This window comes from Cnephaeus nilssonii (assembly GCF_951640355.1).
Source record: "Cnephaeus nilssonii genome assembly, chromosome: 21".
Taxonomy (NCBI): domain Eukaryota; kingdom Metazoa; phylum Chordata; class Mammalia; order Chiroptera; family Vespertilionidae; genus Cnephaeus; species Cnephaeus nilssonii.
Window position 1 is genome coordinate 13,220,686 of NC_137092.1, and position 68,681 is coordinate 13,289,366.

The following is a 68,681-nucleotide window of genomic DNA, read 5'->3' on the forward strand; positions in this document are numbered from 1 at the left end:
CAAGAGCGCAGAGCGACACTGCGGGGTGGCGTGCCGTGATCGTATAGTGGTTAGTACTCTGCGTTGTGGCCGCAGCAACCTCGGTTCGAATCCGAGTCACGGCAGGAGCCTTCATGGTGCCTGGAGTTTGGCTTTTACACACAGGTCCAAACCCGCGCAGGCTGCGCCCCTTCCTTATCTGGGGGCCACAGACCAGCGCTTTGCTCTGGGCACCACTCCAGGGGAAGGTGTCTCCCCCTCCAGGTAAGTGCCCTGCAGCCTCGGTGAGGTCGGTTGCAGCCGAAGCAAACGGGAAGCGTCATCACTGGAGCCCAGGGGTCGTTCAGCTGCTTTTGGGCCCCACTCGGCTCAGGCCCAGGGGTTCCCGGTTCCGGGCGTCTCTGGGGCGCTGGCATCTAAGGAGAGAGTAGAGCAAGGCCAGGGAGGCCACTCGGAATCACCCAATGCCCGCGTTTCAAACACGACCAACGTGCAGCGTGAACTCCACCTCTTGCCCCCGCCAGCCCTCTACGGTTTTCCGAGGTTTTGGAGTCTACAAGGTCCTCTGTCCAGTAACAGGGATGTGGCTCTACCTAGCAGTGACTAAGGACTTGATCTCTACTACATGGAGACGTGAGCCCCTGTAGGTCTCTGTGGCGCAATCGGTTAGCGCGTTCGGCTGTTAACCGAAAGGTTGGTGGTTCGAGCCCACCCAGGGACGTCCTTCTTACTCTTGAAAAGAGGTCAAACCTTTGCACCTCTTTCTCAGCACATTCTCTTTCAACCATTACTGGAACGAGGTCTCCACTACTACCCTCTAGTGTTCTGCGCCTCATTAGGGGGACCTGGCCGAAAACAGGTCAAGGAAAAGCCAGCGGAAAAGCCAGCAGTCATTGTCATTGTTTGTAGCTGTATTTCTTGAATACTTTTCATATAAATTAATGTGGGTTTAAAAGTGTGCTGTACTCTTTGTTCTTGCACAAATATCCAACCACTTGTTCAAGCATTTTATAGGGTAGAGTCCCAGAAGAGCAGTTAGTTGCTCTAACGTAGTGTTGACATGCTTTCTATAGGACTCCATTTTCTCTCCTTTTGTTGACTTACTATATATCACTCTCTCCTTTGTTATTTCAGCGGCTGCTTTAAGCTCTAGAGCACACACCTGTAACTTACCACAGTCTGCCTTCAAGTGGTAGAGTACCTCTCCCATTTCCCTCCTGCCTGTCCTTATGCTGTGGTCTTCATGCATTGCCCTTGACATATGCTATAAGCCCCGAAATCCATCGTTAGTACTGTTGTTGCGTCTATCCCACGTTCTTAAAGAGATGTAAATAATATGACAGACATCTTACATCTTACATATTTTCCCGTGCAGGTACCATTTCTGTCGTCCTTCATCCCTTCCTGTACACCCAGATTTCTATCTGGTATCAGTGTCCGAGTTCCTGGAAGCACATTGCTTGTGGTTTTGGGTTTGCTGGTGGTGAAGTCTCTCAGCATTTATGTTTCTGTAAATGTCGTCATTCACCTTCATTTTTGAAAGACTTCTGCGGGAGGCATAGAATGCTACTTTGACCTGCCGCCCTCCACTCCCCAGTCCTTTAAAACTGCTCCTCCACCATCTTCTCACTTGCACTGTTTCTGATGAGAAATTTGGCTTTTTTTTTTTTTTTTTTTTTTCAGTATGTGGCATGTCTCTCTCCTTTGGCAGCTTTGGAGATTTTTGCTCTTTCAATGGATTTGAGCAATTTAATTATGTGACCACTAGATGTGGTTTTCTTTCTGTTTCTCGTGCTCGCTCATTGTGTTCATTTGGCTCCTTGGATTGATGGGTTTATAATTTTTATCATGATGGGAAAGGTTTCTGTCATTGTTTTTTCAAAATTGTCTCTTCACCCCCAGTCTTTTCAGGGAATCCATTACTCATTTATTAGGCCTTTTAATGTTGCCCTATCACTCACTGATTTAAATTTTTTTTTTGGATTCTGTTTCATTTTTTATATTTTCAATTGTTCATGGCTTTATGTTCCCCAATCCTTTTTCTGCAATATCTAATCTATAAATTCTATATAGTGAATTTATTTTCTCAGACACTATTGTTTTCATCTATAAAGTTTGACTCTGGACATTCATATACTAGAATGTTCCAAGTTTCTAATGAATTCTTCAGACATATTAACACCCATCATAATTGTATTAAAATCCTCTAGCTAATGTCAGCAACGAGTCAGTTATGGTTCGGTTTCAATACACAGATTATTCTCCTCATTGGGGGTCATCCTTCCTGCCTCTGTGCTCGCCTGGCATTCTTTCATTGGGAGCCAGACATTGTCATCATTTACCTTCTTGGGACCTGGCTGTTGACTTGGCTCTCAGCAGTGTGGACACCACCCCTCCAGGGCTGTGACCCGCGCCATGGGGGCCCTTTCCGTGGTGCCAGCGGTCAGTGCTCTGGGCTCTTGACCAATGACCGGGTGCCTCGAACGGACCCAGGAACCATGCAACTGTTCTCCCTGCCCTCCCTCCTCTCTGTTCCGTTGCACCTGACCTGCGCGCTCTTTCCACGAAGGCCCATTGGTCTCGGGGCTTCTCTGGTGTCCTCTTGGCAAAGGGGATCTCTTTGCTATTCTCTGGCCAAAATGGGCCCTTTGGGTTCCTGCCTGGGCTGCTCTAGAGCCATGGACAGAGTCTGTGACCATGACCAGCTAACAGGTCCAGTACAATCCAGGCCAGACAATGGAGGGATGGAAAGCAAGCACAATAAATCATTTTAAATGGTACAGAGCTGAGCCTGAGACTTGAGTGGTGGCCCTGGAGTATCTCTTTGGCTCCGCTGCCAGAGCTGAATAGGCCAGTGGTGACACTTGGTGAGACCACAGCCATCTTGATAGATGCCACTAAGAATCTGAAAGAAGGTGAAGACACATACCCTAGAAAAATAGATTTTTTAAAGTTGTTTTTTCTCTCAATCCCAGGACTGAGTCTGTCTGAGCTTACAATGTGATATTGATTGAACTGTACTTGAGCACCACCATTTTCCAAATATTTGGCAGCTCCCATAGTTAAAAATATACCTGCCCTGTTACCTGGTAATATCCCTTCTATTTACTTCCCAAGAAAAATAAATGCATATATCCAAAAAGGGTTCTTTAAGAAAGTTCACAGCAATGTGATTTGTACCAGGAAAACTGGATAAAACCCACATGTCCATCAACAGAGAAGTGATATACAGACCGTTGTATATTCACATAATGGGTTAATACTCCCTGGAAAAAAACAACCACCTGTCTTTCTCCTCCTTCTTCTCTTCTCCTGCTCCTCCCGATCCTTCTTTTCCTCTCCTCCTCCTCCTTTCTGTTCCTCTTCCTTTTCTTTTTTTTTTTTTTTTTTTCTGTCTAGGTCCATGAGATTACTTAGTGTTTCTGTTTTCTCTGACTCTTAGCAGCTGCCCTCTTCCCCAGCTTCTCAGTCTCTTGTTTCTTACCAAGAACTAACAATAACCCTGAGGGGAAAAGGCACACTTAGTGTCATTCCAATGAGCTTCTCACACACCAGCCTTCAAAAGTTTTACATATAATGGTGTTTGATGCCAAGCATGAAAACAAATAAAGATAATGCAAAATTACATGAGACCCAAAATTGAAGTATAAATACAAAATGATAAAATGAAAATTGTCAAAAACTTTGGGAGAGATTTCTGATCCATTATTTAACTTAATCAAAACAATTTTCAGGCTCTGGTGTCTGAGTTTCCCATAATAGGAAGGTCTATGCTCTATCCTGGAATCAAGGACAACTGGTCCCTGAATATGTCTTCTCAGATGTTGCCTTTCTGCTGTCCTCTAGTGGGCATCTATAGGATTACTACAACTGTCCCAAATCCTGCATTTCAGGATTAAGAACATGAAAAACATTCTGTAGGCAAAAGAATCACAGGGAAAACAATGTCATGTTCTCTGAAAATATCATAAAAGTACATTTCATTACAAATTGGCTTATAAATTTATCCTGGGTTCTATGTGGGTTTGACCAGCTAGTTGTCTTGTTAAATTAGAGGGATAAAATGATCATGAGTAAAAAGGGATAAAGGGAGAAGCAGAAGCAGAAGCAGAAGCGGAGGAGGAGGAGGAGGAGGAGGAGGAGGAGGAGGAGGAGGAGGAGGAGGAGGAGGAGGAGGAGGAGGAGGAGGAGGAGGAGGAGGAGGAGGAGGAGGAGGAGGAGGAGGAGGAGGAGGAGGAGGAGGAGGAGGAGGAGGAGGAGGAGGAGGAGGAGGAGGAGGAGGAGGAGGAGGAGGAGGAGGAGGAGGAGGAGGAGGAGGAGGAGGAGGAGGAGGAGGAGGAGGAGGAGGAGGAGGAGGAGACAGAAGAAGAAAGAAGAAGCTGAAGCCCTAGCCAGTTTGGTTCAGTGGACAGAGCATCAGCCTGTGGACTGAAGGGACCTGGGTTCGATTCTGGTCAAGGGCACATGCCCTAGTTGTAGGCTCAATCCCCAGGAGGGGGCATGTGGGAGGCAGCCAATCAATGATCCTCTCTCATCATTGATGTTTCTATCTCCCTCTCTCTGAAATCTATAAAAATATATATATTTTTTAAAAGAAGCAAACATTATTGGGGACTTGCTGTGTATCAGGGACTGTGTTAAATGTTCCACATGCTTTATTTCATTTAATCCTCACAAGAAACTGTGAGGTGTGTGTATCATCACAGATAAAAGCCTGGATTAGAAGTGAGACACACCTGGGACAGAATCCAGGTCTTGCTACTTATTATCTGTGTGGTTTTTTAAAATAACCTTACTTTTCTCCCTCCCAGTTTCCTCAACTTTAAAAGAAATGGTAAAAATTACTCTAAAACAGTGCCTTGAGGGTCAGCAGAATCATGGAAGGAAAATGTCTGGAAAAGGTCCTGTAACACAGTGGATCCTCATAAATTAACTAAGCATTCATCAATAATAGAGAGTAAATTTTGGTTTTATGGAGGGGTGGGGGGAATCACAGGTATTTTCTAACTTTTACAATGATCATTTTTCCCCCCAGCATATTTATATATTGACTTCAGAGAGGGAGGGAGAGGGATAGAAAGAAAGAAATATCAAGGAGAGAGAATCATTGATTGGCTGCCTCCCACACGCCCCCTCCTGGGAATCAAGCTCGCAACCCAGGCATGTGCCCTTAACCAGAATCAAACCCAGGACCCTTCAGTCCACAGGCCGACGCTCTATCCACTGAGCCAAACCAGCTAGGGCTCAGCTTGTTTTTTTTATCCCGTTTTACTCATGATCATTTTAACCCTCCAATTTAACAAGGCCACCAGCTGGTCAAACCAACATAGAACCTGGGCAGGCAAATATAAACTGTAATTTAAAATAAAATGTAGACATGCCAGTGTGGCTCAGTGGTTGACCATCAACCCATGAACCAGGAGGTCACGGTTTGATTCCCAGTCAGGGTATATGCCCCGGTTGCAGTCTCGATCCCCAGTAGGAGGCAAGCAGGAGGCAGCTAATCAATGATTCTCTCTCATCATTGATGTTTCTATCTCTCTCTCCCTCTCCTTCCTCTCTGAAATCAATAAAAATACATATTTTTTTTTAAAAAGAAAGAGATCAGTGATTGACAGGGATCAAGTAGGGAGGATGAGGAGTGACAGGTCCTGGGCTTGTCCTGGATGAGAATGTTCTGGAACTGGAGAGTGATTGTGATGTGATGTGATGTGATGTGATGTGATGTGATGTGATGTGATGTGATGTGATGTAATGTGATGGTCATAAAGAATTGTGAGCCCTGACCAATTTGGCTCAGTGGATAGAGCGTTGGCCTGTGGACTGAAGGGTCCCAGGTTCGGTTCCAGTCAGGGGCATGTTGCAGGCACATCCCCAGTGGGAAGTGTGCAGGAGGCAGCTGATCGATTATTTCTCTCTCATCGATGTTTCTAGCTCTCTATCCCTCTCTCTTCCTCTCCGTAAAAAATCAATAAAATATATATATTTTTAAAAAGAATTGTGAATGTACTTAATGCTGCTGAAGTTACATTTTGAAGGATCATAGATTTAAATATTTTATTTAAATTAAATTTTATTTTTATTAATATATTATTAGATTTTATTTAAAAATATTTTATTTTAACTGAATATTATACAAAACTACATTAAAATTTTAGGCATATGTAAGAAAAACACAGATATTTAAAAACTGCATGTCAAGGGGAAGCCCTCTCTGCCGTGGCAGCTGACACGCTGCGGCCCAGGACCGGGGACCACAGGCCTCGCAGGAGCTGCGGTGGCTCTTCTGCCTCCTGGAGGTCAGGGAGGGCTGAGCCCGGAGCCTGCTCTGGCTCTGGAGACGCCACTGGAGGCGGCGTTGCCTCTTGAGGTCTTCTTTGCTCTTGCTCTGGAGCTGGTTCTGTGGATCCCAGAAGAGAACATGTTGTCACCATGACTGCCTCGGTGTGCCTTCTAGAGACAGAAACTCTGTCCTACCCATCGATGGAGTCCCCGTTCAAGAGCCCACCCCAGGAAGTCTTCCCGGACTGCAGGCCTTGAGGATGGTGATCCCTGCGGGCTCTGCCGCTGGCCTCTAACAGCTCTTCTCTGTGTGGCCGAGCCCCATCTCCTCCCCACGCGCCCACATCACCCACCCGAGTCCTCCTCACCCTCTGCCTCTGCCTCTGCGGGCTCACGGCACTCCAGCTCTGAAAGGAGCAGCTGGGCCTGGCGCTCCAGGTCTGAGCCAGGAAAATTGAGGTCGAGGTAGGCCAGCAGCATCACCAGGCAGGGAAATTCTGGGGGCTGGAAGAAATCCTCAGGGTACCGGTCCAGCCACATGCCCAGGATGGAGATGATGGCCCTGGGGAGAGACATGGGCCGCAGAGTCTGAGGCCTGGCCTTTCCTTCCACACCAACCTCCAGAGTACCCCTGTGGGAGCCGGGGGTCCCTATACTCCCCTCACGGTTCTGATCCAAAGCCCACTCACTTTTTCTGCTGGTCCACAGGCCCACCATCCTCTTCAGCATAGGGGAAGATGCAGCCATACCTAGAGGAAGCCAGGAGGACGTCACATCGACTGCCCTGTGGACGCTACCTGCCTGTGAAGTCTAGTGTGACTGTCTCGCTCCCGACTACAAGGAAGCTCTGGAAATAGGGTTGGGGTCTGCTCTGTGCACTGGATTGTGGTCAGTACCTAGAACATGCCTGCACCTGCCGATATATTTGCTGAATGAACGAGCCCCATCACAGGTATCTCAGTTAGCCCGCTGCTCCCCACTGGGATTCCTGCTCTGGCTTCACCCAGGACAGAGAACCCTAATGAAATCTCCAATCTCCTTTTCAAATGAGAAAACAGCTCAGCCCAAGGCCCCGAGGAAAGTGAGGGATGAGGCAGAGGCTCCGTCATGAGGAAGAGAAAATGACCAATTAGCACAACCACCGCCCTCTGCCCCCCCAACCCCCCCACCCCTGCAGCCCTCTCCAGTGGCCAGGCACCCAGAGAGCACGTTACAGGGAGGACCCCACCACGTTTCTATAATTATCCTATGAGTTTGCTCCTGGGTTCACCCCGCTGTTCTGAGGAGCACACAGACTCAAGGAGATGCGTGACCTGAAGACTCACAGCTAGCAAGTGCCCGGATGACCACTGTGCTGTGGAGGGGCAGGTGCTCACCTTGTCAATAGTAGGTCCAACACCTGCTGGGTGGTGGCCAAAGTTCTGTAGTTCCAGAGAAAGGTGGGGACGAAGGTGGGGTCCCTGCCCAGGACGGCAGGCACCAGGTGCTCCACCAGCTTGCCCAGCCGGTGTGCCCGGGCGGTCTGCACCATACAGACTTTATTTGTGTTCCCGGTTGATGCTTCTTGCCCCTGGGGTGGGACAGAGGAGGGACATGCAGTCAAAACAGCATCACGGACCACCTGGTGGGTTGGCAGCTGCAGCTCAGACCGAACCCCCAAGCCCTCAGTGACTGGTGGCAGGGGAGAAAATGTTCTTGGCATGAAAAGTAGAATTGGAGGAGGGGAACAATGAAGCACATTAGTAGCTCAGGTCATATTTTGCTGGCTGAGGATGGACAGCACGTCCCTGTATTAACAGTGTCATCCCTGGGATTTCTGACAAAGCATCCCATGCTCAGATGAGAACATAGAGGCTTTTCATGGGGTGGGAGGGGTCAGGAGATTAGGGCATGTGAGATGTTCAGGGCAGCATCGTTGACATGGCAACAGAAGGGGATCACCTCCAGGTCCCACAGCAGTGAAGGGCTGGATTGCCATGGTAACCGGTACCCCTGGGAGTATGATATGCAGCCTTGGGAGACCCCAGCTCCTGACCTGGAGGAACCACAGGGATGCATTCCTCCGGGGCCGAAAATTGCAAAGCAACAGTTATGGTACTCTGAGCCCCGTGTCTCTTTGGGGACAAGCATCCCTACTAATCATGATGATGGGTAAGCCTGGGAGAAGGAGTATAAGGATCGTCAGGCCAACATGCACACTTGGGGATGGGTGTTAAAACAGGAAAATCTGTAGAAAAATGTAAAAATGCTCTTGACTGAACATGAGGTGAAATGATACAAAAGCCCCCTCTCTGATAGTCCTACAAACATGCACACAGTGACTTTGCTCCTGGGCAGGAGGGGCTGGACAGTGAGGGTGGGTTGGGGGAGAAGAGGGAAACCCAGATTCCTTTGGGAGCAGGACTCTAGGGAGGGGATCAGGGGAGTAGCGGGGTGGTTTCTGGAACCCGGGCCCCTTTGACTACTGGGGTCTCTGCACTCACCTTGAGACCGAGCTGCACTCCTTTGGCAGCGTGGGGCCCCTGTGCCTCCTGCGGGAGAGCCCCATCAGTCAGCTCCTGTCTGACCTCCTGTCTGACCTCCTGTCTGACCTCCTGTCGGGCGCTCTGTAAAGACAGTGCCCCGCCGCCAGGCGGAAGGCCTCAGAGCCCGGTCTGTGCTTCGCAGACCCTGTGGTTCTTCCCACTCCAGACACACACACCACATTGTACTCACACCTCCACGAAGGACAGGAAAGACGTGACGGCCTGAGGGCCTAGGGCTCTCATTGGCACAGATGAAAGGCCCTCAGAAAGCCCCTCTCCACCCTGCCAGCCCTGTGCTGGCCGTGATCATGACAGCGTCACTAGGAGATGCCCCGCCCTGCAACCTGTTCCTGCCCAGGGGTCCTCCCTTCAGGTCGCTCTTCCCGCACATGAAGAGGAGGGGCTGGGGCTGCCCAGGGACGGCTCCCAGAGGGGGCCCGGCCTCAACTGGGCTGACAGGCTGCCTGTGTTACCTGAGGGGATCGCCTGGAGAATGGCCAGAGACGCCGGGGATGAGGGTTAAACCAACGTCTCCAGAGTTTAGAAAAACTCCCACTGCGGGGTCTCCGGAAGCAAGAGCCCCGAGAACTGGAGAACCAGCAAGAGGACATCTTCAACCATCAAGTGTCTCTTGCCAAGTGAACTGGCTGTTGGGCTGTGGCTAGAATGTGGCTGCCTGGTAACGGGGGTTCTAAGTTCTTTAGGGAAGCGACCTCACTTCCTGTGAGCCCCTTCCCTGAGTCCCCTTCTTGATCCTGGATGAGCCATTGTGACTGTGAGGGCCTGTCTGTCTCCTGCCTGCACATGATATTATTCCAGCATGTACTTCTTAGAAATAATAATGTCCAGGCACATGTGGAAAGATACGTATAAAGTTGGAGGAGTGCTGTCATGTATAGGAAGTGCCTCCAATCTGTATTTTCTTTCTGCTCTCACCTCCTCTGTGTATGCTCCTCTTAGTATCCCTCCCATAGTCAATGTATCGAGAGAGAGAGAGAGAGAGAGAGAGAGAGAGAGAGAGAGAGAGAGAGAACACGCAGGCCAGTACTCATTTACTGGATCCCAGAAAAAGCAGTCCCCACATAGGCAGAAATAGGCAAGAGCTTCCCAATATGTTAGGATTTCTAATTTCCAAACCAATCTTATGGGAGAGGTTAAAACCTTGCCTAGGAGGTCGGAACACTCCTGACCTCTGGACCAGGCGTCCTCAAACTACGGCCCGCAGGCCACATGCAGGTGTTTTTGCCGTTTTGTTTTTTTACTTCAAAATAAGATATGTGCAGTGTGCATAGGAATTTGTTCATAGTTTTTTTAAAACTATAGTCCGGCCCTCCAACGGTCTGAGGTACAGTGAACTGGTCCCCTGATTAAAAAGTTTGAGGACCCCTGCTCTGGACTGTGCCTGTTAGGTACCCTGGCTAGTCCCTGGATCTCTATGGGCCTCAGTTTCCCAAGTATCCAGTGAGGGTGAGATTCGGAATTGCGTAAGCATAGATTCAGCATAAAAGGGGCCGAGCCTCCTCCGCCCTGGGTAGCTGTGGAGAGGAGTGCACTCCAGTGTTCCCTGACCAGGCCTCTCCTCAGACAAGGACTGTCCTAGAACCCAAGGCCGGATTCAGGAGCTCAATACACACTCTCTGAAGTACAGAACTTGGGATGCGGCTTATGTTTTTCTAGTGTGAAATGACAGGGCAATGACTTCTACTAGAAGGCACCCCCAAAACACTGACTCTTACAGAATTTACTCTGGTCTAACAGCAAGCCTGGGAAGAGGTCTCAGTCTGGTGTGGGCTTTTAGTGTTGACAGATCCACGCACCCCATAGCTCGAATGCCACGTCTTACCTGGCCAACAGAGGGCAGTGCATGGCTGCTTGTGCCTACAATATAGACCTTTTAAATTTAACAAATTCGCCTTCTCCAAAAGAAAAACCATATATATGCTGTCTACAAAAGACCCACTTCAGATCAAAAGGCACACACAGAATCAAGGTTAAGAGATGGAAAGAGAGCCCAGTCGGCGTGGTTTAGTGGTGGAACGTTGACCTGTGAATTGGGAGGTCACAGTTCGATTCCCAGTCAGGGCATATGCCCGGATGTGGGCTCAGTCCCCAGTGTGGGGCATGCAGAAGGCAGCCAATTGTTGATTCTCTCTCATCATTAATATTTCTCTCTCTATTCCTCTCTGAAATCAATAAAAATATGTTTTTTAAAAAAGGATATAACGCCTGTAAACATTTATGCACCCATCACAGGAGCACCTAAATATATAAAGCAAATATTGATGGGTATGAAGGGAGAGATCAACAGTAATACCATCATAGCAGGGGACTTCAACAACCCACTGACAACAATGGGTAGATCTTCCAGACAGAAAATTAAAAAGGACCCCTAACTGGTTTGGCTCAGTGGATAGAGCGTTGGCCTGTGGACTGAAGGGTCCCAGGTTCGATTCTAGTCAAGGGCATGTCCCTTGGTTGCAGGGCACATCCCCAGTAGGGGCGTGCAGGAGGCAGCTGATCGATGTTCCTAACACTATCCCTCTCGCTTCTTCTCTGTAAAAAATAAAAGTATATTAAAAAAAAACAACAACAGGAAACAGTGGCCTTAAATGTCGCATTAGACGAGATGGGTTTAATTTATATTTTCAGAGCATTTCACCCCAAAGCAGCACAATATATATGCTTTTCAAGTGCACATGGAACATTTCCCAGGGTAGACCACATGTTAGGCCACAAAACAAGTCTCAATAAATTCAAGAAGATTGAAAGCATATCAAAAAAAATCTTTTCTGACCACAATAGTATGAAAGTAGAAACCCATTACACACACACAAAAAAATTGAAAAACACAAATACACAGAGGCTAAGTAATTGAAAAATATTTTTTTTAATGGAAGTCTTTCATAGGAAGGAGGTGGGTCAAAGACATCATTAGAAAAGTGGAAGTTCATTGGAGGAAAGTAAGAGTTCAGGGTGACAATGGCTGTTGGTTGGCTGCACAGCACTTTCCCCCTTGGCTGGGCATGTTGCTGGGCTAGAAGAAAATCTTCCTTCCCGTTACACGGGAGTCAAGTAAGAAGCACCTTTCCGGTAGAGATGCAAGGTCGTCTCTTCTCGCTCAGAGTGTGAGAGCTCCCTCTAGAGACATTCCAGACTCCAACTGTCATTGAAATTCCCTTGATTCGTTTTCACAGTGCATTGCTTCCAGCTGAGTCACGACCTAAAAAGCCTAACTAACGGAGAGGGTTAAGAACCATGACCTATCCCGGAGGAAGTTCTCTGAGAGTAAAAAGTTCAGGTGGGCGCCGAGCATGCCCCTGGGGGAGTCGGCCACAATTCCAGTGTTCACCTGTGCAGAACTACGGGGCTGCAAATGCATTAGCAACTCCTTTGTAAGGAAATAAAGTAGACACAGGAAACCAAGGAACACCAGAGCATTTTGGCTTCCAATTCAGCTCATTTAGTACAGCTGCTGAGGTTTCCAGGCCTCCCCCGATGAAGACAGCGAGCCTGCTGGCGGGTTTGTTGTGAGTGCCTCCTGTATACCTACGGGGGTTGGAGGAAGAAATGGCTCGACTTATTTTTCATCGAAAGGGGGTTATGTGAGCTTACAGTGAATTTCCATCACTACTACCCATCGTTTTCCAGTTATTTTTAATCACCCATTGGTTCTTTTCTCCCAGTAGCTCTGACGAACCAAGGCAAAACCGAAACACGGAAGGAGAGAGCGAAAGAAAAGGAAGCTACCAAGGGGGGGGGGGGGGGACAAGCGCCCGGACTTTTGTCCTGCGGCCCCTTTAAGAGAAGAACCTCTTGGGACCTTGCAGTCCCAACCGACCCCAGTTTTAACCGAAACCTAACCCGGACTTCCCCCTCTTGACTCAAATGAGACCAATTTTGGATTTTCCCTCCCCTGTTGACCAATCAGATTCTGTTACCAGGCAGACCTCAGCTGCCGCCCGGGCGAGCCGGCGCCTTCTGTCTCCGGGTGGCGGCAACGACCAATGAGAGAGCAGGCCCTCCGAGTATCCGGGCAGATCGGGGCTGCTCCAGCCATTCAGAAAAAAGAAAATAAAGCAACGCACGAGCCCGCCGGGCCAGGACCGTGGGGCTGGGCTGGAGTGAAGGTGGCTACGAGGTAGTTTCTCTTTCTCCCTTACCTTTATTGTTGCTTGTGCGGGAAGGCGGCGATCCCAAGATGGGGAGGGGGGCCGTGCGAGTTGGGAGGAGAGGAGAGCAACATCTTCGCCGTGTTTTTCAGCAGCGTCCTCACCCGTGTGCACGTGCCCCGAATCTGGGACCTCATTTCCCCAGCCGGGCTTCCTGCGCCCAGCCCGGGAGTTCCGCTACCCTGAGCCCCCCACTTGGCAGCAGCCTGGGATTGAACGGAGGGGGAAGGGCCGCGGGTGGGGGCGCGCGTCGGGATGGGGTGCTGAGGGCGATGACGTAGGGGCTGGCGACTTGGGGAGGGGGAGCGGCGACCAGATTGTGCAATGAGAACTTGGGCCCAGTTTTTCCCCCCACCCCCGAGCCTAAAGGGCAGAAGATGTCCGTATCCTTCCTGACCTCCCAGGGCAAATGCAACGGTGAGGCGTCTGTTTAGAGAATTAGAATAACTTCGTTTTGTGGTTGGTGGTGGTTGTTTTTTTGAGGGAGAAAAGGGCAGTATGAGGTCAGAGTCAGAAATGAAAATTTCTGCCTCGCGTGGATTCCCTATCCTCCTGTCTCGTCCTTTACAGCTTTTCCACATATAGGAGGTGGTGGGGCAGATAGAATGGGGATGGCAAAGGTCTTTTGGGGTGTATATATATATATATGGGCCTGGAGAAGTAATGGAGTGATTTCTAATTTTTGGAGAAGGCAAGTGGTGAGAGAGGAAAAAAACACACAAAAACACTGGAGAAATTCGGAGGCTTGCTTTCTACTTCTCTTTCTGGGTAGAGAGATGAGAGATGAGGATTGGGGAGTGGGGGGGTGTCTCCAGGGAAGGGACGTAAAATCGCCTGTCTCCTGTCAGCTCTCGCCCTCATGCCAGGATGGCAGAAGACGAAGCCGACACCAAGAGCCCGAAGCCTGCGGGCCGGGCCCCCTCAGGCGGTGCCGAGTCCGGGGAACCCACCACGCTTCTGCAGAGGCTCCGGGGTACCATCTCGTAAGTACTCGTCACCACCTCCAAATCTTGTACAGATCCCCAGGATAGCTCCCCAGGGCACCCCACTTCCTCTGCAGATGAATTGCCTCCCCCTGAGCAAATGCATCTGACTAGGGGGAGCTCCTTCACGTGGGAGCAGTTCTTGAGCACCTGCCAGGCATTGGCGTCCTCTTCCTCCCCCTAGCTGTCAGACGCAGGATGGGGGGAAATCTTGTCTGACCTCCCGCTTTTTCCTCTTCTCCACAGTAAGGCCGTGCAGAACAAAGTAGAGGGAATCTTGGTAAGTATTTTGGGGGAAAAGGGCAATAGAGAGATTGAACTGGTGGGGGATGAGGTTGGTGAAGACATGAGTAAATTAAAGGTTTTTGTGGGAGAGGCAGTGATGTCTACCCTGTCCAGAAGATAACTGGCTTTGCAACTTCCTACCAATTTGACCTTGAGCACCTCACTTCATCTCTCTCTGACCTGTTGGATGGAAGCCGAATAGAAATAAAATCAGTCGATCCCCTCTGCTCCCCCTGTCAACGTGGTGGCCCATACGGGTTCCTCAGAGCGCAGCGGGCACCCAGCCTTAAGTCATTCTAAGGACGTTTTTCAGTCTGACAGTCTCGTAAGTCAGCTAGACTTTTTGGTACGGATCAGAGGGTCCACCCTTGGGTCCTTCTTGGCCTTATTATTTCTCTTGCCTCTGTTCTTCCTTACCTCAGCAAGATGTACAGAAGTTTTCAGACAGTGACAAGCTGTATCTCTACCTTCAGCTCCCCTCGGGGCCCAGTACCGGAGACAAAAGGTATGTTTGGTGCTAGGCTTTCAGATGTCAGAGGTTGTGATTCTTAAAGGCTCACTGGGACAGGGTGGGGTGAAGAGGAATACTCACGGTGGCTGTCCTTGATCAAGAAGAAACGTCCCTGTCCTGCACTGACTTACCAAAAGTAGATTCTGAGTGAAGTGACTTGGTCCGGCACTACCGAAGTGGTAGTCCGGAGAGAACCAGGACAACGGTTGAGGATTTAGTAATGGTTTTCTTTTTAACTCTTCCTGCAGCTCGGAGCCAAGTACCCCGAACAATGAGGAGTACATGTATGCCTGCAAGTGGATCCGAAACCACCTGGAAGAGCATACTGACACCTGTCTACCAAAGCAAAGCGTTTATGATGCCTATCGGTGGGTGGATAGGGGGAGTGGAAGGGTGCGTTGTCTCTGGAGAGCTCCCTGCCTTGGGAGAGCCTGACTTCTTAAAAAGCTTTCCCCAACTTCATCCCCAGGGACCCTCTGAACCCACCCATGACCTCCTTCTCTGAGTATCTTCCCACTCTGCCCCCACCCCTCACTCAGGAAGTACTGTGAGAGCCTCGCTTGTTGCCGCCCACTCAGCACAGCCAACTTTGGCAAAATCATCAGAGAGATCTTCCCTGACATCAAGGCCCGAAGGCTTGGTGGCCGGGGTCAGTCCAAGTATCCTTGACCGGAGAGCTTGGGGCCAGAGGACCTGGGGAGGAACACGTGTGGATATGGAGAGCCAGGATATGTAGAAACAGCCCACCCTTGCTAAGGGGCTTGGTGATCCCCCGATGTTGGTTTCTCCTTAACTTACATCAGATATTGCTACAGTGGCATACGAAGAAAGACTTTGGTATCTATGCCACCCTTGCCTGGCCTTGACCTAAAGGGCTCTGAGAGTGTAAGTAACAACCCTGATGGCACTCCTCTCTCCAAGGTAGAAGTCGGAGGTCTTTGGGACATGTTTTGAAGACTGACACAGCCTAGGTGACTCTGCACATAGCTTCTGAGTATAGAGATGTGCCCTTCTGCCCGCCCTCTGGCTGAGGCGGAGGATGAAGAGCACATGTGGGTTTCCGGGACGGGGTGGTACAGGCTAATCCCATCCCTAGTTTGGTCTTAACTATGGTCAACGTGGATGTTCAAAAGGGGCCAAGGGGCCTTTAGTTTGGAGTATTATGAGGCATGTCCTTCCCCCACTGCAGCCAGAAATGGGCCCAGAAGTCACCCCAGCACCTCGGGATGAACTGGTGGAGGCAGCCTGTGCCCTGACCTGTGACTGGGCAGAGCGAATCCTGAAACGGTCCTTCAGTTCCATCGTTGAGGTCGCCCGCTTCCTGCTACAACATCATCTCATCTCCGCCCGATCTGCACATGCCCACGTGCTCAAGGCCATGGGGCTTGCTGGTGGGTGGACCCTGTCTTCTGTCCTGAGAAACCCTCCGCCACTTTCAACCTCAAAAGCCCTCCCGTGTGCTAGGACAGAGACACCTTGAATTTGCCTTCTGTTCCTAGAGACCCTTCTAGGACATGCCTTAGGCCACCTTCGTTCCACTACCTCTAGCAGTCAGAATTGCCCTACTCCTCCATTTCTGTTACCTCCTCAACTTACTACTTTTTCTGACACTTCTGCAGAAGAGGATGAACATGCCCCCCGGGAACGGACGTCTAAATCTAAGAATGGTGTAGAGAACCCAGAGGGTGGAGCCCAAAAGAAGCCAGAGAGACTGACCCAGGTAGGAAGTTGGAGCCCCTGACCTTGCTGCCCTGTCCTTCAGGCTTAATGTACCCTTCCTCCGTGGGTCCCCTACTCTCACCTCCTGTGCCTGTTGCTTCCCATTTACTGTGTTCCTCTCTTTACTTCTTAGCCTCCTCAGGAGCTGGAACCCCGAGCTGGGCCTGGTCCCTCAGCACACGGAGAACGGAAGAAGACTGTAGTAGAGAGTCCGGCCCCAGCAGCCAATAACCCACAGGTTAATGCCCTGATGGCCCGGCTGCCTCTGCTCCTCCCCCGGGCCCCTCGCCCACTTATTCAGCAAATCGCCGTCTCTCCATCCATGGTGACCCCCAAGCTTTCTTCAGGCACTCTGAAATTGACTGCACTGCCTGTGTCCAATAGAGTTAGGGGAACCCAGGCAGCTGTGCCCATCATTAATATGATCTTACCGACTGTTCCTGCTTTGCCTGGACCTGGACCTGGACCTGGACCTGGACCTGGACCTGGACCTGGACCTGGGCAAGCTCCACCTGGGGGGCTCACTCAGCCCCTGGGCACAGAGAGTAGGGAGGTCGGCCTAGGTGGTGACCCAGGACCTCATGACAAGGGTGTCAAGAGGACAGCCGAAGCTAATATGAGTGAGACCAACGGGCAGGACCCACCAGCAAAAGCTGCAAAGCAGGATATAGAGGATACAGGATGTGATGCCAAAAGAAAACGGGGGCGCCCTCGAAAAAAATCGGGTGGAAGTAGGGAAAGGAATTCTGCCCCTGATAAGCCAGCAGCTGCCACGGACTCTCCCCAGTCCTCAAGGCTACCACGGGAGACGTGGGCTACTAGAGAGGAAAGCAGCTCAGCTGGAGGGTCAGAGAGGCCAGGGCCAATGGGAAAGGCTGAGAAGGGGGCGGTGCTTGCCCAAGGTCAGGAGGATGGTGCCGTTTCTAAAGGAGGAAGGGGCCCCAGTTCCAGTTCCAGTTCCCGCCATGCCAAAGGAGGGGAAGATAAAATTCCTCTCATCCACCAGAGAGTGAGTGTCATCAGGGGCAGTAGAAGCCACAAGGAGGCTCTTCATTTGGGAAAGGGAGAGGTAGATACTGTAGCACAGGGTAATAAAGATTTAAAGGGGCATAAGCTTCCAAGTTCCTCATCCCATGAGCAGAAAGACCCCAAAGCAACACCCCCGTGACAAATCCATAGAGAAGAGTGTTTATAACCAGGTGTGAACTCTGCCTGTCTGCCTTGTAAAGCCCTTCTTACTCGCTTCTCCTCTGGCTCTTCTTTTCCAAAGGGAACTCATGCTCTTCTGTACAGACGGCTGAGGCACCCTGTCTTACGCAGTGCCTGCTCCCTGCCCCTGACCTTTCAGCTCAGTACCCTTGGCGTTAGAGTCACCAGTAAATCCGATCCGGGTGTTACCCTGTGGGGAAGATAGGGATGGAGTGATAGGATGAATGTATAAGCTAGGAATCTTTTGGTTTTAAGTAATAGAAAACCTAACTCAAACTGGCTTAAAAGATTTACTGGCTCCTGTAACTGTAAAGTCCACAGGTAGTGCTCGCTCCAGGCAAAGCTGATCCAGTGGCTCAGCACATCTCCAAATACCTGATTGCCTCGCCACCCCCACTGTTCTACCTTCTGTAGGATCAGAGGAACCCTGGGCTGCCTTGTGGCTGCCAGCACCCCTAGAATTATAATGTTTCCTCATTTAGGTCCAATCAGAAACGGGGCATCTTTCCGCCAAGAATCCTAGCAAAAAAACCCTACGATTCACTCTGATTAGGCGAACTGTCACATGCCCACCCCTATCCAATCCCTGTGTCCAGGGGGCTGTATGTGCTAATTTGCGTAGCCTATATCTGGACTGCACCTGTGGAATAAGGGTGGGATTAGCCTCCTTAGAAACTGGGAGGGGAAGTTCCTGGGGAGGCGGCTGACACCTGGCCACTACTATGAAGTACCAGTGATTTTAGCTTTCGAGGTTAAGATTAGCTATACCTGCTTTTCCCCTCATAGTCTTGCATTTTTCTTACTGCAGCTGTAACCTCTTTTGATTCTGGTCTCAGAAGAAAGGAGAGGAAAGTCGCTCTCCTTTAGGAACTATCTCTTTAGTCTCCTTTAGATGACAACACCTTTTTTTTCCCCCTCACCTATAGCTCAGAGATGGAGCTCCTTCCTTGTTTCTGAACTTTAGTTTCTCCTCATTTCTGCCTCCCTGTCTCCACCCTTCTGCCACTATCACTAAATAGAGTGAGATTCACTTCTAATCATTTTATTAAATTCATTCTGTATCCACCAGGTGTCAGTCTCTTATACAGATGTCAGGACTAGCCAGGTTTAGGCCAGCTGTGTGGAGGAGGTAGCTCTGCGTATCAGGGAACACCAATAGGAAGGGGATCCAGACCCTCCAGGTGGGTCGTTGGGAAAAGCAGTAATCCAACCAATATTTATCAAGGACCTACTACTTTGTCTTTTGCATAGGGTAGCTCCTGTCAGGGAATCTTGGTTCTTTCCAAGAAATTTAGATTTTCTTTCAGGGAGACTTCATTTGTTCATTTATTTCCACCACAGCAGATTTTTAAAAATTATAATATGTAATGTTTGAGATCTATAAAATATATTTAACATGAATAAATTATGAAGTATAATAATTAAATGACTACCTATGACCCATCACCCAACCTATACATTAAAACATTAGAAATATCATTGACTTTATTGTGTTCCTAGCCCCTGCCTCTCCCTAGAGGTAACTACCGTCCTTAATTTTGTGTTTATTAATTACCTAATATATATATGTATATATCCTCTAAAAATGTATTGTTCAGTTTTGCTTTGAGCTTTATGAAAAACTTATTCTCTAATAATATCCTGTAGTTTGCTTTTTTCACTTAACATTTATTTCTAAGGTTCACCTATATTGTAGATAGCTATGATTCACTCATTTTCATCTGCATACTATTCCATCAGTACATAAACCACAAGTTACTTTTCCATTCACCTGTCAATGGGCTTTGGGTTATTTCCAGTTTTTGCTATTACAAACTGCTGCTATGAGCATTCTTGTGTATGTTAGTGCTTTTATTTTTAGCGAGATTTCTAAAACGGTTCTTTTGGTCTGTATATCCTGAACTGGGGACTGTTTCCTCCTGGAAGAGTTTATATCAGATTGAAATGAACCATTCCCTGAAAGTTGTAAGACTCACATGTGAAACCACTTGAGCCTGGCATTTCTTTGTGGGGAAAATGTTAACTATTAATCCAATCTCTTTAATAATTATAGGCTATTTGGGCTTTCATTTCTTTTTTTTAAAAATAATATATTTCTTTATTGATTTCAGAGAGGAAGGGAGAAGGAGAGAGAGATAGAAACATCAATGATGAGAGAGAATCATTGATCTGCTGCCTCCTGCATACCCCCCACTGGGGACCAAGCCCGCAACCCAGGCATGTGCCCTTGGCCAGAATTGAACCTGGGACCCTTCAGTCCACAGACTGACGCTCTATCCACTGAGCCAAGCTGGCCAGGGCTTTTCATTTCTTTTTTAGTATAATTAGGTAAAGTATTTAAGACTTTATGCATTTTTTGTCTTTTTTTTAAAAAAAGAAATGAACCGAATTGCTTTCTTTTCTTTCTTTCTTGTTTTGTTAATCCTTACTTAAGGATATTTTCCCATTGATTTTTAGAAAGAGTAAAAGGGAAGGGGAGAGACAGAGAGAGAAACAGATGTGAGAGAGAGACATCAATTGGATGCTTCCTGTATGTACCCTGACCAGACCAGTAATCCAGCCTTCAACCTAGGTATGTGCCCTTGACTGAAATCGAACCCAGGACCCTTCAGTTTGCAGGCTGATGCTCTACCCACTGAGCAACCTGGCGAGAGCAATTTTATGTCTTTTATTAAATGAAATTTCTTTTTTTTTTTTTTTGCCTTTGCTCTGTGTAGTCATGTCCTCTTTTTCATTTCTACTACTTGTGCTTTCTTTTTCTTCCTTTGATCAACTGCATCAGAAATTTGAAATTTGTTGTTTTGTCTATCTTTTTTAAAAAAATTTATTTTTAGAGAGAGAGGAAGGGAGAGGGACAGAGAGGAGAAACATTTATGTGAGAGTGCAACATCAGCTGACTCCTGCACGCCCCCCACTGGGAATTGAGCTCACAACCCCACTGGCAACCTTTTGTTGCACAGGAGGATGTTCAACCCCCTGCGCCAGGGGTCCTCAAACTTTTTAAACAGGGGGCCAGTTCACTGTCCCTCAGACCGTTGGAGGGCCGGACTATAGTTTAAAAAAAACTATGAACAAATTCCTATGCACACTGCACATACCTTATTTTGAAGTAAAAAAACAAAATGGCAAAAACACCCGCATGTGGCCCGCGGGCCGTAGTTTGAGGACGCCTGCTTATCTGTCTTCAGTTACTACTTTGGGCTTTGTTGGTCCTCTCCCTGTGTATTCGTTTTCCATTACATTAATTTCGGATCTTATCTATAGTATTTCCTTTCTTTTGGTTTCTTTAGATTTAATTTTATGTTCTTTTAGAACTTCGTAATTTTGATACTTACCTAATTAATTTTCAAACTTTTTTTTTCTAGTGTAAGTTTTTTAAGGACCTGCTTCTCTACATTCTCCAAGTTTTCTGTTGTAAAGTATTTTGTTATTTAGTTCTAAGAATATTTAAATTACCTTTATGACTTTTTTGATTCATGAATTATTTCAGAGTTTTATAATTTCCAAGTGCCTGAATATTTAAAAATATATCTTTTTTTTATATTTTCAGCTTATCTTTTGTGCTCGGAGAATGTGGTCTCTCTGATACCAGTTGTTTGAAATTTGTTGGGATTGTTATTTTATATTCTGTAACTTATCTTGGATGTCTAAATCTGTTTTGTTGTTTTGCCTGTGGTAGCTTGTTTCCTTATATATTTTCCATTTTGGGGTTTCGAGCTCAGATTTTGTTAAACTTAATCTACAGGAATCCAGAGGGTCTCAGTTGCGGGTACCTTTCTCCAGAGAGGATTTGTATTTGCTTTCACTAGGAGCCAAAAGCCGCTTTTGACCAGGGACTGTGCTGGCCCCTTCAAGAGTCCCAGTTTAATTCAGGAGTGCCAGGTTTGCTCCCCTTCCTTGGTTAGGCCCAAGGTTTAGCTTCTGCTCACAATACTGGTTTTGGCATTTGTCCTAGGACCTAGGGCAAACCTGCTTTTCCTACTGCATGTTGATCATCCTTCATAGGTTTCAGCTTGATGTTATTTTTTTCTTCTTTTTGTGACTTCCCTTTCTAGCAAGCTCAGCAATGTGCTAAATATCATGCTTGCTATAATTTGTCCAGGATCTAGTTGTATTTTAATGGGAAAACCCTTTCTCTATCCATGCTATCAGAAGTAGGAGTCGATTACTGTGTTTTAATATTTCCCTTCTTGTTTTTTAAGTGCTAGGTATTTGCATTTTAGAAGCTAGTAGACTTGGGCCCTGTTTTCAACTCGGTAATCTCAGCACAGTGTGAGTGAGTTACGTTAAGAGTAAGCACAGAGAGCTGTGGTAACCCAGAAGAATAGCACATAACTCGGACATGGATCAGCAATGACTTCGCAGTAGAGGTGAGTAGGAATTTAGCTGGACAAGTCTAACTCTTAAATAAGAACAGAACAACATAAGACATGAAAAAAAGAGCTAAATCATGATACCCACTCTACTGCATAAGAGCAAGAGCTGAATGTAAATTCAGAGAGGTCACTTTGGACTGAGTAATTTGGGAAGGCTTCATGGAAAAGTTAGGCTTGAGTTAATCCTTTAAGGTAAGTAGACAGATTGGTGGAAAAGAAGAGGGCATTCCAGGAAAAGCAGGGTTTTGGGGGTGCGGGCATGGCAGAATAACCCAATAAAGAGACCTGTCAGCAAAATGGATGTGTATGAACAACAGTGGGAAATAAACTATAAGAATGCACAACCAGTGTTGATTGAATGAATGTACAAAAGGTATAAAGTCTGCATTCTAGGATGTGGGAATGGAGTCAGAAGAAACCAGCCAGGCATCGGTGGGAGGGGATCCTGGACGCGGCTTCTGACACAGTAGAGGTGACAGACATATGGAAAAAGAAATCACTGGTGATAGGATAGGTAGTTTTTAAGCAGTCCAATTTTAAAACACGATTTTTAAAATATGAAACAAGTTATTCCGTAGTCCAAGCAATCTTCAGTTCATTAGATGAAGGGCTAAACTAAGATTTTGGGGACTGTACTGCTTCCTCTCTACCTACCATTTCTTACTCTCTCCCCAATACCCTGTTCCCCGTTACCTTACCTCCCACCCCGTGTCATCTTTCATTTTAGATCTATCATAAATGAAGTTAAAGATCATTTATAATTTACTAAAATTTGAAATAATATTTTGCTGTTAAACTAAGACAAACTCTATGTCTAGTCTATGTCTCCAAATAAATTTATTGCCCACTTTTGTGGGTAACAACTTTCAAAGCAACTACCACATTCACTCACATACCGAACAGAAGAATTAATGTCATTATATATTCATCTAAGTATTGTGTCTCATGTTATAGTTTCTCAGTAGGTCTACTTCTTTGTCTAGGATCATCCTGCTTGCTCCATCCTATAAGATAAAACTAAGCATAACATAATTAATAAAGCAGTATTTATCAATTGTTCATAGGAAAGTTTTTTATTGGAAAGAGTGTGAATTCAGTTTAAATCTTAGCTTTACCACTTTCCGTATGACTTTGAACATTTATTTAGTCCAGTTCTTTCAAACTGTAGATTGTATCCTATTAGTAGATTGTGAAGCTGTTTAGCAAGATGCAAAACTTAAAAAAAAAGTGAAATAAAATAGAAAATATCAGAATGCATTACATATAGTAAAGGTAAGTATTGTTTTATGAAACGTATCTCGGTAAAGATATGTCTGTGTTCTTCACTGGTCATGACATAAAATATATTTCCAATTAAACCGAAGCAGTGACCCTCTTTTCTTTCACCATTTACCCTATATTATTGTCCCAATAATGGTAATCTAGTACTACACATAGTAGTAATCTGTACTCTTTTAATCCTCACAAACCCCCGTAGACAGTTAATATTCCTGGATCCACTTTGCAGACATAGAAACCTCGGTACAAAGAGGTTAAATCAGTCATCCCAAATCAAACCGCCTATAAGTGGCAGGGAAGGTGGCATCTGAGACCTTTGCTCAAATAACTAGCCCCTCACTCCCCGCTGGTGTGGGTCAGTGGTTGAGCATCAACCCAGGAACCAGGAGGTCAACTGTTAGATTTCAGGCTTGACCCCCAGTGGAGGGGGGGGGGGGAGCGCTGCAAGAGGCAGCAGATGGATGGTGTTTTTTTTCTGATCGATGTTTCTATCTCTACCTCTCTCCCCCTCTCTCTAAAAATCAATAAAAATACAAAATAAACACTAGCCTCGATGTAAAATAAATAAGGCCCTATGAGGGTTGGGACAGAGGTTCTGATGGAGAGAGCTTCCAATCAATAAAAATGCTGGCAAATACACAAAACCAACAACAGAGGTCATTTGCAGGGTTGGTTTATTTTTTATTTTTTATTGATTTCAGAGAGGAAGGGAGAGGGGAGAGAGAAACATCAATGATGAAAGGGAATCATTGGTCTGCTGCCTCCTGCACACTCCGCAAACCCGGGGCATGTGCCCTTGACTGGAATCGAACCCAGGACCCTTCAGTCCACAGGCCAACGGCTCTATCCACTGAGCAAAGCCAGCTAGGGCTGCAGGGTTGGTTTTGTGTATTCGTTTAGTTTCATATGATTTTGTTCTGTTTTGAAGAAAGGGTTGTGCCCTCCAAGCCTTTGTCATTTCACTCACCTCTCCCAAACTGGCCCTGTCCAGCCGCTCCCTAGCGGGATCGAGGTCCAGAGGCCGGAGGCCAAAGGCTACCCAGGCAAGTGGTGACTTCCGAGGCAGAACCGTGGCCTCAGGTCGCACCACTAAAGGTAGGAAAGATTCCCGAAGCGATCAGGGGCGTCATCTGGGCCCCGTCCTTTAAAATGAACAGGAAAAGGGTATTCGAGGGTGACTATCTTCTCCGCCCACCCTCCCTCTTTCCCTCTCTCACTGGCCCCAGCGTCCATTCCACGCCTGATTTACTAAGAGAAGAGGGGAGGAGGTAAAGGCACTGATTGCGGTTATTCGCTAACGCAAACGGACTTATTTACATGCCATTTGCATGTACCTATGGAAGTACGCAATAGGTCTGTGCTCCTCCTCTAGCTGGGTACCCACGCCCGCCTGCCACTCAACGCCGGGAGCCCCAGCCCCTGATTCAGGAAAATTCACTTCCCTTTCGGCCTCCTTAGCCTCCCAAACCCCACCTTTTAGGTCCGCCTCCCAAAGACTGGCCGCTCCTTCCACCCGTAGGCCCCGCCCCTTGACCTCTTCCCCGCCCCCTCCCGCTCCCAAACATCTGTTCCCCGCCCCCTTTCCTATTTCTGAGCAGGCGTGTTTCAGGCAGCTCACTGGACTCCTTAGATTACTATGGGATGGCAGGGGGGCCTGAGCGTCGGAGAAGCAGGGAAGCCTATCCCAAGGAAAAGGGCTTGGGTTTAGAAGAATCAAGGCCTACTGGGGATATTTTTGGGGGGGGATCTCGGTTGTGCGGAGGGAGGAAGGAGGAGCCTGTGTAGCCCGGCCGAACTTGAGGCAGCGCGAAGGCCCCCTCAGGCGGCGCCGAGGGCAGCCCCGCCGCCGGGGCCTGGTGCAGCCGCCGCGGCCGCTGTCAGGGAAGCGCAGGCGGCCAATGGAACCCAGGAGCGGCCGCTGCTGCTGAGGCGGCGGTGTCGGCAGCCCGACCCCGACCGCCCGCACCCCCTCCGCGGGGGTCCCCCGGAGGTAAGCGACTCCTACTCCGTGAGCCCCCCTTGCCCTGTGTTGTGGGGGTTCCTCTCCCCCCACCCACCCCCGTCCCGCACAGCCTTCCCCCGCCCCCACACGTAGGTTCGACCACAAAACTGCCCTCCGGTGGCAGCTGCACCCCGGGTTCCTTCTCCCCCTTTTCCAACCAAGCCTGGGGTACTTCTCTGCCTTTTGGCTTCCTCTTCTGTTTAGCTCCGCCCTCTGTCCCGGGGGTTCCCCCCTCCCTCCCTCCCTCCTATCCCTGCCGCCTTTCCCGAATTATGTTGTCTCTCAAGTCGGGAACTCCTCTCACCTCGGACGCCTCTTGTAATGTCCCTCCTTGTCGGTCTGTCCTCCCAGCCTGTGCTCCTGCCCCGAACCTTTCCCCGGGCCTCCGCCTTTATCCCTTTTCGTCCTTTGCCCCTTCCCACAGATGCCTCTGTGCAGCCCCCGCCCCGGGGTCCCCTTTCCCTGAGCTGAAGGCTGTGCCCCCCCGCCCCCCCGCTTCCTCGCTTCTTCAGGTTCCATTACCGCACCGCCCACCACCCAGCTCCCGGCTCCCTCCCGGGAGCTGCCTGTGTCCCTGTCCGCAGGGGGTCTCACCCTCATTCCCAAACCATCCTTTGAATTGGGCTTGAACCGTGGTCCTTACCCTTCTCTGGTGTTTTAGGGTTCCGGTAACTCTCTCCAGCCTCCCTTGCCCCCTCCTCAATACTCCAGCCGTGGCAGCTTTCTTCCTGTCCCTCTTCCCGTTCAGGGTCTCCAACTCGGACACCTTCTCCCCCTGCGCGGCGGGGCTTTGCTGACCCTCGTGACACCTGGCCCTGTTTTCCCTGTGGTCTTTCTGGGTTCTCGGTCATGCTCTTTTCCCTCCGCACACCACTTACTTCAGGATCAGCTAAACCTGGAGCCGAGAAGAAAATGTGTTGGGAGGAGGGGCGTCCTCAGCTGTCTCCCGGGCTTTTCTGGACGTCAGGGCGTTTCTGGAGGAGGGAGCCCGGTTTGAAGAAGTCCCTGTCCGATTACACTTCGTTGACTGCTCAGGATCAGCCTCTAGGAGGGATGAACAGTCCTGCCGGGAAACTGAATGAAGTTGTGAGGGGGAAAAAAATTTTTTTTTAAATTATATAATTTTAGGCTTGTCTTAAAGGGATCAAAGTGTAGAATGACCTCCCAACCCCCTGCCCAGATCCCAAAGGAATCAGTTTACTGTCTGGTTTACTGGAGTCGTTTTGGTTTATTCCACAAGAGCTGAAGGCTGGCGTGGGGCTGGGGGGTAACTGGGCAAAGGAGCCCAGGAACAAGGGGAAGAACGTGCACATTCAAAACCAGGACTTCGGGGTTCACGTGACTTCCTACTTGACCTCTAGAGTGACATTTTTGGGAAAGTGGCCCACTCTATAGGCATCAGGGCAGTGATAGGCTAATAGCAGGATATGGGTTGGGGGCAGGGGGTAGACTCAGTTTATTTTTTTTACAAAGCATTCTGGGTTTCTCAGACAAAAGTTATTAGCAGTGGTTGAGTTGTCTGGAGAATTTTCCTTGGTCTAGTCTACAACCATGGGAGTAAATCTGTTTGAAAGACAAGCTCCAGGCCTGCTTCTTCCATCTACCTTGCCCCCCCTCACAGTCCCCCGCCGCCCCCCCCCCCCCCCCCCCCCCGCCTCCGCCACTGCAATAGTTGCCGAGCTCGTCTTCTTGTACTTGATCCATAACTCCAGATTCCATAGGTGGAAAGGATGTTTGCGGCCAAGACCTTTGAGGAAGCTAGCTGGAGAAGAGAATTGGAGTGAGTTGGGACTTAGGAAACTAGTTGCCCCCTTGCGTGCCATGTCTCTCTCTCGGCCTGCGATAGCAAAGAGGACGCGTGAAGTTCCATTCATCTTCCGGCTCTAGGCCTGTTTGAAAGCAATCACACAACCTCATCCCACTCCTCCCTTGTCTTTCCTCATTAGCCAGAGTGCAGTCTGCTCATCACCTCCCTTTTTTAGGAGCAGCTTTACTCCTTGGAAGCACTTCCGAAGAGAAATCGTATTTCCTTGGTTTTCCTGCTTCTCAGAGCTGGGTTCACGCTGCATGAGAACATATTTGCTGAACACCATCCAAAGCAGCAAATTGAGATTCTTTGATTTGGGGAAGAACTTTGGGAGGAATCTTTCAGTCATTGGCATGAGATAAGAGAGAACCTAGTCCAAGCCCATTTGGGGCTTGCAGCAGGGAGGATCAGTTCAGAGAGAGGTGAGTGTACAGGTTGCTTTCTTTGTCGTCTGTTTCAGCAGAGGCTCCCAGAGCTGGCTTGGGCTGTCTGGCTGGAATCTGCTTAGACTAGCTCCATGGCACTGCAGAGAGAGTTCTCAGCCTGATTCAATATTGACTCAACTATCCTGAGACCACTGCCCTCCTGCTGGTAGCTTGAGAATGCCCTCTCTCCAGATGCCAACCCCCCTTGGGGCTTTGGGTAACCATTTACCTGGTTTCTATTAGGGCTTGAGCCTGCTTGACTGCTTGGCCCTTTGTTTCTACAAGGAAAAAGTAGTACTCAATCTCCATCTCTATCATTGAGGTCAAGGGGGAAAGATGAGCTGAGACCTCCTTAAAGCATGAGAAGTAACTTCTCAACAGGAGAACAAGTAGCCTCGAGTGATGTGGAGTCTCTCTTGAAGAGCAGCTTTTTTAAAAATCATCATAAAAGGTATATGTGTACTTGGTAACAAATCCAATGGCACATAAGAGTTTATGATGAAAAGCAGCAGGACTTTCCATTCATCTCTTCTCCTCCTCCTTTAGAATTAACCTCTTCATTAGCTCAGTGTTGACTTCTGAAGGTTATTGCCAGAACTTCAGATAAAACGCTTGTGTCTATTTCTTGATTTATTAGTTGTTACAAAGAGGATTAAGCTCTAGGATTTATGCCTCTTGTCTACGTGATTATGTCATTTTCACTTAAGGAAGTGATTATGTTACTTTTATTTCATTATTAAGGAAACCTTAAATAACATATTTGAACCTCCTTTTCTTTTCCATTAACAATTTTTAAAGAATGTTTATGAGTTTGAGCCAAACTGATGACATACACTGGGGAGCAAGATATCAGATGCTCCCTCTTTTCCATTAACTTTTTAAAAAATGTTTTTAATGATTTTAGAGAGAGAGGAAGGGAGAGAGGGGAGAGAGAGAGAGAGAGAGAAAGAGAAAGAGGTTGTTGCTCAACCACTGAGCCACGCCGGCTGGGCTCCATTAACTTGAACAGTCTCTCGTAACTACCCATCTTGTGGGATGAAGATATTGGCTCCGCTTTCCCTTTTTCCAATTCATATGATCCATCTCAAAGGAGGAGGAAAGTTGATCTCACCTTCTCTTTGGAGACAGAGCACGAAATCAGATGATCTTTTAAAGGCCATTCTGTGAAAATACAGGAACATATAAAAACATGGGGATTGTTCTGAACCAATTCATATTTATTTAGCCCATGGAAAAATATTTGAAGAAGGGAATGGTGATGAACAGGGTGAGGGGATGGATTCAGGGCTCTTTACCATCCTGTCCTAGCAGAGACCAGTTCAGTAAATCCTTTAAAGGAGGCCAATGGAGGGTTGTTGGCATAGAATCTTTTGAGGCGAAGAGAAGTGGAAAGCCAAGTTAAGTGAGAACATTCCCTCACCCGAGTCCTCTGGAGACATTTACTTAAATGCTCAATCACACAGAACACATGCCTGCAGCCCCTCTGCCCTCTACAGCTGCTCTGCTCTGAAAACGCCCCTGACGCTCAGATGCGGATTCCCGACATTGCCCAGACACAGCTGTGGAACCCAGGCCGTTCGCTCCCCTTCCCTAGAAGCCAGCTGCTTGGCCGGGGTAAGGGGGGCCCCTTCGATTCCCTTCCAGTCTCATTGGAAGGCCCGATCGGGCACCTAGTGCAACATGTGGAGCCGCATTCGTCTGAATGTCATGGAGAGCCCTGGGAGACATTGGATTGTCTTCTCTGTTTTTACTTATTCTCTGGCTTGTAAGGAGGGTGCTGATTGCAGGACCTGTTTCTTCCTTTTTCCTTTCACTTTCTAGTCCTTTCACTTTAGAATGGTTCCTTATCAATGCTATTTTTTCTTTGCATTTGAAAGTGAATGAATTGATATTGAGGACCATATCTGGATTTAGATTTTAGAGAATACCTTTCCTATTTTTTATTGTCTAAATTTAACAAAAACAACCTACATTCCCTTCAGTACTTCCTTCCCCCGTTTGCTTCAGATGCAGGCTCAGAGAGGCCAGGAGGGGGCCCAGCTGGGCAGTGTCCAGTGGCAGAGCTGCTTCTATAGGAGAGAAGTCTGCTTTTCCTGCACCTCTTGACATCGTCTGGTTCCTTGGGGAGTAACGGCTGCCAAATGGGGTTTCTGTTCAGTGGGAAAGTCCCCTGAATACTGTCAGAGGGGATTCCTCGCTGAGTCCCAGGGTGAAAGAAATGTTATCCTTACCTCTTTTACTGGTGCCAGTAATAATCCCCACTGTGATCAATTGGAGCAGACAACTGCTGCATTTCCTGGTGAGATCTGAGACGCTGTATGTGGAGAAGGTCTTAACTTCATTTTCCTTGGAAGTTTTGAAAAGTGGGCCTTACGAGGTGTTGGTGACTTGAAAGTCTCTGGAGTAGAGAAAATGGGAAAGATGTGCCAAGCATAGAGAGATTGAGAAGAAAAAGGGTTGTTTGCATGAAACGATTGAAGCTGTCATGTGAGTTTCTAAGTAGACCTAAAAGGTAGTGGTCCCAGTTGAATTAGAATGACCTTCTGGTGCAGAGTGCCCTATAGAGGTGTGGCAGGGGATGATTAAAGCTTTCTTCTTATTATTCCTGTGTAACCCGTAGTTGCGAGTAGAGACAAATCCATGCAGGCAGCCATGCTGGTTCTACTGCTCAGAAGGCACTGCATAATTTGGGGAGAGAGTATAGTGAAAGAGTTGCCACCTTTTTTTACCAATGACAAACTCAAACTGCATCGGGATATAAATTCGGGAGTGAACGTCTTACTTGACGGAGTTGGGAGAAAGATAAACTGAAGTAGCCTTTTTTGGTGATCTCTGAGAACAGAAGAGTTCCCTCTGCCTTCCTGCAAGATTTTAATGCTGACTGCTGGGAGACAGGGAGCTAGACTACAGAATATTGGGCAGATGAAAGTAACCTGGACTCAACATGTTAGAGGTGTAAGAAGGGACAGTGGAAAATGGGGCTTTCCAGAGTGACTAGTGCATCTGTATCTGGAGCCTCCTTCCACCTCCACAAAGTATATGTACCCAGGTTCACTAGGGTCAAAGGTGATGCCACTGTTAGTTGGAAATTACCTGCACTCCAGCTCTACAGCAGCCTGTGCCTTTCTGTTGCTCACATCCTTGAGCATGTTTTAGATTCACTCTGTCTGCATTTTTGTGAGGACGCCTCTGAGCTGACTACAGTCATACTCTTGAGCTGGGTTGATCTGACATTGTGTGCCTCTCCCGGTCCTTACTTTGAAATTTCTTTCTGTTCTGCACTGATTCTCCTGATCTGGATTTGGTGAGGCTCTGGGGAATCGCTTTAGGAAGGCAATGGCTTTTGTCAGCAGTGTTCTCACTGAAATTCCTCCCAAGACGCCCTCCAGAGAGGGATTCCTGGTTGTGTAATTCCTGTTCCCCCTGTTCTTTAGATGTTCTAGACCCATGAGTTCCAGCCTAATTTCTTTTCCTTTTTTTTTTTTTCTTCCCACAGCCCCTCCAATTCTTGGAGTGTGTGTATGATAATGGGGAAAGTAGTGTTGGGATAGCAGAGGGCTGTCATAAATGTTTTGGAAGATTTTCAAACAACAAGGTAACTGTAATTCACTTCCCTTATAATAAACAGTATATGTGTGTGCACGCACACAGGTACACACACACAGTTTACTAAGCTTTTCAGTAATTAGGATTCAACTAGCATTTACTGAGTGCTGCTTTGTGCCAGAGACTATGCTCCATCTTTTTACGTGCGCGAAGTTATTTATTCTGTGTGGCAATAGTGAGGTATAAATACCTATGTTTTTCTCATTTTTGCAGTCGAGGAAACTGAAACTCAGAAGCCACATGACTTGCATAAGTTTATACATTTCATAATAGCAGAATTTTTAACTCCAGCCTATTTGACCGCAAGTTCAGGACTCTTTCCACTATGCTTTAGCTGCCACAGCACTGGAGAAAGAGGAAATGACATCATGAAGTCAGACAAATGGCACAACTTCAGCAGGGTGGTTGATAGTTGTTTTAGAGGTATTTATTTCCAAATGAAGCTTGGCTTGGTATTGCTCGCCCTTATTCCATGGGAACTTTGATTCTAAAAGGGAAGGTAAAAATGTATCACTAACTAGAAAAATACATCAAGACTTTAATACTAAATAAAGGTGAGATACTCAGGACCTGTGTATGGAGTGTTAATGAGGAAGGAAGTACAGTTTAAAGAGGAAAAGAAAAAGGTTATGGGCGGGCATTTTAAAGGAGACATGGGAAGAGCACAAAGATAGAATAGGGACAAGGGAATAAGACCAGAATTGCTTTTCAATCTAGCTGAAGAATTTGTAACCCTATATAAACATAACACATAGAAAGCAACATTTTGCAAATACAAGTTAGGAACAGAGCCCAAGCTGAGTAACTAAATTCAGAAGGAATGAAGGGGAAAGCGGTGATCAGAGGGGAGGTGGCCAGGGAAAGCTTCTTGGCGGGAGATGGCGCTTCATCTGTTTCTGAAGGAGTCCAGAAAGACAAAGAGAGGCGGTGCCTGGGAAGGTTCATGGCAAAGGGAAGACCTGAGGGTGGCACCACTAACCTCTATGTTATGTGTCTCCCTTTCTGTTCCTTTCTCCCTCCTCCCTCCTGTAGCTTGGAAGCTCGAAGTCTGGCTGTGGCCATGGGAGACACGGTAGTGGAACCTGCGCCCCTGAAGCCAGCTTCTGAGCCCACGCCTGGTCCATCAGGGAATAACGGGGGCTCCTTGCTAAGCGTCATCACGGAGGGGGTCGGGGAGCTATCAGTGATTGACCCCGAAGTGGCCCAAAAAGCCTGCCAGGAGGTGCTAGAGAAGGTCAAGCTTTTGCACGGAGGCGTGGCCGTCTCTAGCAGAGGCACTCCGCTGGAGGTGGTCAATGGGGATGGTGTGGACAGTGAGATCCGCTGCCTGGACGATCCTCCTGCCCAGATACGAGAGGAGGAAGATGAGATGGGGGTCACTGTGGCCTCGGGCACAGCCAAGGGAGCAAGAAGGCGGCGGCAGAACAACTCAGCCAAACAGTCCTGGCTGCTGAGGCTGTTTGAGTCCAAACTATTTGACATCTCCATGGCCATTTCATACCTGTATAACTCCAAGGAGCCGGGAGTGCAAGCCTACATCGGCAATCGGCTCTTCTGCTTTCGCAACGAGGACGTGGACTTCTATCTGCCCCAGTTGCTTAACATGTACATCCACATGGATGAGGACGTAGGTGACGCCATCAAGCCCTACATAGTCCACCGGTGCCGCCAGAGCATTAACTTTTCCCTACAGTGTGCCCTGTTGCTCGGGGCCTACTCTTCAGACATGCACATTTCCACTCAGCGACACTCCCGTGGGACCAAGCTACGGAAGCTGATCCTCTCAGATGAGCTGAAGCCAGCTCACCGAAAGAGGGAGCTGCCCTCCTTGAGCCCAGCCCCTGACACAGGGCTGTCTCCCTCTAAAAGGACTCACCAGCGCTCTAAGTCAGATGCCACCGCCAGTATAAGTCTCAGCAGCAACCTGAAACGAACAGCCAGCAACCCCAAAGTGGAGAATGAGGATGAGGTAAAATCCCTGGGAGGGACAGAGGGGCAAGGTGGCATGGAGACAGGATGTCTGACATAGGGTCACTCTGTCCTTTTCTTTCCTTCCATCTGTTTCATTTCACTGATAAAAGCATGGAATGTCAGAATGGAAACAAACCTTAGAATTCATGTATTCCAGCTGCCTCATTTTACAAAGGAAGAACTCAGAGACCCAGAGAGATAAAGTGACTTGTCTCAGGTCATAGAGCTAAAAGCAAGGCTGGTACACCTGACTGTGTCCAGTGTTGTTTTTACTGAACTGCACTGCCACTCCATTAACTCCTTACTGGGAACTGTGGCAGAGACCCTCCCCACCCTGACTTGAGACCTGGGATATCTACCAGAACCTCTCAGAGCAGCAACCATGGGGAGGAGAAGGGACTATGTGTGTGAATTTTGTGTGTGCTGGGGAAGGGGAGATATTAAATAGAACCTCAGCCTCATTCTCCTGACCACTCTTCATAATCCCTCCCTCCCACTCCCTGAAGACCCTGCTTTTTGTTTTCATAAGGGTAAGGTTCATTCTTTATCACTGAGGCATCTGCAGCATGCCTGCTACCTGCCTTTTCTTAGGGGAAGGGATGTTGGTTGATCTCTCCCAAATCATTTAGGAGAAGCACAAGGAAAGAAGGAAGCAATCTTGGTATAGAGTAAATCACGGACATGCCCAGTGTCTAGAAAGAAGACTGAGCTACAGCAGTAGTTGTAGATATTCATTTAGGATACAGAGCAGGGAAGAGATAAGCCCATCAGTAGGTTATACTCACCTTCCTTTCCACATTGTCAGCAGGCGAAGTTGCCCAATGGACAACCAAGTGTCAGTGACCTGGTATCCCAGCCAGACAATGGTGCCCCAGTTCCCCCCTCTGACTCACCACCAGCCTAGCTCCCATCCTGGCGACCAGCCCAGCACAGAAAAGAAGGGAGAAAAGAATGAGGAATTTGCAGTTGTTAGAAAATGCATATAGCCATGGTGTTGGCATCTGCCTTTGTGGGGCACATAACCCACCCACAGTTTTGATACAGTGGGACTTCTTTCAGCAAGAAGGAGGTCATAGTGACTAGGGAAGGGAAAGCACAGGAGAGAAGGAGACTATAGAGCTTGCTTTCTCTGGAAATTCAGTATTTTATTGTGATCCATTTAATAACAGTGAGGCTAAAAGCTAACATTTATTGAGCGCTTCTTATATGCATCATGTGAAGTATTTTACATTTAATCCTCACAACCACCCTAGCAGACAGATATTTTTTTTTACCATTGAGTCAACAGGCTTAGAGAGGCTAGACGATTTGCCCAAGGTCTCTCAACTAGTGCCTGTCAGACTGGAGCTCACATCACAGCTGGTACTCCTGATCATTCAGCTGATCTGTCTTGGTTATTTCCCAGCATCTGCTTTCCTGGTTTTCAGCTGTCAGAGTCCATTTGGGGAAGAACAGCCGAGGCTTAGCCACCTCGGTTCCCACATCCAGGCATGGGCAGAGCCCCCCTGTTTTCTCAGAACCAAAAGTACCATTTCAATTTCTGGTTGTACTTGGCAGGGAAGCCCAAGGCCATAAAGGGGGCTGTTGCAAAGCAGGAAGAATCATCCAGATCTGGAGAGACTAGGGTCATGAAAGGTTTGGGGTTCTTCCTCTTGGGTCAAGTCTATAGAAGTATGAGTGTGAGCACTTGGAAGTGAACCCCAGGTGCCTCTTGTCAGGCTTGCCTTTCCTCTGTGTTTTGTGTCCTCATCTTAGCATCAGAAAGGGTGAACCTCAGGGCTTTTCTTCCTCTAATCCTTAGTCCCTCTTCCCTGTATCACCCTGCTCAGGTGAGGTTATGGGCAGCACACTGAGGTGCAGGGGTTTTGTGAGTGCCTGAATCCTCAGTGTGGCCTCTCCAGCTGCCATTCTTCCCAGCCTGGCTTCGTTATGGTGGAACACCAGACCTAGGAGAGGAAGGAGATACTGCATCCCAGCCTCCAGGTTATCTGATGCTGGCAGGATGAGACACCTGAGTCCACTGCAGCTCCTCAGGAAATGTGAGAGTGAGAGAGTAAACAGGAATATCACTAGGAGTCTAAGCATTGGAACCTGCAGCACAGAGGTCTCTCCACGTGCCTTTGGCATTTTGAGGATACATCTGTCAAGACCTTTGTCCCCCAAATACCAATACTTCCCCTTCTCCCCGTCATGCAACATTCATTCACTCAACAAATAGTTGTTGAGCTTGTACAATGTGTAAAGCCCCGTGCTGGAGGCAGTGGAGGATGGAAGATAAAATGCTGTCCTTCTCTCCAGGAACTTACACGGTAACATGGAGACCCCATTATCTAGGGCACTGTTTAGTTTGTGGCTCTTGATTTTGTATCCTGAAACTTTACTGAATTTATTTGAACAGTGTTTTGGTGGAGTTTCTGACTCTTGAAAAGTTGTTTCCTACATATAAGGAAGATGTATACAGCTTACTAACACCAGGCGCATAGTTTTCTAAGTTCTGAACAGAGACTCTAGTAGAAGGAGACCTGACTGCTCCCATCCCTTGCTTTCCCCACAGGGTCTGAGTTTAACCCTGCGCTCCTGCCACCAGTACAGGAGCTCTCGAGGGTGAGGCCGGAGAAGGCTGCTTCTCCCTGAGAGCCCTTCTCTCCCCGATCTCACAGAGCCTCCTATTCTTTTAACGAGGGGTCCTTGACACTCTCCCCGACAGTCAGCACTCGAGCACTGCCTTCTCCCCTCTGCCATCCCCAAAGCCCACCTCTTCAAAACCGTTTTTATCAGCCTAGCCAGGGAACTGTGCTTAGGCAGTTTCCCTTCCCATTTATAACCAAATGGTACATCATTTGGCCTAGGGAGGGGCCGAGTTACGTCCTACCCCACACCCTGCCCCACATAATGACACGCTAGTGGATCAGCTTTGTCTTTCCAGAACTGCAACCTTTGTACAGAGAAATCTGCTGCATGTCACACTGAAAGCCCCAGTGGGCCTTCCAGCCCGATAAGGTGCGATACCAGCTTCTTGGACGCAGCTTTTCTCCTTGGAGCTGACTCAGTGTGAGTGACTCAAGTGTACAGAGCAGGAGAGAGGAGTCGATCATGATATGCCTCCCCTCCCCCAAGGCTGTTAATGAGTCAGACAGGACCTGTCTGTGGGAGGCTCAGCTGGATCATTGTTCATGGAGCCAGCGTCCTCCTGCCTGCTCTTACTTCCCCCACCAGTGCACGGGTAGAAGTGGAACCACTAAGTCCTAATAGACTGGTGTCCTCACGGCCTCAGATCTCCCTGCCTTGGGAGTGTTTGGCTTGGCTTCTCCCTCAAAGTGCCTCTCTCCCCAGATTCTTCAAGGAACGGCCTGACTACAGGACCTCCAGCCAGAATAGAACTTACACCACAGAATTGAATTAAGTAGATTCTTGAAATGCTAATTGCAGAGTAAAAGCTCAGTGGCCACTGCCCTTCTGCCCTGAGAGCTCCCAGGACTTTGTCTCTTAAGTCCAGGCCCCTCCCCTAACTGCAGGTTTGTGCACAAATATTGCCCTTCTCCCTGCTTTGGGAGAGCTTGTTGCACAGAACCCAGGATGGGCCGGTGCATGAGCTGTAGCACAGCCACTGAATGAGCTTGGCCCTTTCCCCTGTTTTGCTCACCAATCCCAGTAAGACACAGGCAAGGTTTAGATAAACACCCTAGGCTGGGACCAGGACAGCTGCTGCTCAGCTGCTCAGCTTTCTCAGAGGGAGTAAGCTAGGACCTAGCTCCCAACTTACGACAACACATTGTAATTGGTTGTCATGTGAAATAGCCTGGTAGGAAGCCTGTGGAGGTTTGGTAGATAGGAACGGTATTCATCCTTTACTCCAGCAGCATCTAGCCCAGAGGTTTCATGCTCATGGGTCTGTGTACCCTTGTCACATGATTTAAGGTTGGGATGAGGCTTCCCAGGTGATAATGAGGCTGATTTGAGAGGACATACACCTGGCACTGGAAGTTTAGCTTTTCTGCTTCCTCCTTGACGCTTCCAAGAAGCTAGATCAGGCGTCCTCAAACTATGGCCCGCGGGCCACATGCGGGTGTTTTTGCCATTTTGTTTTTTTACTTCAAAATAAGATATGTGCAGTGTGCATAGGAATTTGTTCATAGTTTTTTTTAAACTATAGTCCGGCCCTCCAACGGTCTGAGGGACAGTGAACTGGCCCCCTGTTTAAAAAGTTTGAGGACCCCTGAGCTAGAGGAACACAGGGTTTCCAGTATGGGTAGTAAGGGGCCATGCAGCTTGTTAAATGCAGTCCCTCTGTGGTGCCTCCACAGAGAAGGGTTTGGTTGAGAGCAGGGTTACCTCACTAAGGGTCCCAGCTTTAGGGTTCTGTCCCAGGAAGAAAGTGCCTGCAGGCAAGAATAGAAAGGAAGAAAGTGAAAAAACAGAGGCTGTTGTCCCTTCAACCCTCTGGCCTCAGGTCTGAGCTAGCCTTCCAGCTTCTCCCACAGTGTCATAACTCTGGGCAAGCGGCATTTCTGGGTTGACTTTCTTTCATTAAAGCAGAAAGGTAGAGCTACACAAGAGAAGCAGGTGTGATCCAAGTTGGACCTAAATTCTTTGCCTTTGTCTCTCTCCCCTCCCTCCCTGCCCCTTTCTTCTCCCCTTGCCCTCGGCCCTTTCCCAGGAGCTCTCCTCCAGCACCGAGAGTATTGATAACTCATTCAGTTCCGTAAGTGGGGCCAGGCTGGGACTGGGTGGCAGGCTCCCCCCATGGCCGCATTTCCTCTCCGTCCCCAGGTCTTCTAAGTCCCCAGGCCGAGGCTGGAGTTAAAAGGTGCCTTTTCTTCCTGGGAGATCAGCCCCTCTTTCCCAGGCCTCCCAGGCCTGGAGGAGTCCCCTGCCTGTCGCCAGTGCCCTGAGCCCAGGCTCAGTGGAGCTCAGTCGATCTTTTTCCCAGGGACAGCTGGGATGCAGTGTGATTTAGCCCCCAGCTCCTGGGTCTCTAGATCAAACAGCTGGGAGAGGTAGAATTTACCCCTGGAGTGATGCCAACACCTGCTTGGCAGAAACCCCCAGGATCCTGTTTCTCCCACCCAGGACCCTTTCCCCATGGCTTCTGCCATCAGACCATCAAATATTTATTCAGTGTTTTCTAAATGCTAGGCCCTGTGCTGGGTGAGCTGATTCCAAAAGCAAACAGGATTTGGTCTGAAGGAAAGTTTTATCTCCCCACAGTCTTTTTTTCTTTTTAGCTTCAACCACATTTCTTCCAGGTCTGAGTTCTTCCCTTTCCCAGCTCCCTGCCCAGGATGTTCCTTAATCATTATCCTCCTTTCTTGTTGCCTCTGGAATAACTCCTGGCCTTCCGGTCCTACAGGGTCTTGGACCTTGTTGCTGGGCAGAGACGTGAGAGGAAATGCTGGACCCTCTGGGAGTTTGGATGATTGATTTTTATTTTTTTTTACATTTTATTTTTTATTTTTCTACCCAATCAGTTTTCTCTGTTCTGTGCTGATCCCCTTTCAATCATGATTCCTATCTCCTCCCACGTGGCAGAGCCTGTATTTGGAGGCCTGGGGTCACATTTCAAACATGCTCATGTGACGTAGGGGCCCCCATCCCAAATGCTGATTTGAAGAGGGGAAGGAATTGTGCCTTTTTCAATCTGAAATGACTCTGAATTGGTTGGGGTGGAGGATCCTTGGAACAGTGACCATTTGCCACCTGAGTGGATGGATTAGGGGATCAGAATGAATGAAGAAGTGAGTTCTCTTCCTTTCTTTCTCTTTCTCTGTTAGGCCCCTGGGATATTTCCAGGGACCACAGAAGCCTCGTTCTGTTGTCTTCCTGAATCTCTCTTCACCCTGCCTCACAAGGCATTGGTGACTGAGCCAGACACCCTGTTTCATTATTGTGGGGCCCCAGAGCCAGCCCCTTGCGGGGTAGAGGCTGAGAGATGAGCTGTTCCTTCGAACCTGGCTCTGCACAATGCAGAGGTGGGCCGGTGCTGCCCAGCTTTCAAAAGAAGCTCTTTTTTGCAGTCTGAGGGAGTGAGGGTAGAAATTCTCAATCAGGAAACTAAGCAAGACACAGAGAGGGAGAGAAAAGTCTGGTGAGTGAAATACTGTTTCTGTGAACAGAGGAGATACTGTTCTTATCTAGCTGAGGGGAGACGGGATGGGGAGCTGGGTGGCTACCTTGATAAAATGCCCTTAGGGTAGGAGGACTTAGGGAAAAGAGCCCCTCTTCATGTCTAGCTTAGTCCACCCCACCTCACCCCCCAGACTGGCTGCCCTTTCTGGGAACGATTGAAGTGCCCGCCTGAGGAGCCAAGCTCACAACAGGGAGCCAATCTGGGACCCTCGTCCTGAGAAGTAGGGGAAGAGAGAGGACCCAAGGAGGAATCTCAGAAAAGGGGCCTTCAGGGCCATTGTTGAGGAGGGAAAGGAGCCATTGCTTCCCCCACCTACCTGCCCACACCATCTCCCTCCACCTGCTTTTTCTTTCCGCATTGATCATCCCCTAATCCCGAGTCTGCTCATCCTCTCATCCCCTGCATGCGCATTGACCTCTTGTAAGAAATCGTGGGGTGGGCGGGATGCCATGTAAAGCAACAAAAGTCATTTGAATGGAGTGAGTCCTCCTTTGAAAGGGGGGCTATTGACTTGGGGCTCCCCTCCCTAGCCTTGTGGGCTGGGGCTCGGCCAGGGATCCAGGTGGGGAGAGGGACACCCTCATTCTCAAGATGGGTGAAGCACTTTAGGTGTAAGCAGCTCTTCACTCTGGAGTCCTGTATCCCCCACCCATCTGGAAGCCTTGGGACAGTTCCTGAGGAACTCGGGTTCAGAAGAGGAGTGCATCCCAGAGACCTGGTTCCACACTCCTTTACCCCAATGAACAGCTTGTGGAAAGGAATGTGCTGGCTTTCACCTGTTCCCAGCTCAGTTTGCCAGGGGTGGGTGGAATCTACTAGGCTGAGAGGTAGCTCCTTCCCTGGGGTTCTCCAGACAGACCCCTGGCCTGCACGGTCAGGAGTGACTGAGTGGGAGGGCCACTTATTGCTATGGTTTCTTTACCGTCTTTTACTTCACCCCAACCTCCTATAGCCTGTCAGACTAGCTCCTGAGAGAGAATTCATCAAGTCCTTGATGGCGATTGGCAAGCGGTTGGCCACGCTCCCCACTAAGGAGCAGAAAACACAGCGGCTGATCTCAGAGCTCTCCCTGCTTAACCATAAGCTCCCTGCCCGAGTCTGGCTGCCCACTGCTGGCTTTGACCACCACGTGGTCCGCGTGCCCCACACCCAGGCTGTTGTCCTCAACTCCAAGGACAAGGTAGGTGGGCTCTACTCCATGGCTGTCCAGGGTTTGTGTCTGTGCCTAGAGGTGCCCGACCAGCATCCAGACTCCTTCCTGGTTCATGTGCACGTGTCCACCTTAACTTGACCTCGTGGTGGTGATTCTGAGGGCCCTCTTGTTCCCTGCCTGGGCTTTGTGTCTCTGGACCACAGAGGCCTGATCTTTCCAGCTCACCTCTTGCCATGTCTCAGGAGAGAGTCACTCTCTACCTCTCTATAGCCCTCTATAACTTGTTGGCTTTCCAGATATAGCAACATGGGAATAGAGAAATATTTTGTTTCTAAGTCTTTTTCTGAATAGAGTGGGCAAGAAGGAGAGATTATGCCTTATTCACATTGGAGAGAATTGGCTAAATTTATCTGCTGGTTGGAATAGTATTCAGGGTTCAGATTTTCCTTTTAGAAGCAGTGAAGGTTAGAGCCCTGCTTGAAACAGTGCCCGCTCTCTCCCAGTCTTTTTATCTTTAGGACAAGCCCTGAGAGGCTCCCACGCCTTTCTGATGGGTTGTAACCGATAGTTTGGAATGGTTTTGCCCAACTGCATCATCTACACATTTTGAAACTCAGCTGAGTCATTTTGAAGATTGGGTGCACTCTCTCACCCAAATTCTTTACATAGGTGTTCATAGGACAAGTTCCTACCCTAAATATGGCATTCACAGTGTCAGGGGACTGACGATTGCGGGTTGAAGCTAGGAGCAGGCCGCAGGAACAACTGTGTTAATAGAGTTGCGATTTGGGGGACAGTGGTGCAGGTGAATTGCAAATACTGTTCTCACTTTCCCCCAGGCTCCCTACCTGATCTATGTGGAAGTCCTTGAATGTGAAAACTTTGACACCACCAATGTCCCTGCCCGGATCCCGGAGAACCGAATCCGGAGCACACGGTCCGTAGAGAACCTGCCCGAATGCGGCATCACCCATGAGCAGCGGGCAGGCAGCTTTAGTACTGTGCCCAACTATGACAACGATGATGAGGCCTGGTCCGTGGACGACATAGGCGAGCTGCAGGTGGAGGTGAGGGAACGCAGAGGTAATACTGGCACAACACCTATTCTCCAGGAGCTTCTGGTGTGTTTGAGACAAGACAACACCCTGAGGCAGGCTGAGGCAACGCACAAATGAGAGGGGCAGGTAGTGTTGGGTATGAAAGGGGAAAGCTATGAACAGCTCTAGTTTGGAGTAGATTCAGGTAGAGCTCATTTTCCAGCAGGAATTTAGGTTAAATGGAAGGAGGAACTTCTAAGCTGAGGAGAGAGAGAGATTTAATCAAAATATTTATTGAATACCTGCTATATAAACTTGTTTTAGAAAAGCAGAAAATGGTAAATTAACATTCGCGCCAAAACCGGTTTGGCTCAGTGGATAGACCGTCGGTCTGCGGACTGAGGGGTCCCAGGTTCGATTCCGGTCAAGGGCATGTACCTTGGTTGCGGGCACATCCCCAGTAGGGGGTGTGCAGGAGGCAGCTGGTGGATGTTTCTCTCTCATCGATGTTTCTAGCTTTCTATCCCTCTCCCTTCCTCTCTGTAAAAAATCAATAAAATATATTTAAAAAAAAAACAAAAACAAAAAAACATTCGTTCATTCACTGAAGAACTATTTATGGAGGGCCTTCTTTGTGCCTCAATGCTGTGTGCTAGTGAACAAGACCTGGCCCCTGCCTGCAAGGAGCTTCTGACCTAACAGGAGAGAGTAGAGGACTAGCCAGCAGGTAGTTGTAGTGTGGTGTGACCCGGGTTATGCTGGAGAGGATGGGGAATTATGAGAGCACTTGATGGTGGGGGTAGCACTTACTCCAGACTTGGGGTTGGACACACCCCAAAAGATTGCCTCAAGGAAGTAATATCTCAGCTGAGGCCTAAAGATGGGTTTGAATTACCTATTCAGGCAGAGGGGATAGCACGTGCAATGACTGGAAGACAAGAGAGCGTGGCTCGTCTTAGGGCCTGAAAGAAATTCTGTACGATGTGTGAAGTGGTGACAAATGAGGCTGGAGAGGCCCGCATGGGCCAGATTGGAGGCAGGACCCTGTACGCTGTGGGAAGAAACTTAAACTTTATTCTGGGGTTGTACGGAGCCAGGGGAGGATTTCATGTAGGGCTGTGACACAGCTTTGGGGAAAGACAGACTGTCCTTGAGCTTACAGTCCAGTTGGGGAGATTGGACACAGACATTTAAGATCTACAACAAGGCAGTGTACAATAAGTGATGATGGAGTTGAGGAGAAATGCTCTGGTACAAAGGGAAAAGAAGAGAAGGGACTTGATAGTTAGAGGGAGAAGGGGAGATTAGATTGAAGAAATGGTCATGGACCCTAGTCTGGAGTCTGTTCTGGACCTTAAGGGAAACTAGTAAATGCACCCCTAGCCGTGGGAGCTCTCAGTGTAAGACTGAAAGTTCTGCCTGGCCGGTGTGACTCAGTGGTTGAGCATCGACCCATGAACTAGGAGGTCACAATTCGATTCCCAGTAGGGGTAGGGTTATGGGCTTGATCCCCAATAGGGGCAATTCAGATTGATGCTTCTCTCTCGTCACTGATGTTTCCATCCCTCTCCCTCTCCCTCTCTCTCTGAAAAGAGTTTTTTAAAAAATGACTGAAAGCTCTGCTTTCTGTGATGGCCATGGCAGTGGTGTGCTGGGAGTCTTCTGGAGAACTTGTTAGAATTCAGACTCCAGCCCGGCTGGAGAGGCTCAGTTGGTTGGAGCATCGTCCTGTACACAAAAAAGGTTGCGGGTTCAATTTCCAGTCAGGGCACATACCTGGGTTGTGGGTTCGATCCCTAATCGGAACACATATGAGATCGATGTTTCTCTCTCTCACATCAATGCTACACTCTTTCTCTCCCTGTCCCTCTCTTTCTCTTCCTTCCTCTCTCTAAGCAGGTCCTTGAGTAAGGGTTAAAAAAAAAAAAAAGTTCAGACTTCCAGATCCATTCCCAGTAATTCTAATCCAGATTGATGGTTCCATATGGTTTTAGTAGCATACCAGGTGTTTCTGATAGAGGTAGTTCCCACTTTGAGAAACACCACTGTAGGGCCTATGTGAGTGCCTCGGCAGTTTGGGGTCCCAGTGATCAGGATGGTATGTAACCAGGGGAGGGTGTTTGGAGCAGACTTAGGAAGAGAGGGATGATCATAATCTGCAGATAGAAAACTCTCAAGGTGATCTGTGGAGGTGAAAGAAGCGAGACCTGTGCCGAGCGCTTCTGACCTGCCATCCCCTGCTCTCCCCAGCTCCCTGAAGTGCACACCAACAGCTGTGACAACATCTCCCAGTTCTCTGTGGACAGCATCACCAGCCAGGAGAGCAAGGAGCCTGTGTTCATTGCAGCAGGGGACATCCGGTATGGCCAGACCACACTGCCTCCCGTTTTTCATCCCTCTTTAAGGCTCTGCCTGTCTCTCCCTGTCTCTCCTCTTCTGTCAGCCTGTGTCTTTCCCTTTCCTCTTTTTTTACTCTGTCCTTGTCCTGAGGCCACCAACTTGAGGCAGTGAAGGGGCAGGTGGAGAAATTACTAGGTTACTACAGAAAGAAATTAAATGTTGCCCTAACGGGTTTGGCTCAGTGGATAGAGCGTCGGCCTGCAGACTGAAAAGTCCCAGGTTCGATTCCGGTCAAGGGCATGTACCTTGGTTGTGGGCACATACCCAGTGGGGAGTGTGCAGGAGGCAGCTGATTGATGTTTCTCTCTCATCAATGTTTCTAACTCTATCCCTCTCCCTTCCTCTATGTAAAAAAATCAATAAAATGCATTTTTTTTAAAAAAAGGAAATTAAATGTTAAAAGGACTCCAAAGGGATGAAAGCAGCAGGGGGAGGAATTAGAGCAGCGTTCTCAGAGTGGGTGCAAGGATTCACATGTCAGAATCGGGAGAGAGATCTTGTTGAAAATGCAGATGCTGGAGCAACAGCTGTTCTGAACCAGAATCTTGGTAGAGGAATGGGAGGGCCTGGTGATCATCATTTTATCACGATTCCAAACCATCAGGTTAGCAAAAAGGTATCAGTGGCGTGTTTCCTTCCACGAGTCTCTCAGCCCAGGTTTCTCTCTGTGCCTAGAATCAAGGAAACAGTGCAGGCAGTGCTGCCACAGACAGGGACATGAGGCTCTGGGGTAACTCCTCCAAGCAAATGATACCATTTCTTCCTGCTAGACGGCGCCTTTCGGAGCAGCTGGCTCACACCCCCACAGCCTTCAAACGAGACCCAGAAGACCCTTCTGCAGTTGCTCTCAAAGAGCCCTGGCAGGAGAAAGTGCGGTGAGTTGGGTGGGAGGCGGGTGTCTCTAGACCTCTCAAAGCTTGGAGACAACTGCAGGAACTCACTGCACCATCCCAGTGTCCACTGGGCTCCCCGCAAATCCATCATGCTCCCAGGAAGTCCCAGTCCTTGCCTTGTGGGGAGTTGAATTTGCATTTTTTGTAGAAGCTGTGTCTCTGTCATCACCTTTTGACACCTTTTGCTTCTCTTTATGCAGGCGGATCAGAGAGGGCTCCCCCTATGGCCATCTCCCCAATTGGCGGCTCTTGTCAGTCATTGTCAAGTGCGGGGATGATCTTCGGCAGGAGCTGCTGGCCTTCCAGGTGTTGAAACAGCTGCAGGTAAGACAGGGAGGGAGAAGGGACTCAGTTCACTGCAGCCCACCTGAGGGGACCACACAGATTGTTCAAAGGGACTCTGCTGAGGACAGCTTCCTGCCCAGGTCTAAACTGGATGTAGATTAAACTAAAGCTGCAGCTTATTCCCTATTGTACTTCCCCTGCAAGTAGCCACAAAACAGCTCCACAGCAACCTCTTGTGGCCCTTCTGTGATTTGCACCCGTTCTGATTCTCCAACTTCAGGCTGCTGGCTTTGTCCTTCAGTCAAAAACTCCCATGTGAAAAGCTTATAGACACAGGCAACAGTATGGTGATTACCAGAGAGAAAGAGGGATGGGCGGAGATAGAAGAGGTTAAAGGGGGGATAAATTATGATGGAAGGAGACTTGACCTTGGGTGGTGAACACACAGTACAATATGCAGTAGATATATTATGGAATTGTACACCTGAAACCTATATAATTTCATAAACCAATGTCCCAGCCTTGGTGGCCTTAGATTCTAGTCCATCAAGTGAGTAAAACCCACTGAAGACAAGGAATTTTTTTAGAGAAAACCTATATAATTTTATTAACCAATAAATTCAATAAAATAAATAGATAACAACTCCCATCTGGTCTTCGTAAGTGGGTTGCAGTGTGCTGAGACGTCAGTCCCTGGAGCCTCTGGGTTGGTCGCCTGCCAGCAGCTTCGCCTATTTAGTCCAGTTCTTTACACAGATATTTTCATTTTCTAGAGGAGCTTTCTGTGGACCTGAGTCCTTTTCCCTGTTCCTTGAATTTGAATCAATAGCTCCCACTCTCGCTGTTTGTGTGGTGCCCTGTTCTCTCTGCCTATAAGATGCCTTTTCCCATACACCTCCCTGTGTCTGGTCAGAACCTGGGTTTTCTTTAAAACTCCTTGGTTCTCATGGGTTTTACTCACTTGATGGACTAGAATCCAAGGCCACCAGGGCTGGGAACTGTCCAAGGTTAGGGATCGGGGCTTTTCGCCTCCTCCCCCAATCTGAATGAAAGATGATGGTCCTGTGTCTCCTCACAGTCCATTTGGGAACAGGAGCGAGTGCCGCTGTGGATCAAGCCATACAAGATTCTTGTGATTTCGGCCGACAGTGGCATGATTGAACCAGTGGTCAATGCTGTGTCCATCCACCAGGTGAAGAAACAGTCACAGCTCTCCTTGCTCGATTACTTCCTTCAGGAGCATGGCAGTTACACCACTGAGGCATTCCTCAGTGCCCAGCGCAATTTCGTGCAAAGTTGCGCTGGCTACTGCTTGGTCTGCTACCTGCTGCAAGTCAAGGACAGGTAGGTAAATTCCTGACCCTCATCCTTTTTTCCAGGGCTATCTCTGTCCCTTCATGTGTAGTTCTTGTATACTCACCACCACTTTCCACTGCCAAGACGTAAAAGATGAGACAACATATTTTAAGCAGAGACAGGCATGTTCACGTGCCATTAAGCCAGAGAGACAGACTGACAAGTACTAGGGTAAAGGAGCGAGATATGAAGGATTTATGGGGAGAAGCAAGGGTTTGAACGAGCAGGCTCTTAAAGGATGAAGGAGAATGAGGGCAGAGGAAGCTGTGGCGGAAGGACACAGAGTTCCAGAGGAACAAGTCAGTGTGAGCAACGAATAACAAAAAATAAACATTTTAAGAAAAGTTTGGGCTCTGTTACCTGGCCGGATAGTAGGCAGCGATGTCAGACAGGTGAGCAGAGGCCAGACTAGAAGCACCTGCTCAGTGAGGCTGAGGGGTTTACTTTGCAGGTGAGGAATGACAGGACCCGTCTTTGTTTAGTGAGTGCACCCTGAGGCACTGAGTGAGGGTGGTTATAGTTAGGCCTTTAAGCAACAAAGCAGGAGGTAATGAGTCCTGACCTGAGGGAGGTGGTAGTGACTGAGAGCAGAAAGGAGAAGATATGAGAGGCATGGTGGAGACAGAGTTGAAACTCCCAACCCTGAAATCTTTTATTCCAACATACAATTTTCAAAATGTTGTATTTATTGCTTTCCCCAGAGCTGTCTTTTCCAATATCACGTGACCGTTATGAGGCCCAGCTTCACATATAGGTGAACAACATAGCGTACAAAAATAATTCCACCCAGACGTGACTCAGGGTCAGTATCCTGAATGCTCCTGTGAGTTGCACCTCTCACGGGCATAGGGCAGCTGCCCTGGGAAGGCAGAAATACAATGGCCGAGCTTTCAGAGCTCCCAGGACACGGCGGCACTTTAGGATCTAGCCAACAGAGAAGCTTGTCAGAAATCTAGCATCTATCACTGGTAAGTGCCTGCTGTGGCCCGACATGCTTTCATGGAAACCAGCTGAAAACGCTCAGACAGGTGTTTCCTATGAGGGGACTGGCGGTCAGAGCTTTCAGAACCTGCGCTCATTCCATCTGGTCAGCCCTACAAATGAGCCCAGTGGAGGCTTTGCATTTGAGGGCTGAAGGAACATGTAATTGTTTATAAGGAATTTGTTTACAAGCTTTAGACTGTCCCTAAACAGTCAGGGTTTCGAATCGAGGGCACAGCCTAGAACTGAGCCACAGGTTTGAGTAAATGGAGGCAGAGAAGCAGGGCTTTCCTTCAGGAAGGTATTTGGAAGGTCAGAGTTCATCCTTTAAAAAAGGGGGAGAGGAGAAGGGAACAGGCAGCTGAGAAACCTTTAATAATAACTCAAAAAAGAATAGATGTAGTCAAGCCCTGAAGGAATCAGCCCGTGGGAAGAACTGGCAACCCTGCCCCGGGCCCCGCAGCAGATGCAGGTTAGGGTCCTGAGCTGCCTCAGAATGAGCCTCCCTCACTGCTCCAGTCCTCTCAGGGCTGTTTCCTCCCCGGTAAGATGAGAGGTGGAACCGAGACAGCGAGAATCTCTCTGGCGCTTAAGATTGTGCCTTTGTGGCTAAATTTGTAGTGCTTCCCAGAGTAGAGGGGACTCAGGTGGGACTGGCTCTTTCTGTCCCTCTTTTTGGCCACTCAGACCAACCGCGGAGAAGGTGGCCTCAGACCTGGAGCGCTCAGCCTAACAAAGCCTCTGTTGACACTGAGGCTGGTTATCCTGAATGGGCCAGGCCTCACAGGCTTTGCATGTTCATTGTTCCTCCTCCTGGTTATTCATGTCTGGGGTCACAGACCTGGACTCGTCTTTAACTCTCCTCTTCTGCAGCTGGCCTTGGTCATTGCAGCCTGGCATTTCGTACTGGGGTGACTTACCATAGTTAGAACTCACCCTTGAAGCCCCCACATTATTTTACACTTAAACTCCTCCCAGCCTGCCACTCCCTTCTGGTGGGGCTCACAGAAAATGCAAGTACATAGGTCTGACTGAGGCCTGAGCCAACTGCTTGGCCTGTGACAGCTGGGGGAGCCTCAGAGGCTTTCTTCCCTTGCTTCTGGGTTGGGATCAGTTTGGGTGATAGAATCACAACCTAAACTATTAAGTTGTCAATAAAAGCGATTTCAGACCCCACAGCCTTTGTTAGCAGTTTACGTTCCTGATTTCCAGTTTCCGGTGGTAGCTTTAGGTCGTAGGAGGTTGGACCGAGTTACAGGAAACATGGCAGGGACTTCCCTGCCCGGTGTCACGTGGCCAGTTTCAGCTTGAGGCTGCCACCTCACACTGACTGACACTGCCTCTTCCTCTCCTTTGCCCTCCTCAGACACAATGGGAACATCCTTTTGGACGCAGAGGGCCACATCATCCACATTGACTTCGGTTTCATCCTGTCCAGCTCTCCCCGAAACCTGGGCTTTGAGACGTCAGCCTTTAAGCTGACCACAGAGTTTGTGGACGTGAGTCAGGAAGGAGAGGTGCCTCACTGTGTTCTTTCTCTGTCATGGGACGGGGAGCTAGTGGGCTCCCCCCAAATTATGGACAAACAGAACAGAAATGGCAGTAAGTCAGGGTGAGGCTGGGTGTCCAAGGCTTCCTGCCTGCTGAGAGTTGGGAAGTAGTGGGGTTTGGCATGTTTGCCCTGACGGTGGGAGTTCTGGCTGGGGGTACGCTGAGCCCTTATACCCACAACTTCCTCCTCCCCACAGGTCATGGGCGGCCTGGATGGTGACATGTTCAACTACTACAAGATGTTGATGCTGCAGGGGCTGATTGCTGCTCGGAAACACATGGACAAGGTGGTGCAGATCGTGGAGATCATGCAGCAAGGTGGGGCTGGGGAGAGGCAGGTGGGGATTTCTAGGAAGTACATTCTACCTCGACACCAGGCGGGCAGGGGTTCCCAGCTCTGACCCAGTGCCCTGTTTCTCCTTCGGGACATGCCTCCTGACAGAGATAGGGGATAGATGGGCGGAGGCCCCAGAAACTACCTCCTCTCGGCGAGAACGGTCTCCTCTCCAGCCTTTTGGCCCCCCTCCCATCACAGCTCTTCACCAGCTCAGGTGTCCCAGTCCCCTTTCCTCCCCCCTGGGCTTTGGCCTCCAGTCGCCGTCCTCAGGCCCCTTCCTTGTCCCGATACTCATCCCTCCCGCTCTGAGCTGAGAAGTTCCTCACCTGTCACCTATCCACTCACTGTCCTGTCCTCACTGCCATCATCTAGTCTTGTCCCTCCTCTCCCAGCCCTCTGGGCCCTTGTCCTAACCCCACTCCTTAGGGGTGCAGTATACACCCATTCTGAGCTGCCAGTCTCCTCCTCCTCCCCACCCCACCCCCACCCCACAGGTTGCCGCCGTTGCTCAGGAGCACCCCTGTCTGGCGCCATGACGACAGTGGCCCAGGTCATCTGTGAGTGTCAGACGTAGCATAGGCAGAGCCCTGCAAACCAGATAAGTGCCCAGCTCAGGGCCCATTCCCCAGGACCTTTTCCCAGCCTTCCCTCTGGGTCCTAAGACTCGGCTCCCTCAGCTATTACTGGGGGAGATGTGGTGTTGGCCCCCTGCCCTCCTCTACCCTCATGCCCTCACCTATAGAGGGGTTTTGGAGCATGGCATGAGGACGGGTGCAAGACAGGGCCTCCCGCCATTCTCCGTTCTCTGCACAAGCATAACTGCACCCACATGCTCAGGGGTCTTTCTAAGGTCTTGCGGGGCTGTTACCACTGCCCTCCCTCCTTTCCGTCCATGAGCCTCTGCCCTCCCTGCCTCCCCAGGTTCTCAGCTCCCTTGCTTCCACGGCTCCAGCACCATCCGCAACCTCAAGGAGAGGTTCCACATGAGCATGACCGAGGAGCAACTGCAGCTGCTGGTGGAGCAGATGGTGGACGGCAGCATGCGGTCCATCACCACCAAGCTCTACGATGGCTTCCAGTACCTCACCAACGGCATCATGTGACACCCTCTCTCAGGCCCCAGCGTGGTGGGGCATTCAGGGGACCCTCCCTGGGAGAAACCCCAAGCCAGGAAACCCCACCCACCCACCCACCCACGGGAAATGGAAGGCAAGAAATACGAAGGATCATGTGGTGACTGGAGAGCTTGCCAGGGAGGCAGCTGTGGGGTCCAGGCTTGCTGGGGCTTCCCTGGCCCAGCGGTGTCAGTATTACCACCTGAGGGACAACAGGACTCACTGCCCCCCAGAGAAGAGAGGTGACAGATGTGAGGGCACTGGGCCTTTCTTCTCCTCGCCAGGGTCCAAGAGGTTCTTGCCACAGGCCATCTTCTTAATCTGTCCTAGGTCCCAGGAAGGGGGGAGTGGGTTCTTGGTACTTACAATTTGATCCTGTGGTTCGCCTTTGGCCATGCTGCTGCCTGACTGTTCCCCCCGGGGACTGACTCCTAGCCCCCCCCTTGGCAGGTGGGCTCTGGCACAGGGCCCTGCCCTCGCCGAGGTCCGCGTCACAGAGGCCAGGAAGGGTTATCACAACCCTCTCCCTACGTGAGGGAATGGGCCTCGCCACAGGGATTCCTTGCCCTGATCCCTTCCCACACCCAGGGAAATAGCTCTCAATTTTTTAATTTTTGTTTGAAATAAAGTCCTTAGTTAGCCATGTGTCATTTCTGAGTTGTATTTTTTGGGGGGTGGGTGAGTGAGAAGCGAATAGATGTGCCACACAGAACGAGGTGGAGGAAGACTGCTTTTCCCTACCTGTCTCCGTCAGTACCACTTCTTCCCAGAGAAAGGCCTCCCTAGATTTGATTCTCACCCCCTCCATCAAGTCTACATTGTCCAGTCACATCAAAAAGAGCCTGAATGGGGATTAAACCACAAGCAGTTTAATGGTCTGGTTTTCTCCTTCCCATCTCCCCCACTGTTAGTATTATTACTACAAGAATAAAGGATTCCTGAGAGCCTGCCCCCTCCTCTCCCTGGGCCCCCTTGACAGGACTCATCCCTACCAACCCCCTGGATTTTTGGGGGTAGGGGGAAAAACAAGTGAAAGGCACTGTAGGGGTGGGGGGCTTGAGTGCCAGGGAATCTAAGGGGTGGTGCTAGGGCAGGGCCAGGCCTGAAGTCCGCCTGCAGGGGCTGTGGAGTGTGACTGCGGCACTGGTCTCTCCTTGGACCTGTCTAGCAGGCCTGGAAGTCCCATCCTCCCAGTCCCACGCGGGCTGCAGCAGGAGCATAATTAGTGTTGGGCTAAGAAAGGAAGAATGGAGGGCCCACTCTACTAGGATCCAAGGGCCAAACCCACAGTGGGGACTGCAAATAACTAGAATGCTCAAGTCTGTTGTCTCTGGGGACTAGGGGGAGAGGAGTTGAACAAAATGTGAATTACAATGAAACCCCCCAGCCTGTGGAGCAGCAGTGACCCAGGCTCCCAGGGAAGAGGGAGGGGGCCAGTCAGTCCAGGTCTGGGGCTAGTTGTCCCCACTGACTGCTTGCCGAGCCCTGATGAACGCCATGCCGTGTGTGCGGAAATGGGTCTTGAGGTTGAGAGGGCTGTCACAATTCTTGCCACAGACTTTACAGGTCAGTGGACCTGCAGAAGCAGGCAAGGGTGAATCTGCACCCTCTGGGTCGGACCTCATTGGAGGGGGCGCCTCTTCCTCCCCATCCCCCACACCCAGGGCACTGGCACTACCCACACCCCGTTTCTTCTTGTGGCTGATGAAGCGGTGCCGGCTCAGGGAGCCAGGGGAGGCAAAGCATAAGCCACAGTCGAGGCACTGCTGGGTCCCACCATCAACCCTCAGCCCCACCATGAGGCTCTGCTCCACTGAGCCCCCGCTCCGGTAGCGCAGGGGGCCTCCCGACCCGGGTCCACCCCTGGGGGACTTGGCTGGAGGTGTTGTGCTGTCAGGCTCCTCACTGCAAGAGTCAGAGGACTGCCGACGTTTCCGTCCTGGCCCCTGGAGAAGATAGTGAAGAACTGGGCCTCCCCATCACCCCAGTGACCCTGGCACCCCCACCTAGCTTGCGGAGGCCAGTCTATAACTCTGCAGTTCCCACAACTCTACCCCAGCAGGGGGGCTTACCTGGGCTCTGGCACCGGGGCCCCGAACCACAATACTCCCCCGGCCAGGAGACTGGTCCCCGAGCGGCAAGCCGTGCCGGACCTGGACGTGTTTCTCCAGGATGAGGCGGCTGCTGAAGGTGCGTTTTCCTTCTGTGCAATACCTAGAGGGGAGAGTGCGGGTGGGTGCCAAGGGCACAGCCCGAAGGCCAAGGCCAGTGGCTCGAGAGGAGGACGACTACTAGAGCTTCAACCCTTCGTCCACTCGCACAGAGGCAGGTGGGCAAATACTTAGGGGGACCGGGAAGGGGGAAGGAATGGGAGGGGTCACCTGATGGGCAGAAACAGGAAGGGGTAAGAAGAAAAGGGTTACCTGCATGGGTAAACGCGCTTGATACCCTCATGATTGACCCTGACGTGGCGCCTCAGGCTGGGCGCGGAACAGAAGGATCGCTCACACAGGCGACAGGGAAACTTTTTCACTGACTAGGAGAGCAGGGAGGGGAACCTCAGAGCCAGGCTTGCAGGACCGAGCCCCACTGCCACACAGGACAACCCCAAGGCTGCCCCTCCAGCCCATCTGCTCACCTTGCCATGCTCCTTCTTCATGTGAGCCACATACTCGTCCCGCTCCGGGAACCAGGAGTGACAAAGGCCACAGGTCCAGCCTCCGGGGCCCCCACCCCCACCCTTGGTGCCCTTGCTCCCTAGATCCCGCCGGGGCCGTTTGGGTGGATGAGGCGGCTCTGGGGAGCTGGGCAGGTCCTCTTCTGAAGAGGAAGACAGCTCCTCGATGGGGGGAGCTGCTCCTCCCGGAGACACAGCCAGTTCCTCGGGCTCAGCTTTCGGGGTCAGAAGAGTATCCCCGGCCCCTTTCCCAGCAGTCTCCTCTCCCGAGCGACCAGTCTGATGGGTGTTCTGTGAGAGGGAGACACGGGAGATGGCGGTTGTGGGGAGGGCCTGGCTTTGCCACAATCCTTGTTCCCCCCCTCCCCCTCTTCCTGAAGGTTATGTGACCCTTGCACCAGGTCAACACAGCCGAGCACCCCCACTCCAGCCCTTGACTCCTATACCTTGAGATGATCCAGCATGGTCCTTTTTTGGGCAAAAAGCAGAGGACAAGATGGGCACTTGAAGACACTGACGCGCTGGGGCAGCAAGTGCTGGTCGAAGTGTGAGGAGAGAAGGGGCTTGTGAGTGAAGACCGTGTCACACATGGCGCACTTGTAGATCATCCTGTGCAGGTGGAGAGGACAGTGCAGACACCTGCCCCTTCAGGGCCCAAGCCCCTCTGGCCCACCCCTCGTCACCCCATCCCAGGTCTCACTTGGCCTGCTGCGTGGGGAAGCTGGGGTGCTGGGTGTAGAGGTGGGCGTGGGCGCTGGGTGCAGACTTGAAGGCCATGGGGCAGATGGGGCACTTGTGGAAAACCTCGCAGTGTGACGTCTGGATGTGCGACTTGATGGAGTTCACACCCCCAAACACCACAGCACAGCTGGGGCACCTTTAGGGAGGACAGGGGAGGCATGGTGGTGAGGTGGGCCATCTCCATACCCCCACCCCCCACCCCGCCCCCCAACGCTCATCCTCAAGGACTGGGTGGACTTGGAGAAGCTAATCGGTGGTGAAGCCTGAGCAAGGTGAGGGCAGGAGGGAGCTGCAGAGACAATCCCCAGGGGAGGCCCACCGAGGCAGAGCTGGAGCTGCACAGGGGGCCCTGCTTGCTCTGTGTTTGCCAGGACACCAGGGCTGCGGGACTGAGCAGGAAAGATGGGGCTCTCTAGAGGCCATCTGAAAGGTTGGTGCTAGGAACCAGGAGGCCAGCAAGGGCATGAGGGAGTGTGGAGACACTGTGGGAAGGAGAGGCACCTGTATCCCACACGGCGAGAGAAGTGCAGACAGGCCTCCCGGAGATGGGTCTGAAAATTCGCTTGCAGGAAGTTGCCCCCGCACTCAGGGCAGACGTGGGGAGGTCGATTCTTATGCATGCGCTGGTGGGCACTGAAGCTGCAGCGATTGGGGAGCATCATGGGGCAGGTTGGGCACACCTGTCAAAAGGGTGAAACAAGGTGAGTCCGGGAGGAGTGGCTTGTCCCCCATTACTTCTCCTAACCAAGCCCCTCGCACCTTCCCAGTGCGAGCCCCCGGCTGTCCCCTTTCCCAGGAAGGGCACTGGAAGGCAACTCACATTGCTGGTGGCCCCCGGGGCAGGGGGCCCAGGCTGCTGGAAGTGGGCAGCCATGCCCGCCTTGTCCCGGCACTGCTCCTTGCACTCCAGGCAGCGAAAGCATGTGTAAGGAGAGGTGGCAGGGGCAGCAGGTGGCTCAGCTGAGAGTGGCAGCACAGGGGCCTCAGCAGCAACTGTAGAAATGGCAAAGGTGGCGATGGCCCCGTCACCCTTGCCCAAGGCAGACAAGACTGGAGGTCCGAGGGCAGGTGGGACAGCCAGCAGGGGCGTGATGTCCGGCTGCCCCACCATCTGGTCCAGGGCGACGGGCCTCATGACCAGGTGTGAGCACTGCATGACAAGCCCCTTGTCCTTGTGCTCCCGGGCATGCAGCAGCAGGCTGCACTTGTTGAAGAAGACCAGGCGGCGGGCACAGTGGTTGCAGGTGACCTCGATGCGCATGCTCCGGCGGTCATAGTGCCGTGCCAGGCTCTTCTCCAGTGAGAAGGCATCTCCACACTCGAGGCAGCGGTAGCCTGTCGGAGGCAGGGCCAGCCCGGCCTCAGCAGGTGGACTCAGGTTTGGCCGGTAGGCAGGCAGCAGGTTCTTGCCGTTGAGGATCTTGTTGAAGGCCTCCACCAGGCTGGACTGCGTCCGTGAGATCACCGTGCCGCCCCCGGCACCTGGCACGGTGGCTGGCTTGGAAGGCTGCACTATCACCACCGAGGCACCGTTCACCTTCTGCCCCCCTAGCCCCAGCCCTATCCGGCCCTCAGCCTTGGGCAGGGCTTGGGGCACCAGTCCTAGCACGTTCTTAGCAATTGTCTTAGGGCTGGTGGCAGTGCCCCCAGGCAGAACCACAGCTTTGCGGGCCACACTGGCCGCCATCAGCATGGCAGTACTTGCGTTCTGGAAGGTGGCCACAGGCAACACAGTGCCCTTTAGCCTTGTGCCATCACCCAAATGGACGTTCACCACTTTTGGACTCTCCGGAGTCAGAACTGCAGAGGACAGCTTTAGGAGGTTAGCCTCAGCCAGGAAGGTCCCCTCGGCCAAGGGGGCAGGGGGCCCAGGGTCTGAAGGGACCCGGGTTACAGTCCTTGTGATATTCCCACAGGATGTTTTAATGGTCTTGATCCGAACCTTGAGGGGCCTAGAAGAGTTGGAGGAGGCAGGGGAGTCGTTGCTGTCCTCGTCAGCAGCCTCAGCTCCACTAGAAGGGCTCTGGGGACTTCCTGGGGGAGACTTGTCCACTGGCCCCTGATCCTCTTCTTCTTCCTTTAGGGGCTGACAGCTGGGCACTTTTGGGGAGGCAAGAGGGCTCTGATGCCCCGGAGATTGCTTGAAGAAGGGCACCCCAGCAATCTGAGGAGGTGAGGGGCTGGCAGGGATGCCCACAGCCTCAGAGCCTGAGCCTAGCCGGGCTATGCCCTGGGGATGAAGGGGGCTGCCGCTGCCCTGCTTCAGGGCGCCCAGCGGTGGGGAAGAACCAGGTGGCAGAAGGGCGGGGCCATTCTCCTCGGCCAGCTCAAAGGGAGAGGGGAAAGGAGGTGGGGTCATGGTCCCTTCCCTCAGTGGGGAGGGCACAGAGGAAGGCAGGGGGTCAGGGTGCTCCCCTGGCTCAGGCTCAAAATGAGCAAAGAGGTCCAAAGGTGCTTTGCCTTCTATGGCTTTTTCTTTCCAGGTACCTTCCCTGGGAGGAGCTGGAGAGTGGGGGTTTCCTGGAAGGGATGGCTCAGGGCCCCCAAAACCATTCTGCATCAGATGAGGCCCCACAGGTTCTTCCTTAATCGTAACCCCAGGCCGGGCCCCTTCCCCTCCTGAACTTCCAACCAGGGACTCGGGCTGCTCAGGGCACACAGTGTTCTTGACAATGACGCTGACTACTGAGATATCCCCCGACGACAGATCATGGTCAGAGACCTGGGATGAAACCCCAGGGCCAGCCCCAGTAGCTGCTGCTGTTGCTTCTCCAGATTCACCCTCTACACTGGGTTCTGGCTTCCCTGAGCCTCCTGGCCCCTCGTTTTCTTCTGGCCCAGAGTGGATGGCTTCATTTGCATCGATGTCGGGGATGTCAAAGGCAGCAAGGAGGTCGTCAAAATCAGGGGTCTTCATGTCTCCCATGGCGGCAAGTCCCAGACCTGATGAAAACAGGAAGAAGAGGGAGAAACTGCAATCTCTGGAAGCAGAAACCCGGACCTCCTCCCTCAGGGTCTCCATGGTCATCTCCTCTCAGAAACCCACGCACTGACTTAGGCACACCTCCATCAGAGTGCAAACCCTAGAGAGGTGGTAGAGGCGCTTGGTTTGCCAAACCCTAAAATAGGGAGAAATGTGGTGTGCACATCCCATAGAAGACACCAAGATCCAGAGAAAGCAGAGGAAAAGACTTCTCAGAAATACGTATACAAGATAAGAGTAACAGAGACGGAGGGAGTTCAGTGTGTGTCTTGGGTGAAACCACCTAAGCCCCTCCTGTGTCCAGCCGAGCCAACTAATCAGTCCTACTATTAAGGAGGAGGACAGACACAATGCTCTAGGTTTAAGAGCTCATTCGTGACAGCATGGTATCCATTCATATTCTTATTTTCTTTTTTAAGTACAGTTTTATTGATTTTAGAGAGGAAGGGAGAGAGAGAGAGAAACAATGATGAAAATCATTAATTGGCTGCTTCCTGCATGCCCCCCACTGGGGACTGAGCCTGCAACCCAGGCATGTGCCCTGACCGGGAATCAAACCATTATGACCTCCTGGTGAGCCATGCCAGCCGGGCTCCATTCATATTCTTCGTGGATCTTCTGAGGGTTTACAGAGATCTGAAAAACCATGTCATGAGACACAAGACATGATTCTCATTCCAGCTTCATAGATAGCCTGCTGGAGATAAGCAAGTTACTCCATTGCTTACTTTTCTCATTTGAATGAAAGAGGGGGCAAGTAACCCACATATCATAGGGCTATCCTGAGCATGATATGAAATTGTAAACGTGACAGAACCCAGAATACAATTAATTATGACAGGACAGACAAGGCCATGTCAGGTCGTGGCAGGGCTGGGGAGGAGTACGCACTGGAAATCTAGAGCTGGGGTCAGAGACAAGAGTCAGGGATAATTACAAGGTCGAATCTGAGGCACCTGGGGTCATCACTGGCACCTGGAGATCCAGCTTGGTTAACAGAGAGAGGTGGACTCAGGGTAATCACCCAAGAAACCAAGATAGAATAAGACACAGGAAGAGAAAGAGACAAAGAGAAAAGACAGGGGAAAACCGAGAGGAGCCTGGTCACAAGGGCCTCCTCCGTCATAAACACCTGCTCCCTCACCTACCTTCCCCAGAGTGCCTGGGCCCGCCCCTGGCCGCCCCTCCTACCTCCACATCTTGCTCTCTCAGGGCTAAAACTCCAGGGTACAAGCTTACTCAGCACAGCTGCCACATGGGGAAAGCCAGGCCCCCTCACCCCTACCATGGCGGCTCTGAGTTCCTCACCCCACTTTATGCCCTAACGGCACTCCTCCCCCATTTAATTTTCCTTTGGCAACAGTAGCCCAGGAAGTCTCACCCAACCCCAACCTTGCCCAGCACAAAAAATAAAAATAAAAAATAAAATCCCACAAGACTGATGTGTCACTAAACCAACAAGAAGGCCAGCCTAGAGCTCGTGGGGGACCCAGGTCTGCTCCCTTCCCAGCCTTCCCCACCAGTGCCCCGATATCTCGGAAGAAGCAACTGAAGTCTCCCCCTTTACACGTTCCCTGCCCGGGCTGAAGCCATTTCCCAGGGCCAATTCTCTCACCTCTTTCTAGTCTTAGACTGAAACTGGAGATAGTCCCAGCAGGTGGCAGGTGGCATTGCTGGGACCAAGGTGGGGGTAGAGGGTGAGGGTACCAATTAGAGGAAGAAAGGGGCGTCCTCCCCTCACCCACCCACCCCAATTCTGCAGGCTCTGGATTTAAACAAAGCCCTCCACCTCCTGCCTCTGGCCCTGATGGATCGCTAGGCCCTCTTCTGCCCGGCTCTCTCCTGACCTGGGGAGGCCTGAGCTACATTTCACTCGGCTGGCGGAGCACAGATCAATGGGGACTGTGAGAAAACATCTGCAAACTCGCCTCCTCCGAGCAACTCCCCCTCTGGCGTCCCAGTGACTTAGAGGTCGGCCGATGGCCGGGAGCAGACAGGAGACCACGCAGAGGAGCTCAAGGCCAAAGAGGCTTCCCCCACCGCCCAGCCCAGGCCTTTCTGCGGCGGCTGCGCCCAGTCTCTTGGGCTCCGCCCCCACCCCCCCTTTCCCTCCGTTCTTCCCCAAAAGCCAAAGGAAAGCGCTTAACAGGAAGAGGGTGAACTGGCCCGGGTTGGGTGGGGGCTCCTCAGCCCTTTGCCTGGCCAGCGGCCTGCAACGCAGAGGGCGAGGGGCTGGCGGCTGGGGGCGATTAGACCGCCGCCAAGCTGGGCAGCGGGCGGAATTAAGTCCCTGCCATCTGCCGAGGGCCGGCGCCTGGAGCACGTCCGTGGCTGCGGGGAAGGGGCGGGGTGTACACTGGAGAAGCCAGAGGGGAAACTGAGGCGTGCGGCGCCTCCCGCTCGCACCGGCCCTCAGGGCGCCGCCGCACAGCACCTCGGGGCCCAGGACTCCCCAGGAGGCTAGGCGCGCGGAAACGGAGTAGTGGAGACACCACGGGGGTCCGTCCCAACTCCGACCGCCGCCCCTCGCCGCCCAGCGCCCCGCAGCCTCCGCCCCAGACCCCTCGAGACGGGAGTGAGCGGGAGGCGCGCGGCGGCCAGGGCGCGAGCCCGAGTCCCGCCCGGGCCCGGACGCTGACCCGCGCCCAGCTGGGGTGCAGGCTCTGCTCCGGCCTGCCGGGTCCCCCGCCCCCACCCTTGGACGCGGACACCATTTTAGGTCGCGACACCCCGCAGCCTCCAGCCCCCGGGCCGCGCTTCGGACGCTTCTTGGGCTGGAAGCCCCAGGACTCGGAGACCCCGGCCCGCCCTCCACGTTTACCCGGCGAGGGGCTGTGCTTTCAACAGGCTGGGGGTTGCGCCCATCCGCCCCAAGGAAGGGGAGCGGGGTCCCGGCCTTCCTAGAAGCAGCCCCGGGGGGACGGCGCGGAGAAGGGGGTAGTTGACCAAGTGGGGGAGGGGCGGGGGCATTTACCCGCCCCCCGGGGGCGGGGCCAAGGGCGGATATTCACCCCCGGCGCGCTTACTTGTTTGGCTCCCAGTGCGGGCTGAGCGCCGGCGGTCCCTCCCCTGCTCCAGCCGCCGCCGCCGCCGCCGCCACCGCAGCCCTCCCCGCCGCCGCCGCTACTTCCTGCTTCTCTCCCGTTCGGCCTCCCCCTTCCTCAGCTCCCTCGGCGTTCCCGGGCTGGGCGGCCGGCTTTCGTACTCGCCATTGGCCAATCCCCTCGTCGTTCAGTACTGCGCCCCTCCCAGCCCCACACTGGGTTGGCCTTGAGCACTGCCGCTCCGGACAAACCCCGCACGGTCTTCCTAGCTTCATTGGGCAAGGAGCCTAGTCCTTCTCAAGTGCCTCTTGCCATTGGTTGTGCCGCCACCTGCCCCATCTGTGCATCTCAAAAGCGATTGGCCGCGCTACCTGTCGTTTAGGAAGAAGCCGATCTGATTCCCTGCTTTCCTCCTGGAGGCGGTGACTCTCCAGGTGCATCTCCGCCCCCTCGCTCCCGATTGGCCGCGATCCCGAAAGCCTGCAGTTCACTTATACAAATTTCAGGAACTCTCAGCTTGGATTTGGTGAATACTTGGAGGAGAATCTCTTCGACTCTGAAAGGACCCGGATGTGTAGGTCCGTTTGCGCTTTCTCAGGCTAAACTCCAATGTCAGTCATGCCATGCAGAAGGGAGAGAATGGGACGTCACCCAAAACATTACGTCATCTGGTTGACTATTTTCTTGCGGTTTTCCTACTGTCTAAATCGCCCTATGGATGGGGTCCTCGCGCGGGCCCATAGCTGGCTGGCGTCACCCACAGCTCCCCCCCAATGCGGGAGGGCTTGGAGCAGAGCAGGTCCTGGAGTGTGGAAGGAACCGGCACCTGAAGCCTGGGACAGGCATGCAGACCGGAAGTGCGGGAGAGGTGACGTTAGAGTGCTGGCGTGGCCTGGGCCATTTCCAAAGGGATCTTAAAGCGGCAGGTTGGTAGGCTTCCGGAAACACGTGAAGGGGAGCAGGGAGAGAGTCAAAATACACACACACACACACACACACACACACAGTGTACCCCAAAATGTATACACAATAATTATAAAGGCAGTGTTTATTAAAATACATTTCATTTTCAAAATCGAGCTAACAGCTGTTACAGTGCATGCATTTTTGAGGGACACCCTGAATTATATATTTGCGTGTGTGTGTGTGTGTGTGTGTGTGTGTGTGTAAATACATAGATATATCCATTGCCCATTTAAGATCTCTTTTTCCCTGCCCCCAGCAAGGATGAGGGTGGAGTCCAGGCCGATTTTCCCGCGCTTTGTTGCCCCGCCCCCTAGAGGCGGGAGAAGGGAGAGACGTGCTTGGAAAAAGAGTTGCCTTGATCCTGTAATCAGCACTCACTTGCAGAATTCATCTGCTAGCCCAGTGTGCCACCTCGCGCACTCCGTAGCTGGCCGGTGAGCCTCGGTAGACGGTGCGCACGCAGCCGCTGGCAACCTGGGCGTGGCTATTACAAGTGGTTCTGTGCTGGCCGCTGGTGCCCAGTGGATGGAGGGTCCTCCCATGCACCAAGAGGTATTTGGTTCAATTCCGGTCAGGGTGCATGCCCAGGTTGTGGGCTCTATCCCAGTAAATTTACCAACTTATATGGGCTGACAACGATGATAGGAACCTTCATTATTGGAGATTTATGCCCTTTTGCCTGTCTAGTAAAGTCTTTCTTTACGATGGGGGTACCTACATGTTCTTTTCTCCTTGAGGACTCAGCTCAGACTCCAAAACAACAGAAAAATTCTCTTTCAACATCCTGTTACACCTTATGAAGTAGAGGTAACTGAGACTTCAGGAGGTAAGGAGCTTCTAGTTAAATATGGACATCAACATGACAGTTAAGAAATTTTAAAAAAGCATAAAAGTACAAGGACAAAGAGAGAGAAGGGTAGATAAATGAGAGATGATATTTTGAAAAATGGAAAGTTATAGGTCAGGGAGTTTAAATCCTAAAGTTTTAATATTTTCTATTCTATTTATGAAGTGGGGAGAGGGAAACCAAAAATGAAATAATTGGAATCTTAGAACTTGTAAAGATTTTAAAAATTCTTAGTCCTCTGAAAGCAGGGACAGAACTGGAAAATTCCTTTGGGCGGGGGGGGGGGGGGGGGGGAGAGAGATAATGAGTGGCCCAGGAGAAGAAGTTTACAGAAACTCAAAAACTGGTCCCTCCCTCCCCTGCCCCACACTGAGGCACAGCGGCTGACAGTCTCTGACCCTATCACCCTGCTGACCTTTTGGGTCTCACGCTTAAGTAGGAAGACAGCCAAGGATCCTCAGAGAGCTGAAGGCAGTCTCAAACATGAAAGACAGGAGCCAAAAGATAAAGAAAGACAAAAATGTCCCCCAAATTGCAATTAATATCCTCCAAAAAATAAGAGGAGATATTGTTCTCATGATACAAGAATAGGATGCTTTTTAAAAAATAGGAACATTCAGAAAATAACAAAAACTTTTTGTAAACTAAAAATATGAAAACAGGCCCTGGCTGGGTAGCTATTTGGTTGGAGTGTCATCCCAATATTCCAAGGTTGCAGCTTCAATCCCTGGTCAGGGCACATATGAGAAGCAACCAATGAATGTATAAATAACTGGAACAACAAATTGATGTTTCCCTCTCTCTCTCTAAAATCAATAAAAACATTTTTAGCCCTAGCTGGTTTGGCTCAGTGGTTAGAGCGTCAGCCTGCAGGCTGAAGGGTCCCCAGTTTGATTCTGGTCAAGGGCACATGCCCTGGTTGCAGGCTCCATCCCAGTAGCGGGTGTGCAGGATGCAGCAGATCAATGATTCTCCCTCATCATTGTTTCTATCTCTCTCTCCCTCTCCCTTCCACTCTGAAATCAATAAAAATATATTTTAAAAAAGAAGAATTTCCAAAGGCTGTCAGAAAACCAGGTTGCATACAATGGATACTCACATACTCAGAATGGCATTGGATTTCCTTTTATATATATATATTTTATTGATTTCAGAAAGGAAGAGGGAGAGATTGAAACATCAATTATGAGAATCATTGATCGGCTGCCTCCTGCACCCCCCCTACTGAGGACCAAGCCCGCAACCCAGGCATGTGCCCTTGGCCAAAATCGAACCCGGGACCCTTCAATCAACAGGCGGATGCTCTATCCACTGAGCCAAACCAGCCAGGGTAGCATTGGATTTCTTAATAATACCCTTGATATCTAGAAAATCTTCAAAATTCTAAACATTATTTTATATCTATAAGGTGTTTTTAGGCGTGCAAACACAGGAAATTTACTTTCTGTGCTCTCTTCCTCAGGAAGCTACTGGATGATGAATTCTACTAAAACAGAGCATGAAACCAAGGAAAATCAAAACCTGGTATCTAGGACCCACACAGAAGAGAAACAAAGGGATTCCCTGTATGTAGGCGTAGGGAAGGGCCAGGACAATTTTGCTGCAGGCCAATCGCAACCAGTGCAGGTTGGAGCAGAAGGCCATCACACGAGGTCAACAGGCTACCTACTGTGTTCCAAAAATTTGAGAGGAGGTTTACACTTCAGACAGAGGGAATGAAAAACAAAACAAAACACACACACACAGGGCAATGATAAATTCCAGTGGAGGAAATGTGCCTTGGAGGCAAATTTAATCATAATACTCATGCAGTTCCATTGCAAACAAAATTATATAGTCATAATTATAAACACAATAAATACTAATTTATGCAAAAAGTAGAGTCTACTCTTGGAAGCAGGGATGAGTGTTCCATGTGGAGTATTTAGAGAGCTAAGTCCTAATCTTATATTGTAAAAAGTGTATATAGTGGCTAAAATTGAAAAATTAGCAAATAGCCATATAAGCTGATTATTTAGCAACAAAGAAATAAATACAGGAAGAATTAGCTGAAGGGATTGAAGTTGTAGAAGCAAGAGTGCGGAAAATCTTTGAATCTTAAAACAATATAAATTACTTTGTAAACCATTTGAAAAATTAAATGTAGCCCTAACCAGTTTGGCTCAGTGGATAGAGCGTCGGCCTGCAGACTGAAGGGTCCCAGGTTCGGTTCTGGCCAGGGCATGTACCTTGGTTGTAGGCACGTCCCCAGTAGGAGGTGTGCAGGAGGCAGCTGATCGATGTTTCTCTCTCACTGATGTTTCTAACTCTATCCCTCTCCCTTCCTCTCTGTGAAAATCAATAAAATACATTTTTTTAAAAATTAAATTTAAAGTAGGCTAGATGAAAGTAGTATGTATGGTACACTAACACTTGTGTTTATAAAAGAATAACTATGCTTCTTAATGCAAATAATATTTTGAGAAGGATAAATGAGAAACTGTCAAGGTAATGGCCTTTTAGGAGGGGAACAAGATGGAAATGAGAGGGAGACATACTTTCACTATCTACCCACGTTTTTATTGATTTTTAAAAATTTATTGATTTCAGAGAGGGATAGAAACATCAACAAAGAGAATCATTAATCAGCTGCCTCCTGCATGCCCCCCACTGGGGATAGAACCCGCAACCCGGGCATTTGCCCTTGACTGGAATCGAACCCAGGCCCCTTCAGTCTGCAGGCTGACACTCTGTCCACTGAGCCACACCAGCTAGGACTTACTGACGTTTTTTGACAGAGAGAGAGAAAGGGAGAGAGGAACATCAATGTGAGAGTAAAACACAGATCGGCTGCTTCCTGAAAGCCCCCCTACCAGGGATCAAGCCCGAAACCCAAGCATGTGCCCTGATGGGAAATTAAAACGTCAATCTTTGCCCTAGCCAGTTTGGCTCAGTGGATAGAGTGTCAGCCTGCAGACTGTGTTAGATTCCAGTCAAGGGCACATGCCCAAATTGCAGGCTCAATCCCCAGTAGGGGGCGTGCAGGAGGCAGCCAATCAATGATTCTCTCTCATCATTGATGTTTCTATCTCTCCCTCTCTGACATCAATAAAAATATATATTTTTTAAAAAAAGGAAACAGCACCTGATGCACTTAAAAAGAAAAAAGTCAACCTTTCAGTGCACAGGATGGCACCCAACCACTGAGCCCCACCGGCCAGGGCTCTACCCACTTTTGATGAACAGAAATTTTTAATTTGATGAAGCACGATTTATTTTTCTAATCCATGAACATGTGGGGGTCAAGAATACAATGACTACCAATACAATCTGGTATCATTGCTTTGGATTTGTGCAAAACCACCAACAGTTCTACCCCCATGGCTTTGGTGTCAGTGCACGTGCTAACATAGTGCAAGAGGCAAATAACATCAGAGTATTATTATAAAAAAATGGTTTTGACCTTACAACCCCCCTGAAACGGTCTTGGGACACTTAGGGGTATATGGACCATGCCTTCAGAACCATCATCATAGTGTAAGTTACCTAGAGTCTCTGGGTTTCAGTTTCCTTATAAACTGTATCTCCTTATAATTTATAAAATAAGACTAATAAAGCTACAGGGTTGTTGTGAAAACTAAATGATTTAAAACATGTAAAGAATTTATAACAGTCCCTGGCACATTTATATTATATAAGCATTGCTAAAATTATAATCATATATCTAATGTAATTAAATGTTCTTCCAAAATAAATTTATTTAATATACTTTTCCATATTAATGTAACATAATTGTTTTTTATTAGGTTGTTTCCAATTTTTCCAACACCCTGTACATAAGTCTTGGCCACTTCTCTGATTATTTAAATTCCTAAAGCGGAATTGCCCAAAGAGCAGTTATGTGCTGCTTAATGACGGGAATATGTTCTGATAAACGCATTGTTGGGCAACTTGGTCATCATGCGAACATCACAGAGTGCACTTAAACACACCCAGATGGCATAGCTTCCTACACACCTGGACCACACAGTACTGGCTCTTGCTCCTAGGCTACAAGCCTGTACGGCATTTACTGTACAAAACAATACAAAATTAAATTACGCACAAGAGAAAATGATGCAGTCAAGAGACATGGTAACCATGAGATGTAAGAGGCTGCTGCTGGTGTAATATGGCACAGTTTTACAGCAAGTTTTTTTAACATTTAAAGTTTTTTTAAAATATATATTTTTATTGATTTCAGAGAGGGAGAGGGAGATAGAAAAATCAATGATGAGAATCATTGATCGGCTGCCCAATCCCACTGGAGATCAAGCCCGCAACCCGGGCATGTGCCCCTGATCAGAATCAAACCCGGGAGCCTTCAGTCTGCAGGCCAATGCTCTATCCATTGAGTCAAACCAGCCAGGGCGCAAACTTTTTTTTTGCAAATAGAAATAATTCATTCTAAAATAACAATTAAAAGTACAGTGTAATGTACTTATTAAATTTATTTTGGAAGAACATTTAAATACCTAAACCAGTAATAGTTGTTTATTATCATTTTCAAGTATTATGTACTTTACTTAATGATGTGATATGCTTTTATACGACTGGCAGCGCAGTAAGGTTGTTTACACCAGCATCACCACAAACATGTAAGCCATTGCACTACATGACAATGACTGCAACATCAGAGGCTATGATGGCACTAGGCATTTGGAGTTTTCCAGCTCCTTTACAATCGTATGGGACCGCTACGGCATATGTGGTCTGTCATTGACAAAAACGTCATTATATGGTGCATGACTATACACACGTTTCTCCGCAGTACCGCTGCCAAGTACAGGGAGAGCTAAGGATAGGGGACTATGAGGGAATGAAAAAGTGATTATTTGACTTCAGTAGGGAGCATTAAAGACCAAGTGATTATTTGACTTCAGTAGGGAGCATTTCTTAAGATGGACAGGATACAGGGTGTAGTTGCAAGTATAAGAGAATGAGCTGTGTTGCCGAAACCGATTTGGCTCAGTGGATAGAGCGTCGGTCTGCAGACTGAAAGGTTCGATTCGGGTCAAGGGCATGTACTTTGGTTGCGGGCACATCCCCAATAGGGGGTGTGCAGGAGGCAGCTGGTCGATGTTTCTCTCTCATCGATGTTTCTAGCTCTCTATCCCTCTCCTTCCCTCTCTGTAAAAATCAGTAAAATATATTTTTTAAAAAAAGAAAAAAGAGAATGAGCTGTGATGATGATCTGTAGATTAGAAGCGGCCAAGGCAGTGGCTGAGTCATCCTCGTGAACACTGAAGTCACCCAGTTGGCATGCAGGGGACCAGAAGACTGGGACACAGGTCCTGTCATTACTTGATGGGCAGGCTCTGCCAGAACATGATTTTGCTTGGGGAACCACACCCAGGCCCAGGAAAGCTGAAGTGACCGTTCCCTTCATAACCAACAGCTAAAAAAGATTTCCAAGCCCTAGAAGGGCTGCTTCTTTCAAGTAATATTTGATGAGTCTCCCCCTAAATGTAGACACAGTACAGTGTCCAAGTGGAACTCATCCACATACTGTAAGCACAAAGTAAGTTCTCTAGCTCCATTTTGTGGAACCCTGTTTACATTCAGGCTTTAAGGTCTGACTTTGGGATACTGGAAAAGAAATCCATGGAATCTTGGCCCAGGCAGAATAGCTCAGATCACTGGGGAAAGATGAGATTTCACAATAAACAGTGCTATGACATGATTTTCCACATTTAAAAATTGAAATTAGATCCATATCTCAATGTACACAAAAATCGATTTTGGATGGAATAAGAAATTTTATGTGAAAGTGAGAGATAATAGAAACAATATACACTGAGTGGCCAGATTATTATGATCTCTGAACACATAATAATCTGGCCACTCAGTATATATCCTATATAATAAAAGGCTAATATGCTAATTGTCCCCTCGATCAGGAGTTCGACCAGCAGGCAGGCCGGCCAACAGCCCATGTCCCCTCCCCCTGGCCAGGCTGGCCGGACCCCACTGATGCATGAATTCATGCACCGGGCCTCTAATATATATATGTGTGTGTGTGTGTGTGTATGTGTACACACACAGAGTGGCCAGATTATTATGCGTTCAGAGATCATAAGCTGGCCACTCAGTGTATATTGCTGGCCACTCAGTGTATATTGGTCTCTGCCCCTGGTTCCTGGCACAGAACTCCTAAAACCTTTCTCCTAAGTGATAAGAACGCTAGGATGTCCTGGCTGGGTAGGTATCTCAGTTGGCTAGAGTGTCACCCTGACACACCAGGGTTGTGGGTTTGTTCCCTGGTCAGGGCACCTTTAAGGAGCAACCAATGAATGCACACATAAGTGGGACAGCCCTGGCCGGTGTGTTCAGTAGTCAGAGTACCAGCCCACATACCAAAGGGTCTCGGGTTCGATTCCCAGTCAAGGACACATATCTGGGTTGCAGGTTCGATCCCTGGCCCCCATGGGGGCGTGTGTAGGAGGCAACCAATCAATCTCTCTCTCTTCCCTCTCCCTACATCCCTCCCACTCTCTTTCTGAAAAGCAATGAAAAAAATATCCTCTGGTGAGGATTAACAACCAAATAAATTAAATAAATAAATAAAGGACAACTTTTAAAAAGTGGAAAGATGCCCTGGCCGATGTGGATCAGTTGGTTGGAGCATCGTCCCATACACCAATAGGTGGCGGGTTCGATTCCTGGTCAGTGCACACACCCAGGTTTCGGGTTTGATCCCTAGTCGGGGTGCATGCAGGAGGCAGCCAATGGATGTTTCTCTCTCACATCAATGTTTCTTTCTCTCTCTCTTTCCCCCTTCCTCTCTAAAAAAAAAAATTAAAATTAAGAAATGTATTTTAAAGAGTGAAAGGACACGTCATAGATAGGGAGAACATATTTGCAACATATATAACCAATAATGATTTAGTATCAAGAATGAAGCACTCCTTCAGAATATCAATATAAAAACAACCCAAAAGGAAAATGGACAAAAAAATATGAAGAGACATTTCACAAAAAATGGAAATACAAAAACTTATTTAGAAACATGAAAAGATGATCAAGCTCAATCTCATTAGTAA

General features: G+C 49.7%; 3 protein-coding genes across 10 annotated transcripts; 2 read left to right on the plus strand and 1 right to left on the minus strand.

The window, feature by feature from the left end:
- Positions 1-12,330: 12,330 nt before the first annotated feature.
- RFX5 (regulatory factor X5) lies at positions 12,331-22,302 on the plus strand. Of its 3 annotated transcripts, none has more exons than XM_079762179.1 (10): positions 12,331-12,924; positions 13,804-13,938; positions 14,185-14,218; positions 14,646-14,728; positions 14,983-15,102; positions 15,274-15,393; positions 15,538-15,619; positions 15,924-16,125; positions 16,354-16,454; positions 16,587-22,301. In XM_079762179.1, exons 1-10 carry the CDS (start codon positions 12,791-12,793, stop codon positions 17,619-17,621), a joined length of 2,046 nt encoding a protein of 681 aa, XP_079618305.1. In that variant the 5' UTR covers positions 12,331-12,790; the 3' UTR covers positions 17,622-22,301. The 3 variants fall into 3 exon arrangements, with proteins under 3 accessions (XP_079618305.1, XP_079618306.1, XP_079618307.1); XM_079762180.1 differs by lacking the exon at positions 12,331-12,924 and adding an exon at positions 13,250-13,372 and having other exon boundaries at positions 16,587-22,302; XM_079762181.1 differs by lacking the exons at positions 12,331-12,924; positions 13,804-13,938; positions 14,185-14,218 and adding an exon at positions 14,233-14,548 and having other exon boundaries at positions 16,587-22,302.
- Positions 22,303-24,949: 2,647 nt separating this feature from the next.
- Positions 24,950-51,007, plus strand: PI4KB (phosphatidylinositol 4-kinase beta). 3 transcript variants are annotated; one of them, XM_079760624.1, is made up of 13 exons: positions 24,950-25,306; positions 31,047-31,145; positions 32,189-33,125; positions 37,785-37,829; positions 40,207-40,434; positions 41,247-41,474; positions 43,695-43,804; positions 44,615-44,719; positions 44,938-45,061; positions 46,101-46,366; positions 48,726-48,858; positions 49,108-49,228; positions 50,169-51,007. In XM_079760624.1, exons 3-13 carry the CDS (start codon positions 32,217-32,219, stop codon positions 50,348-50,350), a joined length of 2,451 nt encoding a protein of 816 aa, XP_079616750.1. In that variant the 5' UTR covers positions 24,950-25,306; positions 31,047-31,145; positions 32,189-32,216; the 3' UTR covers positions 50,351-51,007. The 3 variants fall into 3 exon arrangements, with proteins under 3 accessions (XP_079616750.1, XP_079616749.1, XP_079616751.1); XM_079760623.1 differs by lacking the exon at positions 31,047-31,145; XM_079760625.1 differs by lacking the exons at positions 31,047-31,145; positions 37,785-37,829.
- Positions 51,008-51,138: 131 nt separating this feature from the next.
- ZNF687 (zinc finger protein 687) lies at positions 51,139-60,619 on the minus strand. 4 transcript variants are annotated; one of them, XM_079760622.1, is made up of 9 exons: positions 60,179-60,619; positions 54,601-56,723; positions 54,282-54,460; positions 53,740-53,916; positions 53,486-53,648; positions 53,001-53,330; positions 52,786-52,898; positions 52,435-52,576; positions 51,139-52,308 (listed from the first exon to the last, which is right to left on the minus strand). In XM_079760622.1, exons 2-9 carry the CDS (start codon positions 56,704-56,706, stop codon positions 51,817-51,819), a joined length of 3,702 nt encoding a protein of 1,233 aa, XP_079616748.1. In that variant the 5' UTR covers positions 56,707-56,723; positions 60,179-60,619; the 3' UTR covers positions 51,139-51,816. The 4 variants fall into 4 exon arrangements, with proteins under 4 accessions (XP_079616748.1, XP_079616745.1, XP_079616747.1 ...); XM_079760619.1 differs by lacking the exon at positions 60,179-60,619 and adding an exon at positions 59,790-59,953; XM_079760621.1 differs by lacking the exon at positions 60,179-60,619 and adding an exon at positions 59,585-59,721.
- Positions 60,620-68,681: the final 8,062 nt, after the last annotated feature.

Bases quoted from the DNA above. Each gene is read 5' to 3' on its own strand.
- RFX5 (XM_079762179.1), top strand. From the start codon at position 12,791: ATGAGAGAGCAGGCCCTCCGAGTATCCGGGCAGATCGGGGCTGCTCCA. The intron at 12,925-13,803 runs GTAGTTTCTCTT...GTCTCCTGTCAG, and splicing joins GGAGTGAAGGTGGCTACGAG to CTCTCGCCCTCATGCCAGGA. The intron at 15,620-15,923 runs GTAAGTAACAAC...CCCCCACTGCAG, and splicing joins ACCTAAAGGGCTCTGAGAGT to CCAGAAATGGGCCCAGAAGT.
- PI4KB (XM_079760624.1), top strand. From the start codon at position 32,217: ATGGGAGACACGGTAGTGGAACCTGCGCCCCTGAAGCCAGCTTCTGAG. The intron at 43,805-44,614 runs GTATGGCCAGAC...TCTTCCTGCTAG, and splicing joins ATTGCAGCAGGGGACATCCG to ACGGCGCCTTTCGGAGCAGC. The intron at 46,367-48,725 runs GTAGGTAAATTC...TGCCCTCCTCAG, and splicing joins CTGCTGCAAGTCAAGGACAG to ACACAATGGGAACATCCTTT.
- ZNF687 (XM_079760622.1), bottom strand. From the start codon at position 56,706: ATGGGAGACATGAAGACCCCTGATTTTGACGACCTCCTTGCTGCCTTT. The intron at 53,649-53,739 runs GTGAGACCTGGG...CCACCTGCACAG, and splicing joins TTCCCCACGCAGCAGGCCAA to GATGATCTACAAGTGCGCCA. The intron at 52,899-53,000 runs GTGAGCAGATGG...CTGCTCTCCTAG, and splicing joins TGAAGAAGGAGCATGGCAAG to TCAGTGAAAAAGTTTCCCTG.